The 72,089-nt window shown below is 34.9% G+C and overlaps 3 long non-coding RNA genes and 1 other non-coding gene across 8 annotated transcripts; 1 reads left to right on the top strand and 3 right to left on the bottom strand.

Annotated features, from left to right (window-relative positions):
* Nucleotides 1-15,746: 15,746 nt before the first annotated feature.
* LOC112793399 (small nucleolar RNA R71) lies at nt 15,747-15,853 on the top strand. The gene has a single exon (XR_003198092.1). It is a non-coding gene; the product is annotated as a small nucleolar RNA R71 (small nucleolar RNA).
* Nucleotides 15,854-27,743: 11,890 nt separating this feature from the next.
* LOC112790486 (uncharacterized) lies at nt 27,744-42,670 on the bottom strand. Of its 5 annotated transcripts, XR_011879891.1 has the most exons (9): nt 42,371-42,666; nt 41,539-41,645; nt 41,286-41,420; nt 40,990-41,128; nt 40,253-40,318; nt 40,022-40,106; nt 28,491-28,618; nt 28,298-28,350; nt 27,938-28,048 (listed from the first exon to the last, which is right to left on the bottom strand). It is a non-coding gene; the product is annotated as an uncharacterized lncRNA (long non-coding RNA). The 5 variants fall into 5 exon arrangements; XR_011879893.1 differs by lacking the exon at nt 28,491-28,618 and having other exon boundaries at nt 27,744-28,048; XR_011879892.1 differs by having other exon boundaries at nt 41,286-41,645; nt 42,371-42,670.
* Nucleotides 42,671-58,625: 15,955 nt separating this feature from the next.
* On the bottom strand, nt 58,626-61,368 carry LOC140183788 (uncharacterized). The gene is made up of 3 exons (XR_011879895.1): nt 61,312-61,368; nt 61,080-61,242; nt 58,626-58,906 (listed from the first exon to the last, which is right to left on the bottom strand). It is a non-coding gene; the product is annotated as an uncharacterized lncRNA (long non-coding RNA).
* Nucleotides 61,369-62,246: 878 nt separating this feature from the next.
* LOC112790487 (uncharacterized) lies at nt 62,247-66,046 on the bottom strand. Its single transcript, XR_003196656.3, has 4 exons — nt 65,093-66,046; nt 64,938-65,019; nt 64,712-64,822; nt 62,247-62,383 (listed from the first exon to the last, which is right to left on the bottom strand). It is a non-coding gene; the product is annotated as an uncharacterized lncRNA (long non-coding RNA).
* Nucleotides 66,047-72,089: the final 6,043 nt, after the last annotated feature.

Consider the following 72,089-nt stretch of genomic DNA (forward strand, 5'->3'; position numbering starts at 1 on the left):
TGCCAAAAATCTCTTCTTGTGCGTACGCACAAGTAGCTGTGCGCACGTACACTAGGCGATGCTCTGAATGGACGCACGATGCGGCTCACGCACACATCGCTGTGCTCTTCTCCTTTGATTCTTCATGCTTCCTCCTCTTTGCATGCTCTTCTTCCACTCTCTCCAAGCCATTCCTACCTTATACATCTTAAATCACTCGCAAACAACATCAAGGCATCGAATGGAAGACAAATGGAATAAAATTGGTCAAATTAGACACAAAATAGCATGTTTTCATAATCAAGCACAAATTAGGAGGAAAGTTCAAAAGCATGCTATTCAAGGGAATAAGTGCTAGTTTATATGATGAAATTCATTCATTTTCAACCAAAACTCATCATCAAATATGGATTCATCAATTCCCCCACACTTAAACACTAGCATGTCCTCATGCTAAACACACTCAAAAGAGATAGATGAAAGGGAAAACAACTTATTCTATGTACTACCTAAATGCATGCAACTATCCTAAGGGCTGTCTACTAATATGTACTATGCTAAGAGTTGGCAACAACGAACCATGAAACTCCAATCCATCACAAGAAAGCTTTAGGGCCAATGCAAAGAGTTCATGCACTAAGATCAATGTCCAAAGAATTGAATTGAAATTTTCAAAACTATCTAATCAAACAACTTGCAAGAAGATACAATATGAGATGTAAGAACATAGAATTGAATGATCGAACCCCTCACCGAATGTGTATTCACTCAATTTGCTCAGTGTTTAGGGTTTAACCACTCAATTCTCCTTTTTTTTTCATGCTTTTCAAAGATTTGCAAGTCATCTAACAATCAACTAGTATTTGATGCATGAAAAACAAATATCATGAGGTCTTTGGAGGATTGTAATGGGGCTAGAATTTAGGTAGGGTAAATATGGTTAAGTAAATTTAAAGAATTAGCTCTTTGATTAACTTAAGTGTCCACCTAGTCTTATATCACCTATATATATACACATAACAACACGACCTATCTACCTATTTTTTTCTATCTCACCCTACTCATGTACTTTCTTTTCAAAACATGAACATATGCATCCTTTATTTAACTTTTTATTTATTTCATATTCCATTATGCACAAGTTTTTTTTAATTGAACTTTTATTGTCTTTGCTAGCACAAGAGATGCATATGACTTAAACAATGAATGCATGAGTATTACCCAATTGCCAATTTTTCACAATGAGTCCATGACTTTATCATCTATGCTTCCCAACAATTTTCCCCACACTTAGAATGTGAACACTAATCCATCCAAGCTAATCAAAGAGTAATTCAGTGACATCAATGGTTTTTTGCTTAAGGGGAGTAATGTGCTCAACATCAGAACAAAAGGGGGATTTACAGGCTCAAAAGGGGTTCACAAAGGTGAATGCAAGGGTTGGCCATATAGGTTAGTGAGTTTAATATCAAAGATGGCCTCAATCATGCTAAATACATCCAAACAACAAATATAGGACATAAAGAATCATGCAAATCAATGATCACAATAAAAAAAGAGTATAATCACACAAGAACAAACATTATGGTTAAAAAAATGCAACCATCTATTAGAACTCAAATCTCACAAGGCATGTTGTTCTAGCTCTTTTCCATGTTCTACAAACAAAATACTCCAAGCAAGTTGAAAACATAATTTTCTTCAATTCAATCAATGGTACACCACAAGAAAGATTTCATGGAAATTCCTTGGTGTTTCACCAAACTTATTCATTCTATCATGCAACATGCAAGCATTAACTACCATATAGCTATGAACACTAAAGAGATATATACAAACAAACTAAACAAGATACAATAGACATAAAACTACTAAAATTGAAGAAAAAGATCTAAAAAGGTATTGCAAAGTGTCTTGAGAAAAGAAATTTACCCCCCTTGAAGTTGTCGATCCTCCCCCGCATTTAGTTCATGCACGATCTTCTGTGCATGCTTATGATCCGGGAGAATGAGAATCTCGGGGTCCACCTTCAGCTGGTGGTGTCAGAAATGGGTTGGTTAGCTTCATCATGCTCCGCCCCAACTAGCTTGGATGAAGCCTCAGGAGTTGGGCTGGGGTCTCTTTGAAGAGAGAACTTTTGCGTGGTCTAGAATTCAGAATAAATTCTCGTTACAAGTATAGCTTCTAAACCAACAAAAGTCCTTTCTTACAAATGTTTTGGTTGTCACAAGTAACAAACCCCTGATAAAAATGATAACCGAAGTATTTAAACCTCGGGTCGTCTTCTCAAGGAATTGCAGGGAGGTATGTTCTTATTATTGGTTATGAGTCTTGTAAATTAGGGGTTTTGAAAGTAAGGAACAAGTATGTTAAATGATAAGAAAAATAAAATAGTAATGATAAAATAAACTCTTGGCAAGGTATTAAAATCAGAATTCCTATCCTAGTTATCCTTATCAGGTGTGATGAGAATTGGGTTTTAATCCCATTTAGTTATCCTTTATTAAATAAGGGAAGGTCAAGTGGACTAATTAGCTTGATCCTCAAGTCCTAGTCAATCTCTGTGGGAAGACTAGCTTTAGAGCGATTTAGATCAATTAGAATCTGCCAATTTCAACCACTGCTGAGTTTGACAACTCAAGTGTTACCAATTACCTAACTAAAGCCAAAAGGGAAAAAAAATCTAAATTATTTATATAAAGAAAGGGAAGCAATCATGAGTCTGAAAATACCTCAAATTGTATTAAGAAAATCAAAACATGAATGTCATTAAACAAATAAAAGAGAAAATAAATAGAAAAAATATTGAACCTGAGATGAAGAAGAAATATTCCTAAATTCTAAAAATCCTAATCCTAAATCCTAAGAGAGAGGAGAGAACCTCTCTCTCTAAAAACTACATCTAAACTATGAAAAGTGAATTATGAGTCATCTCTGAATTGTCCCCTTCATTCCTCCACTTTGCAGCCTTTAATCTGTGTTTTCTGGGTTTAAAACTGGGCAGTAAATAGCCCAGGATTCGCTGGAAACGAATTCTGCCACGCTGATTTTTGCAGATGCGACGCGTCCGCGTGGAGCACGCGTTCGCGTCGCCTAACTGTATGGCCACTATAGCAAATTTATATCAAATCGAAGTCCCGGACGTTAGCTTTCCAACGCAAGTGAAACCGCATCATTTGGACACTTGTAGCTCAAGTTATGATCGTTTTAGTGCGAGAGGGTCAAACTGACAACTTTGCAGTTTCTTCAACTTCTTGTATTCCTTCCACTTTTGTATGCTTCCTTTCCATCCTCTAAGCCATTCCTGCCCTGTAATCCCTGAAATCACTTAACACACATATCAAGGCATCTAATGGTAATAAGAGAAGATTAAATAAAAGAAAATAAAAGCCAAAGAAGCATGTTTTCAATCATAGCACAAATTCTGGGAAGGAATTGTAAAACATGCAAATCATATGAATAAATGTATGAAAGATTGATAAAATACACTCAATTAAGCACAAGACAAACCATAAAATAGTGGTTTATCAAACTCCCTACACTTAAACATTTGTATTTTCTCATGCTAAGCTCAAGAGAAGCTATAAAGGAGTGAAGAGGAATGATATAGAGTATGCAATGCAACCTCTCTATGTGAATGCAACTACATGCAAAATGTTTCTACCTACTTGGTTAAAAGTAAATAAGTCCTCCAAGACAAATATGAATCAAATTCCACTAATTCAAATTACACAATAAAAGACAAGTAAACTTGTAAGAAGATAACTCATAAAAGCAGGGAAGATAGAATCAAGCATTGAACCCTTATTGGTAGTGTATATCACTCTAGTCTCTCAAGTATATAGTGTAATTCACTCTACTCTTCTCTAATCGTGTTTTCTAAACTTTATTCTTCATCCAACCAATCAATAAATATTTAGTATACCAATGCAAACATCATGAGGTCTTTTCAAGGTTGTAATGGGGCTGAGGTAAAGGTAAAGAGGTATATATAAGGCTAAGTGAGCTAACAAAGTGAATCCTTGAATAGTCTAAGATCTCACCTAACATACACACTTTATATAATTTAAAATGCTTTACCTACCTACCCAATATTTTTTTTGTTTCACTTTTGTATTACATACTCATGTATCAAACTTATTTTTGAATTTTGTCCCATGTGCATTGATTTTTTTTTATTTTGCATTTGGGGTAATATTTTTTTTGTATCCCTTTATTTAATTACTTAATAATTTATTTATTTGTTTTTTTATCAATGCACATGGTAATTTAATTATTTTGATTTCACATGAGCATGCTTCCCAAAATTTCAAATAACTTATTCAATTTAATTTCCTTCTTTTTTCTATCATCCCATGTTCCCATAAAATTCCCCACACTTAAATTATACATAATATATATCTTAAGCTAACCAAGGATTCAACTTGGAATTTTTATTTTGTTTTTCTACTTAAGGCTAGTAATGTGGTTATAGAACAGAAGGGGATTAAAAATCTCAAAGTGGCTAACAAGGGTGACATAAAAAGGTAGGCTTATTTAGGATAAGTGAGTTAATAGTCAAATATGGCCTCAATCATATGCAAGCATGTAAATACACTAAATAATAGACATATAGACTGAAACAAAGTAAAGACTGCAATCATAGAGAAGAAAACACACAAGAAAAAAAAATAGTTATGGTTAAATAATGTAACCATGCAATTAAGCTCAAAATTTCACGGGTTGTGTGTTCTTTAGCTCAAAAACCATGTTCCAATTTACAATCTTCAAAGAAATTTAACATATAGAAAATTTTATTTTTTTTAATTTAAATTAGTGAAAATTTTCAAAAATAGGGTCTTAAAAAGAAACTTATTATTTTTCAACCAAGTAGTACTTAAATGCAAACAATCAACTACACATGCAATCTATTATGCAATGCAATAATGAACAAACAAAGAAAATAGAATATTGGTGTTGAGAAGAGAATAACTAACCCGTGGAGATCGGTATCGACCTCCCCACACTTAAAGATTGCACCATCCTCGGTGCATGCTAAGATGTACAAGTAGACGGGCTACTCCAACTGATGCCTCTTTCTATAGATTGTGCAGATTGACTTGCCTGTCTCCCTATTAAGAAGCTTTTTCTCTCTCTTCGTGGTGGCCATCCTGAAAGAAGAGAAAAAGGAAGGAAAGTAACCCAAAAATAAAGATAAGAACATAAATAAAATATGGGTGTTAATACTAAATAATAAAGGTCTCAATTACATGGTAGCTACAACATGCAAGTGAGAAAATAGTTAGAGCAATTGGCATATCAATAGTGCAGAAAGTGCAACAAAGGGGAAGAGAGTGTGGGTAATGCAAGATAGTGTAAGTGCATATCAATGCAAAAGGAATATCAGTATTATAAAAATTAGCATTAACTTATGAATAATAATACCCAATTAGAATAAAACAAGTCATGAAGCACCAGAATAATTCAAGAAAAGATGCAATAGTTAAAGAAGAGAATTTTAACACCAATGGAAAAGAAAAAGAAAGTAAGAAAGGAGGAAGAAAGAAATAAGAAGGAAAGAAAAGATTTAGATATGGGGAAGAAAAGATAAGATATTTGGCTGCTCTGGATAAGCTGTGCGCCGCTTGTGATGCGGACGCGTGAGTGACGCGTTTGCGCAGATAGCGCTTCTATGAAATGAAACGGACGCGTCATCCACGCGGTCACGTGGATTGATTTGTGCCATTAGCGCGAGGGCAGCCTCGCGGTCGCGCAACTCTCTGTTTGAAACTCATATTGCTAAATTTTTGGGTGACGCGGTCGCGTGGTTGACGCGATCGCGTGGATGGCCTAAATTTGAAAACGGCATGGACGCGTGGGGCACGCATATGCGTGGCAGGGCTTGTGCTTCTAGCACGAGTCCAGCCCAATTCTAGCTCAACTTTTGGCCATACACCCTTTGTACGTCGATTTTGAGGCACGCGTTCACGTGGGTGACGCAGACGCGTGGGAGGCGTTTTTCCCACATGACGCGGACGCATTATCAACGTGGTTGCGTGGACCAATTTGTGCCAAAGGCATTCCTCCAGCCGCGCTTTCGCGTGACTCTCTCTTCAATTTTGTTTTCTTCCCAACGCACCTATGACGCGGATGCGTCGGCGACGCTGTCGCATCGCGTGCGAATTTTTTTATTTTTATTTATTTTGATGCAGTATGCAGTATACAATGAATGTTATGCAAAATCCTAGGTTCAATCAAAACTCAGACTAAAATGGAAAAGGAACGATCATACCATGGTGGGTTGTCTCCCACCTAGCACTTTTAGTTAAAGTCCTTAAGTTGGACATTTGGTGAGCTCCCTGTTATGGTGGCTTGTGCTTGAACTCATCCAGGAATCTCCACCAATGTTTGCAAATCCAATATCCTCCGGGATCCCAAACTAGGCGCATAAAGCCTTCAAGTAAGTTAAAGCAAGTGACCAGGCCCCAAGAGTGTTGATTGCCAGAATGAATTCCGGGGTCCCAAACCTTGCTTTTGCACCCATCTTCTTGTTGATCATTATGATTCCATCCGGGTAACAAGCAATATGAATTCTCACTAAAGCGGCCAAACAACTTTCTAGACCCATTCAGTTGAGCTTTACACCAACCCTTGCATTTAAACCTTGAGCACACAACCATGTTGAACCTTGCTTGACAACTTCCACCACTGACCATCTCCCTCTTACGCTTAATGCCACAAAGGGCTCTAAGCTGACCATCTGTCTCAAGTAAAGCATATTCAAGTGAGCTAATTAAGCTTAGAGATGAGAGATTTACCCACTTGAATGAAGGAATGGACGGTGATGGCTTTGGGGGAGAGGTATCCAACAACTTTGGCAAGGTGATTTCCAGCTCCATTCCCTTGGGCTTTTCTTTGACAACTTCCACCTCCTTGCAAGCTTCTTCAATATCAACCTCTTCCTCTTGGTAGCTTTCTTCTAATTTGATCTCTTCTTCACTACTCACCAAGGGCATGGGAGGTTGTGCTTCTTCTTCTTTAATCTCTATGTCAAGTTCCATGGGAGAGGATTCAATGGTAGATAAGAATTCAGCAAACATCAAACACCTTGGAAGGAGGCTCTATGAATGGACTTTCCAATGGAGGCTCAGCATCTCCTAAGTCTTCGACCACTTCTTCTTCTTCAATAATTCTGGCTTCCTCCACTTGTTCCAGTACAAAGTCATGATCCTTACTGTTCACTGGAGTTTCTAGTATCTCCTTCATACTACGTTCTTTATTAGATTCTCCACATGAAGCCATGGGGGTTCCTTGAGTGTCCAAACGTCTGGAAGGTAATTGATTTATTGCTTGCTCTAGTTGATGAAAGGTTGCATGAAATTGATCTACTGTTTCCTTGAGGTGAGCCTGTGATTCTTGGGTCGATGGATAGGGATATGGTGCATAGAGAAGTGGTGGTTCTTGGGAGTAATTGGATTGGAATTAGTGTGGATATGGATTAGGGTCATATGGAGGTGAATGGTGGAAAGGGGCTTGTGAGTTTGGTGGTTCAAAGGTATGTTGTGGAGGTGGTTCATAAGCATAGGGTGGGGCTTGTTGGTAACTACAAGGGGGTCCACCATATCTATTATCTTGGTATGCATTGTAGAATGGTCTTCGTCCATGATATCTTGGAAGGTGTTGTTGCCTAAAGGGTTGATCAGATCCTCTTGGCTCCGTCCATCTTTGATTGCTTTGACCTTGATGCATATTCCTGTTATAGCTTCCTCTTCCTACAACATAGTTGTAACCAGACTCATAGCCAAAGGAGTGAGAGTTCATAGTAGTAGGAGAAAATTAGAAACAAAAACTAACAAAAAGAAAATATTTTGAAAAAGATATGATTTTTAAAAAAATAAGATAAGATTTTGAAAAAGATATGATTTTTGAAATAAGATAAGATAAGATTTTGAAAAAGATATGATTTTTTAAAAAAAAAGATTTGAATTTTGAAAAATAAGATAAGATAAGATAAAAAATTTTAAAATAAAAATCTGAAAAAAAAAATTTTTTGAAAAATATTTACAATAACCAATAATGAGGCACACGTTTGCAATTCCCCGACAACAGCGCCATTTTGAAGAGAGAACTTTTGCGTGGTCTAGAATTCAGAATAAATTCCCGTTGCAAGTATAGCTTCTAAACCAACAAAAGTCCTTTCTTACAAATGTTTTGGTTGTCACAAGTAACAAACCCCTGATAAAATTGATATACGAAGTATTTAAACCTCGGGTTGTCTTCTCAAGGAATTGCAGGGAGGTATGTTCTTATTATTGGTTATGAGTCTTGTAAATTGGGGGTTTTGAAAGTAAGGAACAAGTATGTTAAATGATAAGAAAAATAAAATAGTAATGATAAAATAAACTCTTGGCAATGTATTAGAATCGGAATTCCTATCCTAGTTATCCTTATCAGGTGTGATGAGAATTGGGTTTTAATCCCACTTAGTTATCCTTTATTAAACAAGGGAAGGTCAAGTGGACTAATTAGCTTGATCCTCAAATCCTAGTCAATCCCTGTGGGAAGACTAGCTTTAGAGTGGTCTAGATCAATTAGAATCTGCCAATTTCAACCACTGCTGAGTTTGACAACTCAAGTGTTACCAATTACCTAACCAAAGCCAAAAGGGGGAAAAATATAAATTATTTATATAAAGAAAGGGAAGCAATCATGAGTCTGAAATACCTCAAATTGTATTAAGAAAATCATAACATGAATGTCATTAAACAAATAAAAGAGAAAATAAATAGAAAGAACATTGAACCTGAGATGAAGAAGAAATATTCCTAAATTCTAAAAATCCTAATCCTAAATCCTAAGAGAGAGAAGAGAGTCTTCTCTCTCTAAAAACTACATCTAAACTATGAAAAGTGAATTATGAGTCGTCTCCAAATTATCCCCTTCATTCCTCCACTTTGCAGCCTTTAATCTGTGTTTTCTGGGCTTGAAACTGGGCCAGAAATAGCCCAGGATTCGCTAGAAACGAATTCTGCCACGCTGATTTTTGCAGATGCGACGCGTCCGCGTGGAGCACGCGTTCGCGTCGCCTAACTGTATGGCCACTATAGCGAATTATATATCAAATCGAAGCCCCAGACGTTAGCTTTCTAACGCAAGTAGAACCGCATTATTTGGACCTCTATAGCTCAAATTATGATCGTTTTAGTGCGAGAGGGTCAGATTGACAGCTTTGCAGTTCCTTCAATTCCTTCCACTTTTGCATGCTTCCTTTCCATCCTCTAAGCCATTCCTGCCCTGTAATTCCTGAAATCATTTAACACACATATCAAGGCATCTAATGGTAATAAGAGAAGATTAAATGAAAGAAAATAAAGCCAAAGAAGCATGTTTTCAATCATAGCACAAATTCTGGGAAGGAATTGTAAAACATGCAAATCATATGAATAAATGTATGAAAGATTGATAAAATCCACTCAATTAAGCACACGATAAACCATAAAATAGTGGTTTATCACTCTTCCTTCTAACTTTGCCGCTATCCACTCGAAACGCTTGTGCTCCAGATGCTCCATGTGATGGATATCATGCAAGATATCTTGGTATAAGTGGTGGACGAAATTGTGATCACTACAACTTCGCACAACTAACCAGCAAGTGTACTGGGTCGTCTAAGTAATAAACCTTACGCGAGTAAGGGTCGATCCCACAGAGATTGTTGGTATGAAGCAAGCTATGGTCACCTTGTAAATCTTAGTCAGGCAAACTCAAATGGTTATGGATGATGAATAAAACATAAAGATAAAGATAGAGATACTTATGTAATTCATTGGTAGGAATTTCAGATAAGCGTATGAAGATGCTTGGTCCCTTCCATCTCTCTGCTTTCCTACTGTCTTCATCCAATCCTTCTTACTCCTTTCCATGGCAAGCTGTATGCAAGGGTTTCACCGTTGTCAGTGGCTACCTCCCATCCTCTCAGTGGAAATGTTCAACGCACCCTGTCACGGCACGGCTATCCAGCTGTCGGTTCTCGATCATGTCGGAATAGAATCCAGTGATTCTTTTGCGTCTGTCACTAACGCCCCACAATTGCAAGTTTGAAGCTCGTCACAGTCATTCGATCATTGAATCCTACTCAGAATACCACAGACAAGGTTTAGACCTTCCGGATTCTCTTGAATGCCGCCATCAGTTCTAGCTTATACCACGAAGATTCCGGTTAAAGAATCTAAGAGATATCCACCCAATCTAAGGTAGAACGGAGGTGGTTGTCAGGCACACGTTCATAGGTGAGAATGATGATGAGTGTCACGGATCATCACATTCATCAAGTTGAAGAACAAGTGATATCTTAGAACAAGAACAAGCGGAATTGAATAGAAGAACAATAGTAATTGTATTAATACTCGAGGTACAGCAGAGCTCCACACCTTAATCTATGGTGTGTAGAAACTCCACCGTTGAAAATACATAAGAACAAGGTCTAGGCATGGCCGTGAGGCCAGCCCCCAAAACGTGATCAAAAGATTCCAAAGAACCAAAGATCCAAAGATGAAAATACAATAGTAAAATGTCCTACTTATAGAGAACTAGTAGCCTAGGGTTTACAAAGATGAGTAAATGACATAAAAATCCACTTCCAGGCCCACGTGGTGTGTGCTTGGGCTGAGCATTGATGCATTTTCGTGTAGAGACTTCTCTTGGAGTTAAACGCCAGCTTTTATGCCAGTTTGGGCGTTTAACTCCCATTCTTGTCCCAGTTCCGGCGTTTAACGCTGGGAATTCTGATGGTGACTTTGAACGCCGGTTTGGGCCATCAAATCTTGGGCAAAGTATGGACTATCATATATTGCTGGAAATCCCAGGATGTCTAATTTCCAACGCCGTTAAGAGCACGCCAATTGGGCTTCTGTAGCTCCAGAAAATCCACTTCGAGTGCAGGGAGGTCAGAATCCAACAGCATCTGCAGTCCTTTTTAGTCTCTGAATCAGATTTTTGCTCAGGTCCCTCAATTTCAGCCAGAAAATACCTAAAATCATAGAAAAACACACAAACTCATAGTAAAGTCCAGAAAAGGGAATTTTAACTAAAAACTAATAAAAATATACTAAAAACTAACTAGATCATACTAAAAACATACTAAAAACAATGCCAAAAAGCGTACAAATTATCCGCTCATCACAACACCAAACTTAAATTGTTGCTTGTCCCCAAGCAACTGAAAATCAAATAAGATAAAAAGAAGAGAATATACAATGAATTCCAAAAACATCTATGAAGATCAGTATTAATTAGATGAGCGGGGCTTTTAGCTTTTTGCCTCTGAATAGTTTTGGCATCTCACTCTATCCTTTGAAATTCAGAATGATTGGCTTCTTTAGGAACTCAGAATCCAGATAGTGTCATTGATTCTCCTAGTTAAGTATGATGATTCTTGAACACAGCTACTTATTGAGTCTTGGCTGTGGCCCAAAGCACTCTGTCTTCCAGTATTACCACCGGATACATACATGCCACAGACACATAATTGGGTGAACCTTTTCAGATTGTGACTTAGCTTTGCTATAGTCCCCAATTAGAGGTGTCCAGGGTTCTTAAGCACACTCTTTTTGCCTTGGATCACACTTTTATTTCTTTCTTTTTCTTTCTTTTTCTCTTTCTCCCCTTTTTTTTTCGTTTCTTCTCTTCTTTTTTTTTATATTCACTGCTTTTTCTTGCTTCAAGAATCATTTTTATGATTTTTCAGATCCTCAGTAACATGTCTTCTTTTTCATCATTCTTTCAAGAGCCAACATTCATGAACCACAAATTCAAAAGACATATGCACTGTTTAAGCATACATTCAGAAAACAAAAAATATTGCCACCACATCAAAATAATTAAACTGTTATAAAATTCAAAATTCATACAATTCTTCTCTTTTTCAATTAAGAACATTTTTCATTTAAGAAAGGTGATGGATTCATAGGACATTCATAACTTTAAGGCATAGACACTAAGACACTAATGATCACAAGACACAAACATAGGTAAACATAAGCATAATTTTCGAAAAACAGAAAAATAAAGAACAAGGAAATTAAAGAACGGGTCCACCTTAGTGATGGCGGCTTGTTCTTCCTCTTGAAGATCCTATGGAGTGCTTGAGCTCCTCAATGTCTCTTCCTTGTCTTTGTTGCTCCTCTCTCATGATTCTTTGATCTTCTCTAATTTCATGGAGGAGGATGGAATGTTCTTGGTGCTCCACCCTTAGTTGTCCCATGTTGGAACTCAATTCTCCTAGGGAGGTGTTTAGTTGCTCCCAGTAGTTTTGTGGAGGAAAGTGCATCCCTTGAGGCATCTCAGGGATTTGATGATGAGAGGGGTCTCTTGTTTGCTCCATCCTCTTCTTAGTGATGGGCTTGTCCTCATCAATGGGGATGTCTCCCTCTATGTCAACTCCAACTGAATAACAGAGGTGACAAATGAGATGAGGGAAGGCTAACCTTGCCAAGGTAGAGGACTTGTCCGCCACCTTATAGAGTTCTTGGGATATAACCTCATGAACTTCTATTTCTTCTCCAATCATGATGCTATGAATCATGATAGCCCGGTCTATAGTAACTTCGGACCGGTTGCTAGTTGGAATGATTGAGCGTTGGATAAACTCCAACCATCCTCTAGCCACGGGTTTGAGGTCATGCCTTCTCAATTGAACCGGCTTTCCTCTTGAATCTCTCTTCCATTGGGCGCCTTCTTCACAAATGCATGTGAGGACTTGGTCCAACCTTTTATCAAAGTTGACCCTTCTAGTGTAAGGATGTTCATCTCCTTGCATCATGGGTAAGTTGAATGCCAACCTTACATTTTCCAGACTAAAATCCAAGTATTTCCCCCGAACCATTGTAAGCCAATTCTTTGAGTCCGGGTTCACACTTTGATCAAGGTTCTTGGTGATCCATGCATTGGCATAGAACTCTTGAACCATTAAGATTCCGACTTGTTGAATGGGGTTGGTAAGAACTTCCCAACCTCTTCTTCGGATCTCATGTCGGATCTCCGGATATTCACTTTTTTTGAGTTTAAAGGGGACCTCGGGGATCACCTTCTTCAAGGCCACAACTTCATAGAAGTGGTCTTGATGCACCCTTGAAATGAATCTCTCCATCTCCCATGACTCGGAGGTGGAAGCTTTTGCCTTCCCTTTCCTCTTTCTAGAGGTTTCTCTGGCCTTAGATGCCATAAATGGTTATGGAAAAACAAAAATCAATGCTTTTACCACACCAAACTTAAAAGGTTTGCTCGTCCTCGAGCAAAAGAAGAAAGAAGATAGTAGAAGAAGAAGAAATGAAGTAGATGGAAATGGCTTTGTGGTTCGGCCAAAGGGGGAGAAGTAGTGTTTAGGTTGTGTGAAAATGAAGGAGTGAAGATGGGTTTATATAGGAGTGGGGAGAGGGGTAGGGTTCGGTTATGGGAGGGATTATTTGGGAGGGAAAATTGTTTGAATTTGAATGGTGAGGTAGGTGGGGTTTTATGAAGGATGGATGTGAGTGGTGAAGAGAAAGATGGGATTTGATAGGTGAAGGATTTTTGGGGAAGAGGTGTTGAGGTGATTGGTGAATGGGTGAAGAAGAGAGAGAGTGGTGGGGTAGGTGGGGATCCTGTGGGGTCCACAGATCTTGAGGTGTCAAGGAAAAGTCATCCCTGCACCAAGTGGCGAGCAAAAATGCCCTTTGTGCCAATTCTGGCGTTAAACGCCGGGCTGGTGCCCATTTCTGGCGTTTAACGCCAAGTTCTTCCCCTTCTCTGGCGTTTAACGCCAGTCTGGTGCCCCTTTCTGGCGTTAAATGCCCAGAATGGTGCCAGACTGGGCGTTAAACGCCCATCTGCTAGCCTTACTGGCGTTTAAACGCCAGCAAGTTCTTCCTTCAGGGTGTGCTATTTTTCTTTCTGTTTTTATTCTGTTTTTGCTTTTTCCATTGAATTTGTGACTTCTCATGATCATCAACCTACAGAAAACATAAAATAACAAAGGAAAATAGATAAAATATAACATTGGGTTGCCTCCCAACAAGCGCTTCTTTAATGTCAGTAGCTTGACAGAGGGCTCTCATGGAGCCTCACAGATGCTCAGAGCAATGTTGGAACCTCCCAACACCAAACTTAGAGTTTGAATGTGGGGGTTCAACACCAAACTTAGAAGTTGGTTGTGGCCTCCCAACACCAAACTTAGAGTTTGACTGTGGGGGCTCTGTTTGACTCTGTTTTGAGAGGAGCTCTTTATGCTTCCTCTCTATGGTGACAGAGAGATATCCTTGAGCCTTGAACACAAAGGATTCTTCATTCACTTGAATGATCAATTCTCCTCTATCAACATCAATCACAGCCTTTGTTGTGGCTAGGAAGGGTCTGCCAAGGATGATGGATTCATCCATGCATTTCCCAGTCTCTAGGACTATGAAATCAGCAGGGATGTAATGGTCTTCAACCTTTACCAGAACATCCTCTATAAGTCCATAAGCTTGTTTTCTTGAATTTTCTGCCATCTCTAGTGAGATTTTTGTAGCTTGCACCTCAAAGATCCCTAGCTTCTCCATTACAGAGAGAGGCATGAGGTTTACACTTGACCCTAGGTCACACAGGGCCTTCTTGAAGGTCATGGTGCCTATGGTACAAGGTATTGAAAACTTCCCAGGATCCTGTCTCTTTTGAGGTAATTTCTGCCTAGACAAGTCATCCAGTTCTTTGGTGAGCAAAGGAGGTTCATCATCCCAAGTCTCATTTCCAAATAACTTGTCATTTAGCTTCATGATTGCTCCAAGGTATTTAGCAACTTGCTCTTCAGTGACATATTCATCCTCTTCAGAGGAAGAATACTCATCAGAGCTCATGAATGGCAGAAGTAAATCCAATGGGATCTCTATGGTCTCAGTGGGAGCCTCAGATTCCCATGGTTCCTCATTGGGGAACTCATTGGAGGCCAGTGGACGTCCATTGAGGTCCTCCTCAGTGGCGTTCACTGCCTCTCCCTCCTCTCCAAATTCGGCCATGTTGATGGCCTTGCACTCTCCTTTTGGATTTTCTTCTGTATTGCTTGGAAGAGTACTAGGAGGGAGTTCAGTAATTTTCTTGCTCAGCTGACCCACTTGTGCCTCCAAGTTTCTAATGGAGGACCTTGTTTCAGTCATGAAACTTTGAGTGGTTTTGATTAGATCAGAGACCATGGTTGCTAAGTCAGAGGTGTTCTGCTTAGAACTCTCTGTCTGTTGCTGAGAAGATGATGGAAAAGGCTTGCCATTGCTAAACCTGTTTCTTCCGCCATTATTATTGGTGAAACCTTGTTGAGGTCTCTGTTGATCCTTCCATGAGAGATTTGGATGATTTCTCCATGAAGGATTATAGGTGTTTCCATAGGGTTCTCCCATGTAATCCACCTCTTCCATTGAAGGGTTCTCAGGATCATAAGCTTCTTCTTCAGATGAAGCTTCCTTAGTACTTCCTGGTGCATTTTGCATTCCAGACAGACTTTGAGAAATCATATTGACTTGCTGAGTCAATATCTTATTCTGAGCCAATATGGCATTCAGAGTATCAATCTCAAGAACTCCTTTCTTCTGATTAGTCCCATTGTTCACAGGATTCCTTTCAGAAGTGTACATGAATTGGTTATTTGCAACCATTTCAATTAGTTCTTGAGCTTCTGTAGGCGTCTTCTTCAGATGAAGAGATCCTCCAACAGAGCTATCCAAAGACATCTTGGACAGTTCAGACAGACCATCATAGAAAATACCTATGATGCTCCATTCAGAAAGCATATCAGAGGGTACTTTCTGATTAATTGTTTGTATCTTTCCCAAGCTTCATAGAGGGATTCTCCTTCCTTCTGTCTGAAGGTTTGGACTTCCACTCTAAGCTTACTCAATTTTTGAGGTGGAAAGAACTTTGCCAAGAAGGCATTGACTAGCTTTTCCCAAGAGTTCAGGCTTTCCTTAGGTTGTGAGTCCAACCATATCCTAGCTCTGTCTCTTACAGCAAAAGGGAATAGCATAAGTCTGTAGACCTCAGGGTCAACCCCATTGGTCTTGACAGTGTCACAGATTTGCAAGAACTCAGCTAAAAACTGATGAGGATCTTCCAATGGAAGTCCATGGAACTTGCAATTCTGTTGCATTAGAGAAACCAATTGAGGCTTAAGCTCAAAGTTGTTTGCTCCAATGGCAGGGATAGAGATGCTTCTCCCATAGAAGTCGGGAGTAGGTGCAGTAAAGTCACCCAGCACCTTCCTTGCATTGTTGGAATTGTTGTTGTTTTCGGCTGCCATGAGTTCTTCTTCTTTGAAGATTTCTGTTAGGTCCTCTACAGAGAATTGTGCCTTAGCTTCCCTTAGCTTTCGCTTCAAGGTCCTTTCAGGTTCAGGATCAGCCTCAACAAGAATGCTTTTGTCTTTGCTCCTGCTCATATGAAAGAGAAGAGAACAAGAAAATATGGAATCCTCTACGTCACAGTATAGAGATTCCTTGAGGTGTCAGAGGAAAAGAAAAATAGAAGGCAGAGGTAGAAAATTCGAACTTATCAAGGAAGATGGAGTTCGAATTGTTCATTGAGGAATAGTGTTAGTCCATAAATAGAAGGATGTGAGAAGAGGGGAAGAAATTTTTTGAAAATTAAGTAAAAGATTTTGAAAATATTTTGAAAAACTTTAATTGATTTTCGAAAACCAAGATTGAGAAAGAAGTAAAGTGATTTTTGAAATTAGAAATTAAAAAGATTTGATTGAAAACTATTTTGAAAAAGATGTGGTTAAGAAGATATGATTGGTTTTAAAAAGATGTGATTGAGAAGATATGATTTGAAAAACATTTTAAAAAGATTTGATTTTAAAAATTAATAACTTGGCTAACAAGAAAAGATATGATTCAAACATTAAACCTTTCTCAACAGAAAAGGCAACATACTTGAAATGTTGAATCAAATCATTGATTGATAGCAAGTATCTTAAAAATGGAAAGAAGTTGATTTTGAAAAAGATTTGATTGAAAAGATTTGATTTGAAAAAGATTTGATTTTGAAAACTAAAAAAAATTTGATTTGAAAACAAATTCTTCCCTCTTGTGCCATCCTGGCGTTAAACGCCCAGAATGGTGCACATTCTGGCATTTAACGCCCAAACTACTACCCTTTTGGGCGTTAAACGCCCAGCCAGGCACCCTGGCTGGCGTTTAAACGCCAGTTTGCCTTCCTCACTGGGCGTTTTGAATGCCCAGCTTTTTCTGTGCAATTCCTCTGCTGAATGTTCTGAATCTTCAATCCTCTGTATTATTGACTTGAAAAGACACAAATTAAAAATATTTTTGGATTTTTAATAATAGGGAATAATCAAAATGCAATCAAATAACAATGCATGCAAGACACCAAACTTAGCAGTTTGTATACTACTGACACTAACAAAATGAGAATGCATATGAGAAACACAAACACTCAAGTCAAGAGAAACTAAAGATCAGAGTAATGAAATCATCAAGAACATCTTGAAGATCACTTAAGACACATGAATGAATGCAAGAAGAACAAAGACATGCAATTGACACCAAACTTAAAATGAAACACTAAACTCAAACAAGAAATATTTTTGGATTTTATGATTTTGTAAATTTTTTTGGTTTTTTTCGAAAATTAAGTGGAAAAGAAAATAAAGATATCAGAATTCTTAATGAGAATTCCAGGAATCATGCAATGCTAGTCTAAGACTCCGGTCCAGGAATTAGACATGGCTTCATAGCCAGCCAAGCTTTCAAAGAAAGCTTCGGTCCAAAACACTAGACATGGCCTATGGCCAGCCAAGCCTTAGCAGATCACTGCTCCAACAGCAAGATTGATAGAAATCAACAAGCTCTTGTGATGAGAAGTTGAAACCTCGGTCCAATGAAATTAGACATGGCTTCACAGCCAGCCAGACTTCAACAAGTCATCATGAAACTCTAGAATTCATTCTTAAGAATTCTGAAGAAAAATACCTAATCTAAGCAACAAGATGAACTGTCAGTTGTCCAAACTTAACAATCCCCGGCAACGGCGCCAAAAACTTGGTGGACAAAATTGTGATCACTACAACTTCGCACAACTAACCAGCAAGTGTACTGGGTCGTCCAAGTAATAAACCTTATGCGAGTAAGGGTCGATCCCATAGAGATTGTTGGTATGAAGCAAGCTATGGTCACCTTGTAAATCTTAGTCAGGCAAACTCAAATGGTTATGGATGATGAATAAAACATAAAGATAAAGATAGAGATACTTATGTAATTCATTGGTAGGAATTTCAGATAAGCGTATGAAGATGCTTGGTCCCTTCCATCTCTCTGCTTTCCTACTGTCTTCATCCAATCCTTCTTAATCCTTTCCATGGCAAGCTATATGCAAGGGTTTCACCGTTGTCAGTGGCTACCTCTCATCCTCTCAGTGGAAATGTTCAACGCACCCTGTCACGGCACGGCTATCCAGCTGTCGATTCTCGATCATGTCGGAATAGAATCCAGTGATTCTTTTGCGTCTGTCACTAACGCCCCACAATCGCGAGTTTGAAGCTCGTCACAGTCATTCGATCATTGAATCCTACTCAGAATACCACAGACAAGGTTTAGACCTTCCGGATTCTCTTGAATGCCGCCATCAGTTCTAGCTTATACCACGAAGATTCCGGTTAAAGAATCCAAGAGATATCCACCCAATCTAAGGTAGAACGGAGGTGGTTGTCAGGCGCACGTTCATAGGTGAGAATGATGATGAGTGTCACGGATCATCACATTCATCAAGTTGAAGAACAAGTGATATCTTAGAACAAGAACAAGCGGAATTGAATAGAAGAACAATAGTAATTGCATTAATACTCGAGGTACAGCAGAGCTCCACACCTTAATCTATGGTGTGTAGAAACTCCACCGTTGAAAATACATAAGAACAAGGTCTAGGCATGGCCGTGAGGCCAGCCCCCAAAACGTGATCAAAAGATTCCAAAGAACCAAAGATCCAAAGATGAAAATACAATAGTAAAAGGTCCTACTTATAGAGAACTAGTAGCCTAGGGTTTACAAAGATGAGTAAATGACATAAAAATCCACTTCCGGGCCCACTTGGTGTGTGTTTGGGCTGAGCATTGATGCATTTTCGTGTAGAGACTTCTCTTGGAGTTAAACGCCAGCTTTTATGCCAGTTTGGGCGTTTAACTCCCATTCTTGTGCCAGTTCCGGCGTTTAACGCTGGGAATTCTGATGGTGACTTTGAACGCCGGTTTGGGCCATCAAATCTTGGGCAAAGTATGGACTATCACATATTGCTGGAAAGCCCAGGATGTCTACTTTCCAACGCCGTTGAGAGCGCACCAATTGGGCTTTTGTAGCTCCAGAAAATCCACTTCGAGTGCAGGGAGGTCCGAATCCAACAGCATCTGCAGTCCTTTTTAGTCTCTGAATCAGATTTTTGCTCAAGTCCCTCAATTTCAGCCAGAAAATACCTGAAATCACAGAAAAACACACAAACTCATAGTAAAGTCCAGAAAAGTGAATTTTATCTAAAAACTAATAAAAATATACTAAAAACTAACTAGATCATACTAAAAACATACTAAAAACAATGCCAAAAAGCGTACAAATTATCCGCTCATCAATAAGTCCGAAAGAGATCCGAGAAACAGTAAAAGAGTTGATGAAGTTGGTAGACTTGATAGTGGTGCTGTGGGTGCCTTCCTCTTCGAGGGTGTTTTCTTTGTTGATCCTTCCAAATCTCCCCTTGGAATGAACTTGTTGCCTCTTGGAATCTCGAACATGATGTCCGTCGGTTGCCTCTCTACCCCCGCTGCTATTGCCAAACGCATCACCATTGATGGAAAAGGAATATTGATCTTCTTCTTCTCAATCAATTTCCATATCGATGTGCGTATCAAAGGTACAATGGCTATGTTCTTCCCTTTCATAATAGCCCAAAGTAGCAGAGCAGTCTTGAATCTGATATGGGTAGCATGGGTACTAAGAATGATATAGTCCGCCACAATTTGATGCCAAATACGAGTCTCGACATTCAAATTAGAGTAAGCAACACTAGTGGGAACAGATTTCCTCCCTTTGCTAAACTCCCAAGATGCACTGATAAACCCCGTTTTTAGGGTTTATCTTGTGTTGAATTTAGAGTATTTTGATAACATTCTCTCACATTTAACCAATGAATTAGCATGGTTTTGTTATCTCTCCCGTATTTGTGCTTGAATGTAAAAACGTGCTTTTTAAGCCTTTACTTTGATAATTTTAATTCATCCTTGATTCCATAAGATGCCTTGATGTGCTTGCTAGTAATCTCAGGTTAAAATAGGCTAGTCATGGATCAAAGGAGCAAGGAAGGAAGCATGCAAGTGGAGAGAAGTATAAAATGCCAAAGAAGTAACCTCAGCCAAGGACGCGCACGCGCACAAGGCGCTCGCGCGCACATTGCAATATCGACCAGGGACGCGTACGCGTACTGTACGTGTCCGCGCCAAAGGCCGCACGTGATTTTTAAAGGAAACTCGTGCCCAGCGATTTCTGGGAAGTTGTGGGGCCCAGTGCAACTAACTTTGGCACCAAAATGCATTAAAAGGACCAAGGATTGAAGGGGAAGGCATCTTTGAAGACTTATCATCATTTTTTTACACATTAGGATTAGTTTAGATAGTTTCTAGACAGAGAAGCTCTCACTTCTCTCTAGGATTAGGATTAAGATTAGGTTTAGTTCTTAGATCTAGATTTTAATTCATCTTCTTCTACTTCTATCCTCTCAATTCCTTGTTGTTACATTCATCTTCCTCTATTCTTTTGTTGTAATTTCCTTTATGTTGTTCTTGTATTTTGTTGTAGATCTACTTTTGTTCCTTCCTTTCTCTTTCAATTCAATTCAAGGTAAATCATAATAATTGTGTTCCTTTTGATTTGTTGTTGTTAATTCTTTGCAATAATTGTTGTTAGATTTTGTTCTTGTTGTTGATTTACTATGCTTTCCTTTTATGCCTTCCAAGTGTTTGATGAAATGCTTGGTTGGATTTTAGAGTGGAATTTTATACTCTTGGCTTGGAAAGGTAACTTAGGACCTCTTGAGTTACTAATGTCCAAGTGATTGATGATTGGGAGCCATTGACTCTAGTTCTCACTAATTGAATTAGTGGAGAGTTAGGACCTATGGACTTGGATTGATATATCTCATTCAACTTTCCTTTACCATTAGTTAGAGGATGATTTAGTGAGATTAATCCTTGCCAATTCTCATATTGTGGTTAATGATTAGGATAGAGATCTTTGACCACCAACCCTTGCCAAGACCTTTTTAGCCATTAGTTTACTTTTTGCCATTTATCTTTCATGTTTCTTATTAAAACCCCAAAAATAACTCACAACCAATAACAAGACACTTTACTGTAATTCCTAGGGAGAACGACCCGAGGTTCAATACTTCGGTTTATAAATTTAGGGGTTTGTTTTAGTGACAAACAATCTTTTGTATGAAAGGATTATTGTTGGTTTAGAAACTATACTTTACAACGAGATTTCATTAGTGAAATTCTAAACCGTCAAAAATCCAATCATCATGCACTGGGACGGCTAATTCTCTCAAGAAAGGGAATTAAAGACATCTTCCCTTGAACACATTCACTTTGATTCTCAGATAATCATTCCTCTCAGGCAGAATGTGGGAGATCTTCAGAATAACTTCTAGAGCTTGGTTGGAAGTGTCCAACCTTTTTCTCCGGAGGAATACCGAATCCGCCTCCTTGTTTGGTAGTTGGCATAGAAATTTAGCACCATGTTTTCATTAACTTCAATTGGGTCTTGCTCAAGAAACTCCCAATGAAGCGAGGCAATCTGCTCATGGATGACCGCCTTGTACTTGCTCAGAACCTTTAGCCCCTGCTCCCAATGGATTGTCCTTTTTTCAAATATCTCATATCGAAACTCGGCTTTTTGGTTGACCAAGACATTCGGTTTATCACTTGAGTGATCCATGAAGTAAGTTCTAGACGGGCGAGGTGTAGGCTACAAAACCGATAGAGTGACCGGGGCTTTACCTTTCTTCCGCATCCTAAAAAAAATTGAAACAAAAGATTTTCAAGATCATAGGGCACCAATGATATAAGATCAATGAGGAAGCACTAATAAAATCAAGAAAATTGAATTCTTAATTGGAAGCTTTTAAAATAGTGTGATTTCCAAGAAAGACAATGTGTGTATTCCAAGGGTGCGCGCGGTTGGAACACACACACCGGCCGGATACAATAGTAGTCACACTTAGCTAATCCAGATGCTTCTCAATTAAGTGCTTAAGTTGCAAGTATAAAGCATGGACATGAAAGCAATGATGAACGGAAAATTGATGGTATAGAATTTCACAATTGAATTCTCGTTGCAAGTATAGTTTCTAAACCAACAATAATCCTTTCATACAAAAATTTGGTTGTCACTAAAATAAATCCCAATGAAAATAACCGAAGTATTCAAACCTCGGGTTGTTCTCCCTAGGAATTGCAATAAAGTGTTCTTGTTATTGGCTATGAAGTATCTTTGGGGTTTTTGAGATAAGAAACAAGAATTGAAAATGGCAAAAGAAATAGACTAACAGCTAAGAGAGCTCTTGGTAAGGAATGAAAAGTGGAAGTCCTATCCTCATTATCATCATCAATTGAGAAGAGAATTGTGTATTGCTCCCACTTAGTTAACCTCTAACTATGAAGGAAAGTCAAGTGGAGGAATTAACTTGATATCACAAGTCCTAGGTAGATCTATATGAAAGACTAGCTTTAGTGATATTCAAGTCAATTAGCAACTTCTAGTTATCAATCAACAAAGGAATTAGATAACTCAAGAGTCACCAATTACTCAACCAAAGCCAAGAGGAACAAAATCTACCTCATAACTAGAAGAAATATTTTAACAAACACATAGAAGGCAATAAAGGCAAACACTATTAATTGCAAGAATTAAAGGAATCTACAACTACAAAAGCAAGAGATTAACAATAGAAAGGCAAAACAATTATGAAACAACAAAGAACTTACCAATTACATTGAAGAAGAAATGTAGATCTACAAAGGAATTCATAAACTACAACTAACAATACAAAAAAACTACAAGAGAAGTAGAATGCTACAACTACAAGGGAACAATTAAAGATGGAAAAGGAAATTAAGCAAGAGAAGAAGAAGTATATCTAGATCTAAACCTAATCCTAATTCTAGAGAGAATGGAGAGCTTCTCTCTCAAGAAACTAACTAAAACCTCACGAAAACTAAACTAAAACTAATTAAGTAACTAATTCCCTCATCCCTCTTCAATCCTTGGGTTAAATAGCATCAGAAATGAGTTAGATTAGACCCAAAATGCTTCAGAAATCGCTGGCCATGAGTTGCCTTTAGTGAGTCACGTGTAGCTTCCCACGCGTACGCGTACATCACATGTACACATCTCTAAACACCAGGAAACTATGAAAAATTTTATATCATTTTGAAGATCTGGATGTTAGCTTTCCAATGCAACTAAAATCGCCTCATTTGGACCTCTGTAGTTCAAGTTATTATCGATTAAGTGCGAAGAGGTCGGGATTGACAGCTTTACGATTCCTTCATTTCTTCATGAGTTCTCTATTTCTACATGCTTTTTCTTCATTCCCTCAATCTAATCTTTGCCTCATAAACCTGAAATCACTTAACAAACATATCAAGGTATCTAATGGAATCAAGGTGAATTAAATTTAGCTATTTTAAGACCTAAAAAGCATGTTTTAACTCTTAAGCACAATTAAAGGAGAATGACAAAAATCATGCTATTTCATTGGATAAATGTGGGAAAAGGTGATAAAATCCTCTAAATTCAACACAAGATAAACCCTAAAAATGGGGTTTATCAAGAAACTTCAAGCAAGCACCAAATGATTCATTTGAAATCCTTGAATGGAATGGTCATTGAAGTTGCCAGCATGAAAGTTCATTGACAAAAGTGTTGTACAACAACCATAACCATTCATCCAAAGGAAAATGTCAATTGTTCATCCTCAAGAAGTGGTAATTACATGTACAATGTTCTTGATTTAAAGCTAAAAGATGTTTGATCAAGACATCATCAAAAGTTGAACATTTGTAAAGTGGTTACTTAATTAAAATTTCAGGATGAACAATGAAATTGGGATTCCACAAACACAATGCCTTTGCAACGAAAATCACCCATCAATAAAGTACACATGTCATGAAAGATTTGGGTGTTTGGAGCTTCAAGCATAAGAACAAGTAAATACATTGGTAAATTCAACTTGATTATCATCAAAAGTCATAATTGAAGTCGCACAATTCATACAAGATGCCTAACAAGATAAATGTGGGAAAAGGTGATAAAATCCTCTAAATTTAACACAAGATAAACCCTAAAAATGGGGTTTATCAACCTCCCCACACTTACACAATAGCATGTCCTCATGCTAAACCAAGAAGGATAAGAGAAGGGGTATGGACATTTATTCAATGCAAATAATTATATAAACCTATCTATATCAATGCAACTAAATGAAAAATGATTCTACCTACTTGGTTAAAAATAAATCAATCCTTTAAGAGCATGTATAAACAGGTAGGGCTAAGGTCATATGACGATTCATGAATGCTACCAATTCAAGTATAAAAATGAAGTTCAAATAGACTTGCAAGAAGAACGCTCATGAAAGCCGAAAATCAAGGAATTGAGCATCGAACCCTCACCAGAAGTGTTTACACTCTAGTCGCTCAAGTGTATAGGGTCAATTCTCTCAATTCTCCCATAATCATGCTTTTCAATATTTGTTTTTCATCTAACAATCAACAATTATTCAATGCATGCATACATTCATCATGAGGTCTTTTCATAGGTTGTAATGGGACTAGGGTCAAGGTAGGATTGTTTATAGTTAAGTGGACTAGAATTTGAATCTTTGATCAACTTAAATTTCCCACCTAACATATGGCAACCTATACAATTTAAGTGCTAACCTACCCATTCTTCACTTTTTCATATACTCATGCATTTTCTTTTGATTACCACACGTATTCATTGATCTTTATTAATCTTTACTTTGGGGCATTTTGTCCCATTTTATTGCTTTTTTTTCTTTTTTTTTCTATTTTTCTTTTTATTCATATATATATATTTTCTTTTTTTCTTTATCATTTTTTTATTTTATTTTTCACAATAAGGTATATATGAAGGCATCAATGCATATGGTTTTACATATAATTAATACATGAGCATGTACCCAATTCCCTAAATTCCCGATGGAAATACAAAACACCCTTTTATCCCAACCAATGTCCCAAGTTTCCCCACACATGAATGATACTCACACTCACTAGCCTAAGCTAACCAAAGATCCAAATAAAGGATATTTATTGTTGTTCACTTTTAGGCTTGTAATGTGCTAAATTAAAGAACAAAGTGGATTAATCGTAGGCTCAAAGTTGGCTAAGAACGGTAGGTAAAAGGTAGGCTATTTGGGTAAGTGAGCTAAATGAAATGATGGCCTCAATCATATAAATGCATGTATACACAAAATAATGGATATAAAGAATCAAACAAATCTAGGATTACAATCATAGAAAGAGAACACACTACAAGAAAATAAGCTTTCTGCCACGCTTTTAAAGCGTGCCAAAAAGTGTAAAAAAGCGTGCCAAAAAGTGTAAAAAAGCGTGCCGATATCTTTTTGCTACGCTTTTTTAGCTATCGGCACGCTTTTAAAAGGGTCACATTCGGGAGCGTGCCAGTTGCTCTATCGGCACACTTTTGTGGATCTATCGGCACGCTTTTTTTTGGGCACGCTTTCATCTCTTGCTATGCTTAAAAAGCGTGACCATAGGTATTAACCTATTGCTACGGTTGAGAAGCGTACCGAAAAGTGTGCATATCGCCACGCTTTTAGAAGCATGCCCAGTGGGGTGATTTTTGCTACACTTCAAAAGCATGCCGATAGAGAAGATATGGCTACGCTTTTTAAGCGTGCCGATAGGAAAAAATATGGGTACGCTTTTTAAGCGTGCCTGTTGAGAATTACGAGAAGATGAGTACGCTTAAAAAGCGTACCAATAGCAAAAAATATGACTATAAGTTGGATCAAAATACTTATAGCTATACTTGTCTATGAATCTTCCTAATTAAACATTGCAAAATTGATATATAATTTTAAATCATAGTTTGAATGACTGATGAGCGGATATTTTATATACTTTTTGGGGGTAATTTCATGTAGATTTTAGTATCTTTTAGTTAGTTTTTAGTATAATTTTATTAGTTTTTAAGCAAAATTCATATTTCTGGACTTTACTATGTGTTTGTGTGTTTTTTTGTAATTTCAGGTATTTTCTGGCTAAAATTGAGGGAGTTGAGCAAAAATCTGATTTAGGCTGAAATAGTACTGCTGATGCTGTTGGATTATGACCTCCCTGCACTCGGAATGGATTTTTTGGAGCTACAAGAGTCCAATCGGCAGGTTCTCAATTGGGTTGGAAATTAGACATCCAGGGCTTTCCAGCAATATATAATAGTCCATACTTTGCGCGAAAATAGATGACATAAACTGGCGTTCAACGCCAGTTCCATATTGCAGTTTGGTGTTAGCGCCAGAAACAGGTTGCAAGTTGGAGTTCAACGCCAGAAATAGGTTACAACCTGGCGTTCAACTCCAGAAACAGCCCAGGCACATGAGAAGCTTAAGTCTCAGCCCCAGCACACACCAAGTGGGCCCCAGAAGTGGATTTCTGCACTATCCATCCTAGTTTACTCATTTTCTGTAAACCTAGGTTACTAGTTTAGTATTTAAACAACTTTTAGAGATTTATTTTGTATCTCATGAAATTTTAAGATCTGAATTTTGTACCTTTTGATGGCATGAGTCTCTAAACCCCATTGTTGAGGGTGAGGAACTCTGTAGCATCTTAATGAATTAACGCAATTATTTCTGCTTCCCATTCAAACATGCTTGTTCCTATCTAAGATGTTCATTTGCGCTTCACTATGAAGAAGGTGATGATCCATGACACTCATCACCTTCCTCAATCCATGAACGTGTGCCTGACAACCACCTCCGTTCTACATTAGATTGAATGAGTATCTATTAGATTCCTTAATCAGAATTTTCGTGGTATAAGCTAGAATTGTTGGCGGCATTCATGAGGATCCGGAAGGTCTAAACCTTGTCTATGGTATTCCGAGTAGGATTCTAGGATTGGATGACTGTGACAAACTTCAAACTCGCAAGTGTTGGGTGTAGTGACAGACGCAAAAGGATCGATGGATCTTATTCCAACATGATCGAGAATCAACAGATGATTAGCCGTGCTGTGACAGAGCATTTGGACCATTTTCACTGAGAGGATGGGAAGTAGCCATTGACAACGGTGACACCCTACATACAGCTTGCCATGGAAGGAGCCTTGCATTTATGAAAGTGAGGAAGCATTATGTTACAGAAATTCAGAAGACAAAGCATCTCCAAAACTCCAACATATTCTCCATTCTTGAGTAACAATTATTTATTTTATGCCCTTTCACTTTTTACAATTGAACTTAAAAAAACATTGTTGTTGGTATCCTGACTAAGAATAATAAGATAACCATAGCTTGCTTTAAACCAAAAATCTCCGTGGGATTCGACCCTTACTCACGTAAGGTATTACTTGGACGACCCAGTGCACTTGCTGGTTAGTTGTGCGAAGCTGTGAGAAATAGTCCATTAATATTGGCATACACAATTTCGTGCACCAATGACTAATTTAAATAATGGAAAAAATTTTATATAATTTTAATTTAACCAATCTAACATACATAAATTTTCATCATATTTGTCAACAAAAAAAATAATATTTATTATTTGAAAAAACAACATACACATCTCAAAGCTGCAGGAAAAGAAAAAGTCAAAATTTGTGATTTAAAGAACAAGGAAACAGTTCTTGTGTTAAAACCAAAGCAGCCTTGGCTCATTTACACCTTTCACAAGTTCTGATATGAGTGACTCCACACCTTCCTCATCAATGACCCAAAACCATTGTTTTAGCTGCCTCCTTAGCTAAAGCTTGAACCTCCTAGTATAAAATAAATAAAATCATATTATGCTTTGAATCAGTTGAAATATATCCACAATCAACAGAAACACTCAATTCTTGAAAAAGAGCATGTATGAAGGATATTCTTAATGAAAACTTCCCTATAAGGATGTAAGAATCAGCTTTCTTTTGGTGCATAATAATACACAGAGCCTTCTTACTATGCTAATTAATAGAATTCTTAGAAACTATTAAGTAATTTTGACATACATGTTGGGAGATAAATACCTTTGCAGAATTAGTCAACCTCCTTGTAATTCCATTGGCTTGTGGCGCAGTTCCTATAAAAAGGAATTTTAGTAAGACAACTACTTAATAAGTGCGGTTTCTTAGAATTCAATTATATTCTAAGAATAATTACTAATCAATTCTAAAAGAAATATCTGCAAAACATGCTTGAAATTGCAACTCCTAGCCATACCCTCATCGGAAGATGCACTGGACATCGACAAAGCATTTGCTTGAAATGAACTTTCAATTTGCAGGATTTCTTTTTCAAGGCTGACGAACCTCTCCAAAATTGCAGGTGTGCTAACAGATCACACAAATCTAAAAACAATTGCACAGCATGTCTTAATGGGATGAAAAGATTGGATTGATGTGAATTGGATGAAGGAAATAGGTCATGAACAGAGCAAAAAATGCACAACATGTGGTCATCATTCAACTATTTTCCAAATCTATAAAACCAAGTAAACTAATTCCATGATTAATGTGATAGTCATCATTCAACTAGTTGGATTTTATTCATCAGTCCCTGCTTAATTAACTAATAATTAAGAATATTTAGAAATTCCTAAGTCAATATGCATTTGAAAAACCATTCCTAATCATATCTAAAGCACTTAAGCACTTTGATGACGGATATTTTATACGCTTTTTGGGGATAATTTCATGTAGATTTTAGTATGGTTTTAGTAGATTTTTATTAGTTTTTAGGCAAAAATCATATTTCTGGACTTTACTATGAGTTTGTGTGTTTTTCTGTGATTCAGGTATTTTCTGGCTGAAATTGAGGGAGCTGAGCAAAAATCTGATTCAGGCTGAATAAGGACTGCTGATGCTGTTGGATTCTGACCTTTCTGCACTCGGAATGGAGTTTTTAGAGCTACAGGAGTCCAATTGGCGCGCTCTCAATTGGGTTTGAAAGTAGACATCCAGGGCTTTCTAGCAATATATAATAGTCTATACTTTGCGTGAAGATAGACGACGTAAACAACGCTAGTTTCATGTTGTAGTCTGGCGTTCAGCGCCAAAAACAGGTTACAAGTTGGAGTTCAACGCCAGAAACAGGTTACAACCTGGCGTTCAACTCCAGAAACAGCACAGGCACGTCAGAAGCTTAAGTCTCAGCCCCAGCACACACCAAGTGGGCCCCAGAAGTGGATTTCTGCACTATCTATCTTAGTTTACTCGTATTCTGTAAACCTATGTTACTAGTTTAGTATTTAAACAACTTTTAGAGACTTATTTTGTATCTCATGACATTTTTAGATCTGAACTTTATACTCTTTGACGGCATGAGTCTCTAAACTCCATTGTTGGGGTGAGGAGCTCTGCAGCGTCTCGATGAATTAATGCAATTATTTCTGTTTTCTATTCAAACACGCTTGTTCCTATCTAAGATGTTCATTTGCGCTTCACTATGAAGAAGGTGATGATCCGTGACACTCATCACCTTCCTCAATCCATGAACGTGTTCCTGACAACCACCTCCGTTCTACATCAGATTGAATGAGTATCTCTTAGATTTCTTAATCAGAATCTTCGTGGTATAAGCTAGAATTGATGGCGGCATTCATGAGAATCCGAAAAGTCTAAACCTTGTCTGTGGTATTCTGAGTAGGATTCAAGGATTGAATGACTGTGACGAGCTTCAAACTCGCGATTGTTGGGCGTGATGACAAACGCAAAAGAATCAATGGATTCTATTCCGACATGATCGAGAACCAACAGATGATTAGCCGTGCTGTGACAGAGCATTTGGACCATTTTCACTGAGAGGAGGGGAAGTAGCCATTGACAACGGTGACACCCAACATACAGCTTGCCATGGAAGGAGCCTTGCGTGTGGGAAGAGGAGTACAAGAGAAAAGCTGAAATTCAGATGACAAAGCATCTCCAAAACTCCAACATATTCTCCATTATTGCACAATAAGTATTTATTTTATGCCCTTTTTCCTTTTTCCATTGAACTTGAAAAACACTGTTGTTGGCATCCTGACTAAGAATAATAAGATAAATATAGCTTGCTTCAAACCAACAATCTCCATGGGATTCGACCCTTACTCACGTATGGTATTACTTGGACGACCCAGTGCACTTGCTGGTTAGTTGTGCGGAATTACATAGTGTGAAGTAATTTTCGTGCACCAAGTTTTTGGCGCCATTGCCGGGGATTGTTTGAGTTTGAACAACTGACGGTGAATCTTGTTGCTTAGATTAGGAAGAATTTATCTTTTTTTTTTTTACTAGAATTGCATCTTTTATTACCCCTTTTAAAAAAAAATTTCAAAAATATTATTTTTCTTTAATTGAATTTTTGTTTTTTTTTTATTTTTATTATTGAGTTTAGTGTCATGTTCTAAGTTTGGTGTCAATTGCATGCTTTTCTTTGTCTCTTAATTTTTTGAATTGCATGTTCTTGTTTTTCCTTGATCTTCAAATCGTTCTTGTTTATTTTTCTTGTTTAATCTTTAGTTTTTCTTATTCTGTGTCTTTTCTTGTTTTTCTTGTGCTTTTTCAAAACATTAGTTTTAAAAAATATATATTTTATACCTCTTTGAAACATGTTACATTTATAGCTCAATTGGCTAGAGTGTTGGTTCATATTCTTGATGATTGGGTACCGGTTCTTTTAAAAATCTTTTTCAAAAATAATTTTTCTTGATTTAATCTTGTGCCAAACTTTAAGTTTGGTGTTTTCTTGTTAATCTTTCTATAATTTTCAAAAATTTTATTGTGGTTTTCTAAAAATTTTAAGTTTGGTGTTCTTTCTTTTATTCTTGTTGTTCTTGTGATTCTTCAAAGTGTTCTTGAGTCTTCTTTGTGTTTTGATCTTAAAATTTTTAAGTTTGGTGTTCCTTGGTGTTTTCCCTCCAAAATTTTTGAAAACAAGGAGCATTAGATCTAAAAAAATTTTAAGTCTTGTGTCTTTTGTGTGTTTTTCTCTTTCATCATAAAATTTAAAATTCAAAAAAAATATCTTTTCTAACTATTTTTAAGCTATATTTTCGAATTTTTTAAAAAAAAATTCAGATTTCAATTTCAAAATTTTTCAAATCTTATCCTTTTAAGATTTTTAAAAAAATAAAAAAATATCTTTTTCAAAAATATCCTAACCACTTTCTCCTCAATTTTTCGAAAATCTTCACAAAACATTTTCAAATTTTTATTTTTTATTTTTATTTTTATTTTGTTTTTATTTTATCTTATTTTATTTTATTTTGTTATTTCGAAAATAAATTTTTATATATAATAAACTAAATAAAATAAATCCACGTCATCTCCCTTTCTCCATCATGGACATAAGTGGAAATCAATAGTCCAAAAGGACTCTGGGGTCATATGCTAACCCCACTACTGCTTCATATGGGAGTAGTATCTGTATACCCTCCATTGGGGTTAGTAGTTTTGAGTTGAATCTTCAACTCATTATCATGGTGTAACAAAGTTGCCAGTATTTCGGTCTTCTATTATGGGTTTACAGAGAGATCTCAGATTTCTCTAGACCACTCAGCTGGTGGATCTATACACATGAGAAAGACAATAGAAGAAGCTCAAGAGCTTATTGATACAGTTGCCAGAAATCAGCATCTGTACCTAAGCAGTGAACTTCCCATGAAAGAAGAAGCTAAAACAGTAACTGCTGAACTCAGTCCTGCAGAACAAGTTACTGAATTCAATCAGCAACTGGATTTTCTAACAAAATAGCTAGCCGAATTCAAGGAGGTACTACAAGAAACAAGAATGGCTAATATGAATATGGACGTACAGTTCAAGCAAACAGAACAGCAGTTATCAAAACAAATAACAGAAGAATGCCAAGCAGTTCAATTAAGAAGTGGGAAAACATTACATACCTCACTTCAAGGTAACAGGAAGCCAAGGAATGAGCAAACTACCCAAAATCCATCTGAGGACAGTAAGAGCCCAGAGAGGAATATTTATGGCGCTCAAACGCCAAAAAATGGGTGGAAAGCTGGCGTTGAACGCCCAAACCATACTCAGTCTTGGCGTTCAAAGCCAGAAACAAGCAAGGAATTGGCGTTGAACGCCCAAAGGGAGCACAGTTCTGGCGTTCAGACGCCAGAAGCAGGTAAGGAGTTGGCGTCTAACGCCACTCCAGCTTCCACCCCTGGCATTCAAATGCCAGTGGGGGATCAGACATATACAAGTATTGATAATAACCCATCTAAAAAGGCTTCTCAACCCACATCTGTAGGCAATAAACCTGCAGTAACTAAGGTTGAGGAATACAAAGCCAAAATGTCTTATCCTCAGAAACTCTGCCAAGCGGAACAGGATAAGCAATTTACCCGCTTTACAGACTATCTCGGGACTCTTGAAATAAAGATTCCGTTTGCAGAGGCACTTGAGCAAATACCCTCTTATGCTAAGTTCATGAAAGAGATCTTAAGTCATAAGAAGGATTAGAGGGAAACTGAAAAAGTTTACCTCACTGAAGAATGCAGTGCAGTCATTCTGAAAAGCTTACTTGAGAAGCTCAAAGATTCCGGAAGCTTTATGATACCATGCATGCACATTAGAGGGTACTTGTACCAAGCAAGCCCTATGTGATCTTGGGGCAAGTATCAACCTAATACCTGCATCTACTATCAAAAAGCTTGGTTTGACTGAAGAAGTCAAACCAACCCGGATATGTCTCCAACTTGCTGATGGCTCCATTAAATACCCATCAGGCGTGATTGAAGACATGATTGTCAAGGTTGGGCCATTTGCCTTTCCTACTGACTTTGTGGTGCTGGAAATAGAGGAGCACACGAGTGCAACTCTCATTCTAGGAAGACCTTTCCTAGCAACTGGTTGAACCCTTATTGACGTCCAAAAAGGGGAAGTAACCTTGAAAGTCAATGAAGATGAGTTCAAGTTGAATGTTGTCAAAGCTATGCAGCATCCAGATACTCCAAATGACTGCATGAGCATTGATATTATTGACTCTCTGGTAAAAGAGATCAATATGACTGAGAGTCTCGAATCAGAATTGGAGGATATCTTTAAAGATGTTCAGCCTGATCTGGAGGAATCAGAGAGAATAATAGAACCTCTGAAAATCCCTCAGGAAGAGGAAAAACCTCCTAAACCCGAGCTCAAACCATTACCACCATCCTTGAAATATGCATTTCTGGGAGAAAGTGATACCTTTCCTGTAATCATAAGCTCTACCTTAGAGCCACAGGAAGAGGAAGCACTAATTCAAGTGCTAAGGACACAGAAGACAGCTCTTGGGTGGTCCATCAGTGATCTTAAGGGCATTAGCCCAGCCAGATGCATGCACAAGATCTTATTGGAGGGTGACGCTAAGCCAGTGGTTCAACCACAAAGGTGGCTGAATTCAGCCATGAAGGAGGTGGTGCAGAAGGAGGTCACTAAATTACTAGAGGCTGGGATTATTTATCCTATTTCTGATAGCCCCTGGGTAAGCCCTGTCCAAGTCGTCCCTAAGAAGGGTGGCATGACAGTGGTTCATAATGACAAAAATGAACTGGTTCCTACAAGAACAGTTACAGGGTGGCGTATGTGTATTGATTACAGAAGGCTCAATACAGCTACCAGAAAGGATCATTTTTCTTTACCATTCATAGACCAAATGCTAAAAAGACTAGCAGGTCATGAATACTACAGCTTCCTGGATGGATATTCAGGTTATAATCAAATTGCAGTAGATCCCCAGGATCAAGAGAAAACAGCATTCACATGTCCATCTGGAGTATTTGCATACAAAAGAATGCCATTTGGCCTATGCAATGCACCTGCAACCTTTCAAAGGTGCATGCTCTCAATTTTCTCTGATATGGTGGAAAAATTTCTGGAAGTCTTCATGGATGACTTTTCAGTATTTGGAGACTCATTCAACTCCTGTCTTGACCATCTAGCACTTGTTCTAAAGAGGTGCCAAGAGACTAATCTGGTTTTAAACTGAGAGAAATGTCACTTTATGGTGACTGAAGGAATTGTCCTTGGACACAAAATTTCGAACAAGGGAATAGAAGTGGATCAAGCTAAGGTAGAGGTAATTGAAAAATTACCACCACCAGCCAATGTTAAGGCAATCAGAAGCTTTCTGGGGCATGCAGGATTTTATAGGAGGTTTATAAGGGATTTTTCAAAAATCGCCAAACCTCTAAGTAATCTGCTATCTTCTGACACGCCATTTATCTTTGATAAGGAGTGTCTGCAGGCGTTTGAGACTCTGAAAGCTAAGCTGGTCACAGCACCAGTCATCTCTGCACCAGACTGGACAATACCTTTTGAATTAATGTGTGATGCCAGTGACCATGCCATTGGTGCAGTGTTGGGACAAAGGCATGACAAGCTTCTACACGTCATTTACTATGCCAGTCGTGTTCTAAATGACGCACAGAAGAATTACACAACCACAGAAAAAGAGCTACTTGCAGTGGTTTACGCCATTGACAAGTTTAGATCCTATTTAGTAGGATCAAAAGTGATTGTGTACACTGACCATGCTGCTCTTAAATATCTAATCACAAAGCATGATTCAAAACCCAGACTCATAAGATGAGTGTTGCTTCTGCAAGAGTTTGATATAGAAATAAGAGACAGAAAAGGGACAGAGAATCAAGTAGCAGATCACCTGTCCCGAATAGAACCAGTAGAAGGGGCGTCCCTCCCTCTTACTGAGATCTCTGAAAACTTTCCAGATGAGCAACTCTTTGCCATCCAGGAAGTGCCATGGTTTGCAGACATTTCAAACTACAAGGCAGTGAGATTCATACCCAAAGAGTACAGTAGGCAGCAATCAAAGAAGTTGATCACGGATGCAAAGTATTATCTTTGGGATGAACCATATCTCTTCAAGAGATGTGCAGACGGAGTAATTCATAGATGTATGCCTAAAAAAGAAGCACAAAAGATCCTCTGGCACTGCCATGGATCACAGTATGGAGGACATTTCGGAAGTGAGTGAACAGCCACAAGAGTCCTCCAATGCGGCTTCTATTGGCCTACTCTCTATAAAGATTCCCGAGTGTTTGTACTTAATTGTGTTAGTTGCCAAAGATATGGCAATCTTCCTCATAGTTATGCCATGCCTCAACAAGGGATCTTGGAGATTGAGTTGTTTGATGTATGGGGTATTGACTTCATGAGGCCCTTCCCACTATCATACTCAAACACTTATATTCTGGTGGCAGTGGATTATGTATCCAAATGGGTGGAAGCTATTGCAACACCCACTAATGACACTAAGATAGTGATAAAATTCCTCTAGAAACACATCTTTAGTAGATTTGGTACCCCTAGAGTATTAATCAGTGATGGGGGCACTCATTTCTGCAATAAACAGCTTTACTCTGCTTTGGTTCGTTATGGAGTTAGCCACAGGGTAGCCACTCCATATCATCCACAGACAAATGGGCAAGCTGAAGTTTCTAACAGAGAACTTAAAAGAATCCTGGAACGGACTGTGATTAACCGTAGAAGGGATTGGGCAAGAAGCTTGGATGATGCTCTGTGGGCATATAGAACAGCATTCAAGACCCCTATAGGGACCTCTCCATACCAGCTTGTGTATGGAAAGGCATGTCACTTGCCAGTGGAACTGGAACATAAGGCCTACTGGGCTACCAGATTCCTAAAACTTGATGCCAAGTTAGCTGGAGAAAAATGATTGCTTCAGTTAAATGAGCTAGAGGAATTTAGACTCAATTTTTTCGAGAATGCAAAAAATTACAAAGAGAAAGCAAAAAGATGGCATGATAAGAAACTGTCATCCAGAGTCTTTGAGTCAGGGCAAAATGTTCTGCTATTTAATTCTAGGCTCAGATTATTCTCCGGAAAATTGAAATCTCGATGGAAAGGATCATATGTGATTACAAGTGTGTCACTATATGGATACGTAGAGCTTCAAGATAATGAGTCTAACAAAAAGTTCATTTTTAATGGACAGAGAGTTAAACATTATCTCGAAAGAAATTGTGAGCAAGAATGCTCAAAACTGAGACTTGATTAAAGCTCAGTAATAGTTCAGCTAAAGACAATAAAGGAGCGCTTGCTGGGAGGCAACCCAGTCATTTACAAAGTTTATTTGTTAATTAATTGATTTTTACAGGTATATGTCAAGTATCTTCAAGGTAAAATAGCAATTGCTTGAGTTCACAGAGTTATAGAAGGATTCAAAGGATAAAAACAGCAAATGGAAGCTCACTGGTGCGAAAACGCCAGTAACAACTGTTTTGGGCGTTGAACGCCAGAAGGAAGCACCTTCTGGGCGTTGAACGCCAGAAAGAAGCACCTTCTGGGCGTTCAACGCTAGATTTACAGAGTCCTGGGCGTTCAGAAAAATGCCCAATGATGAAGGAGTTCCTGGCGTTCAACGCTAGAAAGAAGCAACAGCTGAGCATTGAACGCCCAGGAGAAGCAGCGTTTGGGCGTTAAACACCCAAAACATGCAGCGTTTGGGCGTTTAACGCCAGGATGGTGGGGAGGAGGTAAATTCGTTTTTACTTCACAATTTTTTAAATTTTTTTACGTTTCAAATCATGATTTCTTGCATAGACATGTTACAAACTCTCATCCTTCAATTCCAAAAATTTCAATCCTAATTTCTAAAATCCCTTTTTCAATAATATCAAATGTATCTTAATCCATAAACACAAATCTTTTTCCAATCCAATCCAACTATTTTTCAAATCTTTTTCAACTCATCATATCTTTTGAATTTCGAAATTGCCTCTCCTTCTATTCCTCTTTTTTCCTTTCTTTTGCTTGAGGACAAGCAAACCTCTAAGTTTGGTGTGATTTGCCATGATCACTGAGCTAAAACTCATCAAGATCATGGCACCTAAGGGAACAGGAAGAACAAGGATGTGAACTGAAGGAACTGAAGCGTCAGAAGCTATCCCTTGAAGGACCGAGCACCCCACAGATTAAAGGAGCATCCACCTTCCAAAATAAAGGTTGTTGAGTCCTAATCTTAGCCTTAACTCTGTGATAGTTGTTCTTATAGGAATTTACCTTAGAAGTTATATATGAGTAGTAGTAATTAGTATATCTATTTTGATTTTATCTCTAATTAATCTATGATTTATTTTTCTCATCATCATCAAACATGAATAAAATAGTAGATTTTTAGAATAAAGAGGCAATTTTTTTTCGAGTTCTTAATAAGGAAAATTCTAATTATTTATATGTGGTGGCAATACTTTTTGTCTTCTAAATGAATGCCTGAACAGTGCATATTTTTTATATTGAATTTTATGAATGTTAAAATTGTTGGCTCTTGAAAGAATGATGAACAAGAGAAATGTTATTGATGATCTGAAAAATCATGAAATTGATTCTTGAAGCAAGAAAAAGCAATGAAAAAAAAAATTTTTTTGCAAAAAAAAAAGCAAGCAGAAAAAGCCAATAGCCCTTAAAACCAAAAGACAAGGGTAAAAAGGATCCAAGGCTTTGAGCATTAATGGATAGGAGGGCCCAAGGAAATAAATCCAGGCCTAAGCGGCTAAATCAAGATGTCCCTAACCATGTGCTTGTGGCATGCAGGTCCAAGTGAAAAGCTTGAGACTGAGTGGTTAAAGTCGTGATCCAAAGTAGAAAGAGTGTGCTTAAGAACTCTGGACACCTCTAATTGGGGACTTTAGTAAAGCTAAGTTACATTCTGAAAAGGTTCACCCACTTATGTGTCTGTGGCATTTATGTATCCGGTGGTAATACTGGAAAACAAAGTGCTTAGGGCCACGGCCAAGACTCATAAAGTAACTGTGTTCAAGAATCAACATACTAAACTAGGAGAATCAATAATACTATCTGAATTTTGAGTTCCTATGGATGCCAATCATTCTGAACTTCAAAGGATAAAGTGAGATGCCAAAACTGTTCAGAAGCAAAAAGCTACTAGCCCCGCTCATCTAATTAGAATATGAGCTTCACTTGAAACTCTGAGATATTATTGCTTCTTGACTTCTTTTTATCCTATTTTATTTATCTAGTTGCTTGAGGACAAGCAACAGTTTAAGTTTGGTGTTGTGATGAGCGGATATTTTATACGCTTTTTGGGGGTAATTTCATGTAGATTTTAGTATGTTTTAGTTAGTTTTTAATAGATTTTTATTAGTTTTTAGGAAAAAAATTATATTTCTGGACTTTACTATGAGTTTCTATGTTTTTCTATGATTTCAGGTATTTTCTGGCTGAAATTGAGAGAGCTGAGCAAAAATCTGATTCAGGCTGAATAAGGACTGCTGATGCTGTTGGATTCTGACCTTTCTGCACTCGGAATGGAGTTTTTAGAGCTATAGGAGTCCAATTGGCGCGCTCTCAATTGGGTTTGAAAGTAGACATCCAGGACTTTCTAGCAATATATAATAGTCTATACTTTGCGTGAAGATAGACGACGTAAACAACGCTAGTTTCATGTTGTAGTCTGGCGTTCAGCGCCAAAAACAGGTTACAAGTTGGAGTTCAACGCCAGAAACAGGTTACAACCTGGCGTTCAACTCCAGAAACAGCACAGGCACGTCAGAAGCTTAAGTCTCAGCCCCAGCACACACCAAGTGGACCCCAGAAGTGGATTTCTGCACTATCTATCTTAGTTTACTCATATTTTGTAAACCTATGTTACTAGTTTAGTATTTAAACAACTTTTAGAGACTTATTTTGTATCTCATAAAATTTTTAGATCTGAACTTTATACTCTTTGACGGCATGAGTCTCTAAACTCCATTGTTGGGGGTGAGGAGCTCTGCAGCGTCTCGATGAATTAATGCAATTATTTCTGTTTTCCATTCAAACATGCTTGTTCCTATCTAAGATGTTCATTCGCGCTTCACTATGAAGAAAGTGATGATCCGTGACACTTATCACCTTCCTCAATCCATGAACGTGTTCCTGACAACCATCTCCGTTCTACATCAGATTGAATGAGTATCTCTTAGATTTCTTAATCAGAATCTTCGTGGTATAAGCTAGAATTGATGGCGGCATTCATGAGAATCCGGAAAGTCTAAACCTTATCTGTGGTATTCTAAGTAGGATTCAAGGATTGAATGACTGTGACAAACTTCAAACTCGCAATTGTTGGGCGTGATGACAAACGCAAAAGAATCAATGGATTCTATTCCGACATGATCGAGAACCAACAGATGATTAGCCGTGCTGTGACAGAGCATTTGGACCATTTTCACTGAGAGGATGGGAAGTAGCCATTGACAACAGTGACACCCAACATACAGCTTGCCATGGAAGGAGCCTTGCGTGTGGGAAGAGGAGTACAAGAGAAAAGCTTAAATTCAGATGACAAAGCATCTCCAAAACTCCAACATATTCTCCATTATTGCACAATAAGTATTTATTTTATGCCCTTTTTCCTTTTTCCATTGAACTTGAAAAACACTGTTGTTGGCATCCTGACTAAGAATAATAAGATAAACATAGCTTGCTTCAAACCAACAATCTCCGTGGGATTCGACCCTTACTCACGTAAGGTATTACTTGGACGACCCAGTGCACTTGCTGGTTAGTTGTGCGGAATTACATAGTGTGAAGTAATTTTCGTGCACCACACTTTCAATGCAAAGGTAATCGACTCATTGATTCAGGGGGATCTTCAAACTTAATTGGAAATAGGATAAGTACTCTATTGAAACCAAAGAACAAATGAAGAATCAATTACAAACACCGTGATTATCCACAAAAGAATAAAAGTGAAAAGAGGGAAAACCAGAAAAGGGGGTAAGGAATAATCACCTTTCAAAGGTGGCCTTGGAAAACCAGAATGCAGAATTGTTTGAAGAGAGACAATCATTTGAGAATCCACCTTTAGAGATCTCATCTTTCACAAAATGCAATCATTGAAATCAAATGTAAGAAAGAAGTAGTTAATCAAACAAAATGGTGTAGCTGCATATGCGGAAAAAGTAATTTAAAATTGTTAGATATGATGTTGAATGCAGTACAATATCGAAATTTTATTCTAACCTCAGACAAACAGCCCAGAAGCTGGAACTGACTGTCTTGATGGGACCTAGTGATGTGGTGAAAGCACTGTCAACAAAGATGAATCTTTATGTGAGGACTAAAGCTTTCTTGGGGTTACAGTCACAATTGGGTAAAAAATTATGGTAAAAACACACAATATCATAACAAAATTAAAGCTCACGACAAGATAGACATAACAAGAAAAAATATTTTTAAGTTTGTCAATGATTCAACTAAAATATCCACTTCTTGTATTCAAAGGGAACACTACTAGGAACCAGTAAGACCAAGACTGGTATAACTTTTACATCATTATGAATATAATATACCCCAGAATTCATTAGTGATGTTAACCTCAATCATTTTATGCATCAGCAAGATTTCCTGGGGCAACTTAAGAGAGGGAAAGACATGCAATGAGCAATAACATGTCATAAACTTCAAAGCCAAGCTACATACAAAACCATGACAGCATAGCTCAAAGTTCGATAGTTTGATCAATTATTCACCTATTGACAACAGACACCCTAATTATAGTGAAATATGATACACTAATAACTATAAGCAGCTAGTATTAGTAGGACTCAAGTGGTAGTAGTAGTTATAGTAAAAACAGTTAGGTGAGGGAGATAGAAATGGCACTTCAGAAACAATTAATCACCAGAGACAAAATTTTGATTTTCACACCACCCTAACTAATTGCTTTTAGGCTGACGGGCCTCCTTCATTATTCGTACCCCACTCTTCTTCAACCTCATTACCATTAACGAGTACTGCACCATCTGTGGAATTGGCATCCACTACAACTGCCTCTTCCTGGCTTCCTTCCTCTCCATTATGCTCCTCCTGTGCCTCTGTATACTGCTCTTCTCCATTCTGCTATGTCAAAAGAAACAAAATGAAAAAATAAATAAAGCAAAAATCTAAAACCACCTCTAAAAATCTACTCAGATATTCAATTGGCAGTACAAGGCATATATATGAAAAACTTTTGTAAGCTTTTGTGAGGCGTTAGCCCTATATATTAATTTACCTCATGGTTAGAGTCTCCATTCTCAAGAGGCTCCTCGCCTTCTTCAATCTGCATGCTTCTAAAAGGTTCAACAAGGCTTATATATGTGATTTATCTGCATGGCTAATGTACTGCTCCGCAGGAGGGTAAACATTCCTTTAAAAAAATAATAGCAAGTATTTGTTCACAGCCTAATCAGACCAACTACAAAGCTTCCAGAGACATGTAAATATATATACACAAACACACACAAACACACATTCTCTATACTAACCTTGTTTCTGCAGCCTTAGATTCAACAACAAGTGCAACTTACCAGTCTTCAAATAAATTTGGATATTCCTTAGGCTCAGCCAATGATTCAGCAACTTTTGGATAAACCTGCATAAAATATCAAATACATAAGAGAAATATACAATTGCTCAATCCAAAACTCACAAACCACAAGGAAATTGAATAAGGCCAGAAGTTCCTTCCCATGGGATCATAAACTTCCATCATGAGTAAATACTATATTACTATATATCTGAGTCATTAATCCATAGAATTAAGAGCTATATAGTTATATATACTACAAACAAGCCAATGACAATTTTTTCTCAATCAGATAAGAATTACTAAGATTAAATTTAATCACAAAACAGTATTGTGAGTCACATATTGAGACAATTACAATTTGGTATTAATAGTCTCTAATTAACAATTCAATTACTACGCATGAATCAAGAACAAACAGAGAAAGACACACTAAAAAAAAGAGAAAAAACCAGTTCCAATCAATAATAAGAAAAAGCCACCGACAAAAAGAAGAACACAGACACAGACACTTACCAAAGATGAATACAGACACAGCCTCACAAAACAAAAGCTATGCAATCATGTAGGCACATTATAAAGCTTCCATAGCATTAAAAAAATCACATTTTGAACAAGGCACATGAATGAAAGCTGAGTTTGTTCACTCACCCAGGTACAAGAGACACTTAATTCCATAGTGGAACCTTTAATTAATTTGGACCCTGCTGTGTACACATATACTTCCACTATCACGCATATTTCTATATATACTAACAAATATTACACCAAACTAAATATATAAAATCTACCTGCAAGACATCTTGTTGTGGAAAAGACAACACAGTAGAAAGAAGCTCAATGCTGTTTCTAGCAACATCAAAAGCTTCCTTAGTTTTTTCAAGAGTAAAACTCTGCATAGGAATATCATCATGCTGAGTCTGGCATGGAAGATCAAGTTCAACCTCAGACACCGAACGCGAAAGAGTGAAAATAGGCGCCAAGCTATCGTTGTGACAGCCAGAAAACCAAATACCCCTTGATTTCAGACTCTGAACCACAAAATGGAAACAAGCAATCAACAATAACCCACACTAGCAAATTCAACAGCTAGATCTAGTGACCAACCCAATCAATTAAACATAATACTGAAAGTTGCATAACAAACCAATATTCTTTTTTTTCTTTTATTTTAATCTTTAATTAATATTTTATAATTAAAATTTTTTCATATAAAATAAAATTAAAGTTAATAGAATATTCTGGAAAAAAAACATTTACTACGTTTAGAGATTTAATCTTTAAATGTAGGTATCTTTAATTTAAAAAAAAATATTTTATTAATTCTAATATTTTTGACACAACAAGAATCTAAATACAAAATTTAAAACAATGTGAGAACTTAATTGAAAGTTTTTAAATTATAAAAACTTAATCATAAGTAGGGGCGGAGATAGATGAAATATTAGAAGGAGCCAAAAATATTTACACAATAAAATAAGACTAAAATAAAATTTTAAGGAGGTTAAACTGAAATTTACATATAATTTATACGTAAAAAATTAAAATTAGGGAAGCCGTTGCCCTTTTCTCTCCATGTAATTTTGCCACTGATTACAAGTTTTAGTAAAACTATAAAAATTAATAAAATAATTTAATCTTTCTTTTATTACTGTACTCTTTTACCTCTTTTATTTTTTCCAATCTTTTTTTATTGTGTTTCTTTTTTAAAAGAAAAATAAAAAACATAAAAGAAGAAGAAGCAACACAAAAGAAGAGAAAAAAGAAAAAATAAATTAAAGATACGATCGATAAAAAAATAATAAATAAATAAATAAACACAAAAAATAAGAAAAAAAAAGAAGAATTTTTGTATTTTTGTGTCTTTTTCTCAAATATTTGTATACTATAAAAAAACCTTTTTGTTTTGTTTCAAAAAATTTATATGTTTATGTTATTTTAAAAAATGTAGTTTCAAAAATACAAAAAATAGTAGCTTTTAGTCACTTGATTGAAACTTGATTGCAGAAATTCTTGATTCCCCAATATTTCTCAAAAAAGAAAAAGATATTATCAACACAAATATGTAATGACTTTGCAATTATATACGTATAGTAACGTGTTGAGAAATGACATAAAATTATATCATAATTTTTTTTAATTTTTTATAGTTTTATCAGATTTTTAATTATATTATTATAATTTAAAAATTTATAATTGAATTTTTAGATTATATAAAATTTTTTAATTAAATTATTTTAAACTATTCTTTTTGTTAAAAAATATTTTTTTAGAATATTCACTTTTGTATTTGATGTAAGGTAAATTAAAAAATATTTTAAAATCAAATTTTTCAGTATTATTGCATTTTTTATGAAAAATAATAGCTAATAATGATATAATTATAAATTTTTATTTAATATAGAGACTTAATACAATTACAAATTTTTAAATTTTAATGATTTAATTAAAAATTTGTTAAGATTATGAAAACTAATAGAGTAATTAAATCTAAAATTATTCACAGGTGTCTTTCATTATGATAATTTGAAAAGATTTTTACAATTTTAATTTTGTATTTTTTATATAGTTGAATTAAAGCTGAAATTGATTTTAATAATTAGAAACTATTGTCGTTATATTTTTAAAATTGAAAAGAAAAGAAAGTGATTTTTTATGATTTTGTTTTGTTATTTCATAAAGTTATACAAACTTGTGAAAAATTGATCAGTCACCAAAAAAAATTGTGAAAAGTGATTTTTTTTAATAAAGGAAAACTGATTTTTTTTAAAATAAAAAATATCAAAGGAACCTTAACATTTTATTAAAACTAACCTTTAATAATTTATCTATATTTAAAAATATTATATGCTTTAATTATTACTTTATAAAAGTAAATATATATGTATTTATTTTTTATAGACAATATCATCGTATTAAGTGTTGATTTTTTTTTTTTGTGTTTAGACAAAAGAAAAGAGAAAATTAAGAAACAGAAAAAAAAAAAAATCCTACGATACAGTCCACAAATTCATTAGTCTGCTTCAAGGCATGTTTAACCATCCTATATGCCATTGAATTAGCCGATCTCTGCACCAATTTTACATCTACAAGACTACAACATTCCAGTTTCAAGGCATAACTTACGAATTCTATTTACTTGAGAAGGGGGAGAATTGCCAAACACCAGTGCACCACCTCCCTCCCAATTAATAATGTTTACCCATAAAGTTCTAATTTTTTTGGCCAACAATGCTTAAGAAATAATAATTTAAAATTTTTATTTAACTTAATATTTATAATTTAATGTATATATATATCTAAAATTATATATTTATTATATTTAATACTATACATTTATTTCAGAAGTAATTAATGAATATAAACTAAGATAATTTTAAATTGATTGAAACTAATTTTTATTATCTCTCAAATATTTTGTTTTCTAATGTTCCTTAATTATTGTTTTCTCCTCTCAAGTTATGCTTTCATATAGGTCCTCCAAGTAAACGTTCTAGCTCTACCCTTGTTTCTTGGGTTGCAATTTAGGTATCTAGATTATCTATTCACATGTTACTTCTCAAAATTCACGGGTTAATGTTTAAATTCGTTCCTGAAAGATCACGCAATCTTTATTTTTGTCTCCGAATAATTTTTTTAATCAAATTAGTCTCTGAAAGATAAACTGTTAGTCTAGTCAAATTAGTCCTTCCGTCAATTGGATGATGACGTGACACACCACGTGGCAGGTCAGTGACACGTGGCATGCCACATGTTACTTGACATATAAAAAAGTTTTCTATTAGTCAAAATAGTCCTTAAAAATTCAGACGTAAGTCATTTTCATCTCTCAAATTTTAAAAATTAGTCAAACTAGTCCTTATATAATTTAATATAAATCCTCTTCAAAATAAAAAAAAAAACTTACAACACAAAACAGAGGCATATGAAAAAATTCTTGTGCAACTCTTCACCCAATTTTCATTAGCATTCCAAATAATGCAGCTAAAACCAGATGATTTGTCAACAATTGACATGCTAGTTAGCATCATAATTCACGTTAGTTAAGTGAGGAGATGGAAACTACTTATTAGTTAAGATAAAAATATAATATTCACATGAAATAAATAAATTCTTTTTATTTTTTGAGTTGAATTACAGTTTAAATTTATTACATTTTTTTGTAAGCTACTGTTTAAATTTTTTCATATTTATTAGACGCCAGAATAAAATAGTGATTCGTTCTTCTTAATCTATTAAGACAAACAAAATTTTGCTTGTTAAATAGTAGGTAGAAATTTAAAGTTTTTTAGATATTAAGAACTTTCAGACAGTCTCAGATATAATAAAAAAAATATATTTAAAAAGATAAATTATACCTTAATTACGCATCTAACATTATACATAAAATCAGCCTAAATCCAATCATCTAAAACTAAAACAACATCATATAAACAGAGGTAGATAAAAATTTTAATTTTATCAAGAATCTTTAATCTTCAGAGTCATAATTAGTTCTTAGTCTCCTGACAACCATCCATAAACATGTCTAGAAAAAAAAACACTTTAAATGAGGAGGATTTGATAAACAACTTGCTTTTATCTCATATTTCTAGTCTATTAGATATTTGGTAAATCGAATTGAAGTTTGTTTTATAAAATAACAGTTTTTAAAAATGTACTCATATTTAATATTTTGTTAAGAGTCATTTTAAGTTTGATTTACTAAACAGATGGAGCCTCCTACATTCTAAAGGGGCAATGACACTCTCGCCCCCGCCCCCTTCCCAATTTCAAAATTTTTTTATGTATATAGTTCTTTAATTTTTACATAGACCTCTTTAGTTTTATTTTTTCTCTCCTTCTAAAGTTATTTTTTTTTTTTAATATTTGCTCCCTACAAGAAACTACTCTAGCTCCGCCACTGCATAAGTGCAGTAGCTTTTAGAATGTTATCTTAATAAGTAAAAATTTTATCAAACTGGACCTAAAAATAACTTTCAATGAGGACAATTAACAATAATTATTTTGATTAAAGTTTTTTTTTTAAATTTAAAATGATCATAATAGATATAAATATAGGGATACACAGCATATTTATTAATGCATTAAATGATGAATTTATTTGGATGTCATTAAGTAGTTAAAAAAGATATTTTTATTTTTAATGTGTTTAAAAAATTTTTAATAACAAAAGATAAAATTACTAAAAAAATAAAAAATAAATTTTTTTAGAGACTAAAGCTATAATTTATATTTTTTTTAAAAAGATCTTTTTTATTAAAAAAATATTTTAACATAATAAATAAAAAATATATTTTTATATTATTATATCTAAACATAATTGATAAATAAAAAAATATTTTTATATAATATATTTAAATATAAAATTATTTTTATTTTTAAAAAAATTTTTGAAAAAAATAACCTAAAATAAGACTTTTTTAAAAAATTTATCCAAACAAATCTTATATTAATTTTTTAAATTTTAATAAGTATAAAAAAATTTAAAAAAGATCTCTTTAAATACTTTTTAAAAAATATATCTAATTTTTAAAAGTTACGAACACATACGTGTAATCCTTTTGATGTATCAAATATAAAATAAAATATTTATAATTTTAAAAAAACATAAACAGTAAACGCAGAAGATTTACACAGCGGACACCAAAAGCTTTGGCTGTGTAATTTATGACAAATTTTTATGTCCAAATTTGTTTATAGAAAAAATTTGGTAACAAAATTTTTGGCCATAACTAGTGAAAATTTTTTAAAATTTATTTTATTTATATAATTTAATAATATTTTAATTTTTTATCTTATTCTTCTATCAATTTATTTATCATATTCTTACCAGTCCTATGTATTAATAATATTAATTATAATATCATATCCTTAATTATTAGATATTCTTTTAATTACTATTTATTATTCTTTTTTATAATTTAAATTTTATATTTAAAAATACAATAAATACTAATAATAATAAAAAATATTATAATAATATCCATTAAATGACTTTAATTATAATTCATTTTTAATTATTTTATCTTATTTATTATTATTCTAAAGAGTTAGCAAACACAAAGACCTTATTTAATAGGTTTATTATTGTTAGAAGAACCATGAAAGTCATATACTCTTTTAAAGGCCAAAAATTATAACTCTAATTCAATTACAAGCACAATTGGGATAAGTCAAGAAAATTTATAAGAAGTTGCTTTTATCATTATAAATAATATGACATTTGAATTCGAATTTAACACAATACCTATGTCAAAAGGAGTTAAAGAATAATTTGAATAATAAACAGACTTATCCGATAAGATTGTTGCTAGTCAACCCATTTTTGAGAATATAAAAAATCATACTAGCTTTGATGAGATATGATAATAAACTTATTTAACTTTTTTTGGGTGTTTTTATCAATGTTACGAAAACCGAACCAATCAATAAACCGGTAGAATGACTGATTTAATGGTTCAGAGATTTAATCGGGTTCAACCGGTTTAATTAAAAATATAATAAAATTATAAAAAATTTAATATATAATTTTAAATATTTAAATTTAATCATTTTTAAGCCGATAAATTTTAAAATTTTAAAATTTTTTATAATTTATAATTAAAAATTCATAAAAAATCAACAACAAAAAAAACAGCATTAAAAAATTCCAAGATAAACACAATGCAGCAAAGCAATTAGAATCAAACCATAAACATCTCAAAATAAGAAAAATTTTAGCAATCCGGCACAATGCAATGAAGAATGCACCATTGCACCATCAACAATTCAGAATCAGAAAATTAGCAACCAAAATCACCAATCCAAAATGAGAGAAAATCAGCATAAACAACTCAATGTAGAATTGTGACAATGTTTCTATTTTGAATCAATAACAGCAAAAACAACAATTCATTAAAATAATAAGTACAACATATTGGATTTAAAAATTAATCTCAGCAAAATTAATAAATTAAACAATTGAATTTATAACTCATCAACCACATAATTCAAATAAAAATTCAAAAAATTAATATCTCAAAACTCAGAATCATCAATAATACATATGCATATTCAGAATAAATTTTAAATTTCAGAGAAATATAGTCAGAGAGAGTTAGTCAGAGACTTGAGACCTGAGGGTTGAAAATTTGAAAAATTTAGCCATGGAGATAAACTGCGACTACAAGACACCACAGAAAAAGAGAAGCAACGACGACAAGACACAGTGTGGAGAAGAGAAGCAAAAACGACGCTGGCGAGAAAGGGAGAAGCAGAAATGACGAGGAGGGGAGAAGCAAAAATGACACAAGGAAGGAAGGGAGAAGAAGCGATGACCCACGACGAAGAGCGGCGACGACCATTCATGGTGAGGAGCAGCGAAGCAGCGACCAAGAGACAAAGAGAGCGACAGAGAGAGAGGGAGAGAAAGGAAAGAAGGGTTCGGCGATGACAATGATGCGGGGTCGTAGGGGCTGTAGTGGCTATGGGCTTGGTGGTTGTGGGTGGCTGTGGGTGGCTAGGGTTCTTTTACTTTCAATTTCGAAACTTTCTTTAGTTTCAGATAGGAGAGGCCAAGAGGGGGTGGGAGTGGATTGCGGGTCTTGGGTAGCAATTTAGGGTTTACAACGGTTCACAAGTTAACTGCTGGTTCGACTGGTTCTCTGACCATTTTTGCCAAACGATTTATAAAATTAACGGACCGACTTGGTGACCGGTTTCCAGTTGAACTGGCCGGTCTAGTTCAATTTTCATAACTATAGTTTTTATGCACATTTATAATTATACTGTACTAACTAAGTTCATACACATAACATTCATAAGTTAATATGCATAACTTCCATAATTACATACAACTAACATCTAAAAATTAAATTCATATTTATTAGATATTTCATCCATACACACATCATTTTTTAGTTATTGTATAAGTAACTATCAATTTAACACAAATGTTTTTAAATTTTATCATAATTGAATTTAAGAAAATGTCAAATTCTTAAATTAATTTATTCAATTGATAAATTTACTTATAATATCCATAAATTCATACACATAACATCCATAATTTTATATTAATAAAATCCATAATTTTGTACACATAATTTTCATAATTTTATACATATGATGTCTATAATTAATAAATTTTTATAATTAATATTACCAGATTTTAAACTATGCGTCTTATTGTATTCTTCAAATTATCTCATATGTGTACTAATAGATCATGATTTTAATTATTTTAATATTTTTTATTTAATATTCATATGTATGCTTATTTATTGATTTTAATACGACGAGTTAATAATTATTTTTAAAATTTTATTTTTAAATTTTTGTTCATATTTTATTTTTTATTTTTATTTTCCAATAGTCTATGTAAGAACCACAACTAATCAACCGGTTAATTAAGTGATTATATTGCCCAAATTACGTTCCGAAAAGTTAGAGTGAGAATTTGAGGATTTAAATGTGATTTTTGGACTCGGTAGGTTTTTCTAAGTCAGAAAATGTGTCTTCTGCGAAAAACCGTGAAAAACCGCGAACCAGCAGTTGAACCGGTTGAACCGGTTCAAGTCTGCCCGGGGCTGCGCGAGAAAAAATGGAAGCAGACAAAAACCTTAGAAAAATATTAGAAGTTGAAGGTTTGGCCCGAAGTTGGGCCAAACGGGCTAAAAACACTAACGGGTTGGACCGGACCCAAGTTGGGCCCAAGCCCAACATATAAAAGGTTCATTTAATGAACGCTTACCCTCTCACAAACACATGATGTGTGAGCATCTTTCCTATCTTTTCCTAGTGAATTTACATCTAATTTGTTGAATTTAATAAAGAATTAATTATCTTTTAGCCAATACGGATGCTACTTTGAGTCTTTTGCAATTTTGTTTATTTTAGGTAGCATTCGGCGGAATTTGATGGAGTTTTTGCAGCACAAGAATCAAAGGAGATGGCAGCGAGGAGCGACGCGTACGCGTGACTGATGTGTACGCGTGATTTGGAGCTTTCCATGGCAACACATGTGCGTGACTGACGCGTACGCGTAATTTGAAGATTTGCATGGCGACGCGTGCGTGTACCTGACGCATCTGCGTGACTCAGGAAAAGTCACGCGTACGCGTGACATGCGCCACGTGCAGAAAATGCAAAAAAACGATGGGGGCAATTTTTGGGCTGTTTTGACCCAGTTTCCAGTCCAGAAAACACAGATTAGAAGCTGCAAAATGGAAAAAACAAGTGGTCCCCACCCATCAACTGAAGACTTGTTGATTATTCTGATTTAAATTCAAATATTAATTTTAGGAAAAGATATTATTTCAATTTTAAAAATTAGATTTTAAATTAATGAAAATTAGTGATGAGTTTGAAAAACTCTAAATTAATTTGATGATGATCAAACATTATTAATTTAATTAAATTATAAAATTGTCAATTTGATTTTAATTCATATGTATTGATTGATAATTTTGTTGGTGTAGATTTTGCTAATGGGCCGAAAATAAAAGAAATATACAGCAAGCCCAATTTGATTAAAAATATTCAGTATTGTTATAAATTATTTTGTTCCTTATGGCTGAAATCATGGCTATGCCAATTGAGCCGAAGAGTAAAGGAAAAATCCCAAGCCCAATAAAATCAAGCTTCAGCCTTGTGCAAAATTATCTTATGAATGAGTGGCTGAATTGTTTTGCTTTGCTGGGCTAGATTAGATTATTGTTGCTACAAGCCCAATTATAATCTTTGCTAAATAGACCAAAGCTTGGTCCGAATTCATTAAGCAAAGAAAGCAAAGCTTGATGAAATGCCTGATAAACCCCTATTTCATGGTTTATCTTGTGCACAATTGAGTGGTTTTTATCAAGTCCTTGCCCACTTATTCATATGATTTGTATGGTTTTACATTCTCCTTTCGGATTTTGTGCTATGATTGAAAACATGCTTCTTTGGCCTTATATTTGCTAATATTAATCCTCTCTTATTACCACTAGATGTCTTGATATGTGTGTTAAGTGATTTCAGAGATTACAGGGCAGGAATGGCTCAGAGGATGGAAAGGAAGCATGCAAAAGTGGAAGGAATACAAGAAGTTGAAGGAACTACAAAGCTGTCAGCCTGACCCTCTCGCACTAAAATGATCATAACTCGATCTATAGAGGTCCAAATGATGCGGTTCAAGTTGAGTTGGAAAGCTAACGTCCGGGGTTTCGATTTGATATATAATTTGTCATAGTGGCCGTATAGATAGGCGACGCAAACGTGTGCTCCACGTGGACGCGTTGCATTTGCGAATCTCATTCCACGCAAACGCGTGGATGACGCCTCTGCATCACTTGGCCGCGACCTGTACGGACCAGAAAGCACTGAGAGTAACTTCTGGGCTGTTTTTGACCCAGTTCTTGGCCCAGAAAACACAGATTAGAAGCTATGAAGTGGGGAAATGCATCCATTCAACAATCATTCATTCATAACACACTTTTTATAGTTTTAGATGTAGTTTTTAGAGAGAGATGTTCTCTCCTCTCTCTTAGGATTTATGATTAGAATTCCTCTTAAAGGATTTAGGATTTCAACTCTTCATCAGGTTCAATATTCCTTTTTACTTTATATTCCTCTTTTACTTTCAGATACTTTAATGCTTGTATTAGTTATGTTGCCTATTTGGCTTATGAACTTTTCATGTTAGGATTTTCTTAATTAATATAATTTGAGGTATTTCAAACTTATGATTGTTTTCTCTAATTTATGTTATTGATGCTTGGGCTCTATCCAAATTATTTTCATTCAAGTAGATTTTATTCCCTTTTGGCTTTGGTTGATTAATTGGTAACTCTTGAATTATCAAACTCGTTGTTGACTGAAAATTAGAATTCTTCAAGAATTAATTCGAGTTCCACTAACTCTAGCCTTTCCCAAGGAAAGACTAGGACTTGAGGAATAAAAATTAATTCATCCACTTAACTTACCTTCATAGTTAGAGGTTGACTTAGTGGGAGAAAAATCCAATTCTCATCACAATTGATAAGGATAACTGTGATAGGACTTCCAGTTCTCACACCTTGCCAAGAGCTTTATTAGTTTTTATTTTGACGACTTGTTATTTTACATTACTTGTTCAACTCTTTTGAAAACCCCAAAATATATCTTTGCATAACCAATAATAAGAACACCTCCCTGTAATTCCTTGAGAAGACGACCCGAGGTTTAAATACTCGGTTATCAATTTTAAAGGAGTTTGTTACTTGTGACAACCAAAACATTTGTACGAAGGGATTTTCTGTTGGTTTAGAATCGATACTTACAACGTGACTATATTTTTATAAAATTCTTTACTAGCAAAAATCCTAACGTCAATGCCTCACTTAATTATAAGGTAGATTTTCATTCTTGGCTTGGGTTGGGAACTTAGGTGAATTTAAATTACTAATGTCCAAGTTGATTGATAATTTAGAGATGTTAATTAATAATTTTTTTTCTACTAGTGCTAACCTTTTATTAAATTCAATTAGTAAGTTAGTTAGGACTTGTGGATTAAGATTAATTAAACCTAATTGACTTTTCTTAATTTGTAGAGGTTGACGAATTGGGTTTGCTCTTTATAATTATCATGTTGTGGTTAATGACAAGGATAGTAATCCTTAACCCTTTCCAAGATCTTTTTAACATTTGAATTTACTTTCTTCTATTAGTTTATTATCTTAATTACTTTTAGTTTAAATTCTCTTGAAATTTACTCATTTCTTACTCTTTTAATTTTTTGTTATTTAAATTTTTATCAATTTTAATCAAACCCTCAATTTTTCTTAGAGCCAATGATCATGCACTAAATTTTTCTTACCTTCAATTTTAAACTTTGTGGTGCATTTTTACTAAACTTTGATGATGCTGACATCGGTTTAGAACTATATCTACAACGAATCTTAATTAAGTTTTTAAACTTGTGAATTTTTAAATCGATTTTTGACACATCAAAATTTTGAAATTTATCAATTTAATTTGCACATATTCCTTGTAAATTCATGCTTTTGTGGATTTTCTCTTAATTGTACTTAATTGATTGAAAACAGGCTTTTTAGGCCTTTAGGATTGTTAAATTAATTTTAGTTTTATTCTATTCGATGCCTTGATATGCTCGTTTAAGTTGTGTAAGGTTTAGGAGGCAATGATGGCTTGGAAAGGTGAAAGAAAAACTTGCAAATGTGGAGATTTCATGAAGAAATGAAGAATTGGCAAAACTCTAAAAATGCATATGCATCTTGCATGAGATGAATACGCATCATATCCAGCTCGTGTCTCATTAAAAAAGGTAGAAGACTCGTGATTTTGAGCCCATTTTTGACCCAGTTTAGTTTATTTCTGATACATTTGAAGGAAGATCTAAGGGAGGATCATACACAACGTATCATACAATCATATTTTCATTTTTTTATGGGTTTAGGACCTTGAATTCTAGAGAGAGAAGCTCTAACTTCTCTTTAGAATTCAAGAGTTTCTTATGAATGTCTCTTTAGTTCTAGGTTTTAGTTTTGTTTAGCTGTAGTTTTTAGTTTATAATTTCTTGTTTTGCTACTCTAGTTTCTTAGAATTTTTTGTTACTTTTTCTATTTTGCTATTTTTAGTTTATGAACTCTTGTTGAATTTATGTTTTTCATGAACGAATTTGATGTTTTATGATTCATTATTGCTTACTTGGGCAGTCATAGTTTTTACTATTTCTTATCATTTATGAAGTTTTATATTTTTGTACTCTAGGTGTTTGATAAAATACTTGAACAAGTTATAGAGTAGATTTTGAATTCTTAGCTTGGGTTGGAAGCTTGGGTGAACTTAAGTCATTAATGTCCAAGTTGATTGATAATTAAGAGATATTAATTAATCTTGTTTCCAATAATGCTAATCTTTTACTATTTCAGTCAGTAAGTTGGTTAGAACTTGTGAATTAGGGTTAATTAAGCCTAATTGACTTCAATTCATTGTTAGCAGAACCGAACCGGACCGGCCGGTTCAACCGAAAAACCGGTGAACCGGACCATATACTGGTTCGGTCCGGTATTTGGACCGTACAAGGAGTTGAACCGGTGTGAACCGGTCAAATTCGAAAAGAACCGGTGCGAACCGGTCAAACTCGGTGAAACCGGTCTGACCGAACCGTTTGGGAGTGAAAATTTTTTAAAATGTTTGAGGTGGGGTTTGAACCTCTACCCTCAAGGGAACTAAAAAACTCCACAACCACCAGGCTAGCATGCTTTTATTGAAAATAAATGCAAATTATATTACATATAGATATCTTTTATCAAATAGTTTACTTTTATTTAATTTATTTTAATTTTAATTATAAACTCACTCATTTTTAAATTAATTATATTTTTATTTAACAATAATTATAAACTCATTTATTTTTTATAACTATATAATATCTATTAATATTATTTTTTAATAAATATTTGTAGTATATAACAGTATAATAGATATAAACTAATTAATAAATGATTAAAATTTAAAAATAATAGTTATTTTAATATAAAAACAAAATTAAAATATTTTTGATACAGTAAAAATAACAAAATATTTATTATTCATGTTCCATATTGTTTTAAAATAACTTTATATTTTTAAAATGTTAGTAAAAATATGTATTTTAAATTTTAATTTTGAACTTTTGACTATTTTTTATTTTTTATTTATATAGGACCGGGTCAAACGGTTCAACCAGTAATCCACCGGTTGAACTAGTGACCCAGTAACCCAGTGACCTGATCGGTTCGATCACCGGTTCGGTTCTGACAACTATGCTTCAATTTGTAGAGGTTGACGAATTGTGTTTGCTCTTCATAATAATCATGTTGTGGTTAGTGACAAGGATAGTGATCCTTAACCCTCAACTCTTGCCAAGATCTTTAAGAACATGAATCAACTTTCTTATCTTCTAGTTAATTGCCTTGATTACTTTTTAGTTTAATCTCATTGTCATTTAATTTTAAATTGTTCTTTCACTTTCTTACTATTTACATTACTGTTAATTGCGATCAAACTCCCGATTTTTTCTTAGTCAATCATAATGCACTCGATTGTGATTTAAAGGGAGAACGACCCGGGCCTAAACTCCTAATTATTATTTTGAATTTGTGACATTTTTAAATAAACTTTGAGAATGTAGAATACCGGTTTAAAACTATTTACAATGAACTTGATTTTTATAACTTGTGAATTTCTAAACTAATACTTAGCACTCATCAGTAAACCTAAGTGTAAAGGGAAAAAAATCTCTTTTAGAGGACTTGACTAACTTTGTTGAGAAACAAAGGAAATTACATGGGTTTGCTAGTGACAGTGATGTTTCATCAGTATGGAGTGAAAGATTTCTCTATATGGGTATTATTGATGAGTATGGGGCAATCGGTGAGTGATATTGCTTTAGTGAATAGTATAAGTGATGTTGGTGTGGATCAATTCATTTAGGTGAGGATTTTTTTATATATATTTGAGATTTATGAACTTGTATAAATTGTTGATGTTGTATGTTTGTTGCAAGTGATAGGTGCTTGGCTGATGAGTATAGGATACAGTCGAGAGGTAGCTCGTAGAATGGAGAAGAAAGAAAGTGAAAAGTATGAGCAGGTTGTGAAGTAACTAGAAATTAAAAAATTTGAGCTTTTACTGATTTTGGAGAATATGAAAGAAAATGAATATCGTAGAATAGATGTAGAGGAGGAGAAGAAACTATTGGAGGAGAAGATAAAGAAAATTGGAGAAAATATGAAGTTACAATAAGTTGTGGAGGTAACAATAGCTAAAAAATTTGGAGAAGGCAATGGAGACTGAATATCTTGACATGTTCACTAAAGGTTTTGACATGGCCATTGTTCAAGCTTAAGTTTTTTATTCTAAAAGGGAATTTTTTAAAGATGGACCAACAAAGGTGGTTATTGGAAATGAGCTATTAGATGACAACGCTATGGCAGAAAGGAAAGATGAAGATGTTGCTGTCGAATAAATTGGAGTTATCATTTTTAACTTATTTTCTATAAAAATGTGTGGACTTTTAGTTAATGTTGATCATTTTGAATGTTTTAACTATTTGATGAACTGTATATTTTTTTTTCTTGAATGAGAATATGAGAGTTGACGTATAAGTTGGTTTGATAGAATTGTGTAATGCCATTGAATAGGTCAATTTGTTATTTAACTTGTGAATGGTCAGTTTGATAGATTTGATTAAATGATATTGAATTGTAAGTATGAACTAAATGAGATAAAAAAATTCATTAATAATTTTCAATGTGAAGGACAGGTAGGAATACTTGGTTAAAACCCCCCCAAGTAAAATCTTGTTCGGAACAAAAGCTTGGTAGTTGAAAAAGGAGTACACTCATGTCCCCCTATTTTAACTATAATACATCTTTAAAGAGGAATATTCCAGATACTTGATAAATATGTAGCATCTAGGTTTTGTAAGGTATATGCACCATTGCCAATGTAAGCACATCTTTTATTCGATATAGGTCATCCCACTTTGCTGCTAATTCGTCATGAATAGGTGGTCATCATGTAGCTTCAGTTCCTCTTAAGACGAGGTTACCAACTTGAAATGTATGAGGTTGGACTTTGGCATTGTATCGCCAAGCTATTTGTTGTTGCATAGCTTAATGTTTGACTACAGCCAAGTTTCGAATTTCTTCTATAGTATCAAACTCCACAAGTCTAGCTTGTGAGTTTTGATCATCAGAGATGAAATGTGTGCGTAAAGAGGCTTAAGAAATTTCTACAGGGATCATGGTGTGGCATCCATAGACTAATTAGAATGGTATTTCTCAAGTTGTAGATTGAATAGTAGTATTATATCCCTATAAAATTTCAGGTATAAGGTCGACCCATAATCCTTTAGCATCATCGAGCTTCTTTGTTAAAGCATGTAAAATCACCTTATAAGGTCGACCCATAACCCATTTGATTGTGAGTGTTCTACTAAGAAGAAATGTTTATTGAACCTTAAAGTTCTATAAAAAGGCAATAAAATTTTTGTCAACAAACTACCGACCATTGTTAGTAATAATGTGTTGTGGAATACCAAATCTACAATAATATTTTTCTAAACAAAAGAAATTATTTTGTCCAAAGTTACGTTTGCTAATAGTTAAGCTTTAATCTATTTTGAAAAATAACCGATTCCAACAAGAAGAAATTTTACCTGACCAGGAGTTAAAGAAAATGGTCCTAAAGCATCTAGGCCCCACTTATTCAATGACCAACTTACCTCAGTCGAATGTGATAACTTAGTTGGTATATGAATTATAGGTGCATGCTTTTGACAATGATCACAAAGCCTTATTTTGTCTTTATAATCACGTTGTAAAGTCGGCCAAAAGAAACTTGCACGCAAAATCTTATAGGTTAAACTTTGGCTTCCAACATGAGAGTCACTGTAACAACTCTCAATTTTAAAAATATAAATATAAATAAGTTATAATTTATTTTATAAATTGGAGTTTCTTATTTTTAAAAATTATTTTATTAAAAGTAATTAAATTAATTTATAACTATTTGAATTGAATTAAATTCATATTCTTATATATTTTTGTTATGATAAAATATTTTACATAATAAAACTATAATTTTAATAATTTATAAATAATAAAAATTATATATATTTTAATTTGAGTAATTGATATTTTTAATTAAAAAATAATAAAGTTTAGTTAATAATATTATTATCAAGCTCGATATTTGCCGATATGAGTAAATATCGGTACTTTTCAGTGAACTTAGCCTTTGTAACACCCTACTATACTTAATCTTATGCTTAAGTCATAAGATCGAGATAGCATGGTATTACGACTTCTAAAAGTAATATATATATATATATATATATATATATATATATATATATATATATATATATATATATATATATATATATATAAGAAAAAAAGATACTCAACTAGGAGCCTTGAAAAATGGGTAATACAAATTCGCAAACTGAAAAGCGCAACGCTCGAGGAATCGAATTTCTTGCGGGTTAAGAAGCCTAAAAAGAAGTGATAAAGATAAATAAGAGAGAAAGAAAAGCCAAGGAAACAACATAACTAGCTCCTAACTCAGCATGCGAAGCTAAGGCTGGCCGGAGGATATATTTATACATATAAACATACATAAGTATTCCCAAAATACACCAAAGTACCAAAGTAAACTCCTATCTCTCCCTCAACCTCGAGAAGCAGCATACATAAGTTACTTGGAGAGTAAGCTAAATACATATATACGCAGATATGAACAGAAACCCAAAAGACATCCATGAACTACTTCGCTTCAAGATCCAGACGCCTAGCGAGGAGCCTCTCGACCTGCATCTGAAAAATAACAACACAATATGGAATGAGAGCCGGAGGTTCTCAACATGGTAAAAGTGTCACGCGTATAATAAATAAGGTCCTGAGAATGCCATAGGCAATCCTAGAACCCCGTTATTCAGTTATCCAACTTAATTACTAAACAGAAGCCAAAAACAGGGGTAGGTATTCTAAATCTACCTTACTTACTCAATTTCAATCCTAATCTAACACCAAACCATTTCTTCATTTCCTCCATCCTTCCATCATCTATAATGCAACAGAAACAAGCAACCAAACAAGTTCACGCACAAGTAATGAGCATATAGTACAAGTAACAAATATAACAGGTAGCAGGTGGTATATATATCAATTAGGCAAACCCAGTAAATGTATAGCAATCAAAACAAACAAATGCATATGATGAATGTCTATCCTATTGGCCATGAGCTCACGTGTCGGTTACTTTGCCAGAACCCGACACATCTGGTAGCTAACCCAGACATTGGTCTCTAGGCTGCGCATCTCCAGGAGGATCATAAACGAAGGAGAGTGCCTTTCCACATCGAAGGAGCATGCCTTTCCACCTTCTCCTAGAGGATATACAAAGGAGTGTGCCTTTCCACCTTGCAACCAGAGAAGAACGTGGGAGAAACATTACAAAGGAGACTGCCTTTCCACCTTCCCCACACCTGCATCACGACAAGAGAGGAAACTTCCATCCTCAACTTGCCATATCGACCATTTTGGCCACACACAGTCATTCCTAAATCACATCATTTATCATCATCATTTCCTTACATTCGTTCTTTATAGCCATAGCAACAAGTATTCATTTAGCTTCACATCATTCTCTTATAATTCATCACGTTTACCCTTTCCGGGTCCTGACCAACCCATTTATCAAACTCTCCTCAAACTTTTTAATATCGAATAATCTTAAAATCAACCCAACTCTAACATTAAATCAATCACATAATACGAAGATTAATCTTTGACTTCTCGGACCCATAACTATCACTAAGACATCCTCGACACTCTATTTTCTTTTTTGTTTTTAATATAACAAATGAACTTGGAATTGGGCAAACTTTATGTCCAGGCATTCATCTCGGAATAAGCTTTCTAACAAATCAAAAATCACAATTTTCTGATTTAACTAGTCTTAGAAACAGAAGAGAAACACTGACTGCTCTACAGTGCTTAGAAACCAGAAAACAGCAGCAGCATACAATATCTAAAATTCCATATAAAATTCAAAATAAATCCAATCGTCTTAAACATTATTATGTTTTAACTTAACATATCCAGGTTTTTTTCCAACTGGTTTAAGGTCAAAAGAATTTTTAATGAATGAGTTATGTAAATTGGAAGTTGAGTAACTTTCTAGAGGATTCTGTTTTAAAAGCCAATGAACATGTCCTCTTCCAAGTCCCATAACTCACTCATTAAAACATGGACAGCCCTGAAATTTAAATCACAACTGCTAAGAATAATTAGTTTTCACCTCCAATTGGTTGCACTTGAATATCCATCCATAATCAGAAGTTATAAACTCTCAAAGTTGCTGATCTAAGAAAATAGAATCTGGCTTTTTATTGTGTAATGCATCGTATTTCGAAAATTCATATCTTTAAAACCACAAGTCCAACCATTCTGAAATTTTACGACGTTAAAATAATAGGACTAAAGCTTTATTTAAAATTAGTTTTATTTCAAAATTCATTTTGAAACATCCGCAGCAGAGCCAACAAGTTACTGTTGTTTTAAAAATGATGCAGTAAAATCAGATTCCACGACTACACTTTGAAAATTCACCATAAATCATATATTTGACGAAAAGATCCCAAATTCTCCAATTCAGTTCTAAATATTCCAAGGTTTAACCAGGACTTGATTCTACGCAATTCTGATAATCACAGAATTAGTTACAGCATATGCAATACCACTACAACACAACTCTACATCCTTATTATCAAATATCAACCATAATCCATCATAAATAAATACAAGAGCATACCATTAATAACTTCCACACCTCATAATTCCAATATATATCCACCAATAAATCTATTCGAACAACATTACAAGGCTAATCATTAAATATAATAAACAATTCAACTTATCCTATGGTTCCTCTAATCTAAGTTTTCACAACACCGTAAATATTAAACGTGCAAAACTTAAACCATACCTTGGCCGATCACTTAGTTCACCCAAGGCAGCCTCACAACTCAAAATTACAGCCCCTCCAAGCTCAATCAAACAGCCCAAAACAAGCCTTGGTCACCAACAAACCTCCAAGTAATCCCAATTCAATTCCAATGCATAAACACCCACTTAACCTACACCTAATACTATATATATGTTCCAATTCAGTTTTCCATTACAAATACAAGATTGAGTTAGGGTTAGGGTGTTCTTACCATACCCATATATGCTCAATAGCTTGAGCCCACAAGTTCCGGAAGCTAACTTGAACCTAGAACACAAAAATTGGACAAGATTCACCATAGATTTTCAATTTCACCAAAGAAAGAGGGGTAGAGATTCTGAAATAAAAATAAAACTTACCGGTAAAATTAATCTGACAGAAATGTAGAGCTTGACGCGCTGGACGCGTGGCCGCGAACGGTGCGGTGATCGAAACTCGGAGCAAAAATTTATGGTAGTTTGATTAAAGAGGCTAGGGTTTGGAAAGCTCTCCCTTTCCTCTCTTAATGTTGCTGCGTGGATCTGCTAAGTTGGAGAAAAAGGAGACGCTGATTGTCTCTTTAATAAAGTCTTGGTTGGGCCTTACGAACCCGGTTTGGGTCCAATTCAATCGGTTCGACTCTTCCAGTCCGATTTTGGGCGAAAATTTTGAAATTGATATCAAAATTCTCGTTTCGACGAGCTCTATTCTGATATTAGTTTTGTATTTTTAGCTTTCCTAATTAAAATTCAAATTATTGACTAATTATTTACCGATTTTAGCGGGGCTTATAGCGTTGCTAATGCTTCACCATATATCTTTTGTTACTATGTTACAAATCTCATTTATATTAGCAAGTCATATACATTTAACCTTATATATTATTATTATTATTATTATTATTATTATATTAGTCTTATTATTATTATTATTATTATTATTATTATTATTATTATTATTATTATTATTATTATTATTATTATTAGTTGCTTCAGTGGTTTCACTAAGGAAAAAAAGAAAAAAGAAAGGCAAAGGCTATATATATAACACCTTAACTACTAAAGCTGACACTTCCGGCTGCGCAACCCTGATAGCTCGGATATTACGACACTTATACTACAATACAGAGAGAGAGAGAGAGAGAGAGAGAGAGAGATATTGCAAGCATTATCCAAAAACAAGTCATATCCCTCTTATAAAATATATCAAGATAAAGGCGAGGGTATAATAAATAATAATCTAAAGCAACACAGAACATTTTCACAACAACTAAATAAACTCTTCGTGACTTCTGCGCCCATATCCTGAAAAGGGAAAAATGTAGGGGGTGAGAACATCATCTTCGAAAGGGTTCTCAGTAGAGGGTTTTTGGGAATTACTGTAATAGAATACGTGAAGATAAACCGTACCAGTGATTAATAACCGTCTTATGCCTCTTTTCAAAAATAACGGTTTATAATAAAGTAAAGTCGAAAAATCTTTTCTGAAAGAGGAACCGTTCAATTCTCAAAAACTCAAAAGCTTTTCAAAAAGGTTTATTTATACTGAACCAAAATAGCTTTTCATATTCTTCCAAACCAGAAACACAACCGAAACCAACCATCGGTCCATCTCATTTCAACCACGGCCGTAGGCCCAAACAATCCAACAACAACCAATCCACCACAATCCAACAGAGTTTCAGTCGCAAACACAAGTAGGAAGGTTCAAGCACAAACAAACAGTTACAACAAGTAGAACAATTAGCAGTTAATCTCAAGTAATTACATAGGGAAACCAAGTACAATATGCACACCCAAACAATGTCACATAGATGCATATGATGCATGCCTGTCCTAGTGGCTGATGATATCATCTGTCGGTTATCAAGCCAATCTGATGTGTCCGGTAGCTAACCCGAGCACAGTCTTTTTGTTGCGCATTAATATCATTAGAGGGAATATGTGTCCTATCACCATTAGAGGGTATCTGCACCCTATCACCATTAGAGGGTATTGGTGCCCTGTCACCGTTACAACCAGAGAGAAAACACAAGCATACTCACATTCAACATTTTTCATCATTATTCATTTACCACATTCGTTCATTAATCATATATGCATTTATTCTCAGCCATGGATCAACATCCCTCTCAGCCATCCGGCTTAAATTCATAATTCATAGTCAGCCATACGACTCATAACTCATTTGGCAATCAGCCATAAATCAATACCATACACAGTCATTCTGGCTCATAACAAGATAGCACATCCACCATTCAATATCATCAAATTCATAAAATCGGCATTTAAGCCATAAATCACTTTTTCTCAACTCATTTCACTTTGAAATCAAATTTCAACTCTTTTCAGCTTTGGCTTTAAAGATCTCATTTTTCAAATCATCTCAGGCTCATAAGCCAAATTTACTCAAAGTGAGTTCCCTTTTTAAAACAGAGCCACTCTCAGCATTCTCTTCCAAAACTTCCAAAACCATGGCAAGTTAAGGATTTATTTTAAAACATTCAAAATCACCCATCCAACAACGGAATTTTATAACAAAAGTTCCTCGACAGAGTCCCAAGTCTTTAGGGAAGATCAACCTATATCAATCCCTTAAAATTCATTGAAAACTCTTAAAATCCTAGATTTTCGGTTCAAGTAAATAAAACTGAATTTATTATGAAACCGAATCATATAAAATCACAAGTTTCAACCCGGTCCAAAAATCAATTCACTTGAAACAGAACCAATGCTTTTAAATCAAACCACTTTTGGATTTCTTCTTGAAACCCATTTTTCTAACCTCTTCCAAAATGCCTCAAACTTAATTATTCAGTCAAAAGTATCGTTTCCTTTAAAATCACTAAAAGCCCCATTTTTATATTGAAATCAATATTAGAGCAACATTCTTTCCGTCAGTGATTCAAATGGTAAAAATAGTTCATTTCTAAATAAGTCGATCTCAAGGCATAAGGTTCACTTAAATAAATTAAGTTCGAAAACATAAATATTTTCCTAATGATTCAAATGATACAATTTCTCAAACCCAAACCTTTTTAAATAGCTTTTCAAACAAGTCTAGAATTTTTATAGAAATTTCGGCAGCATCTCGCCTAAAACTTGGACTTTTGCCACCCGGTTCGTGTCCCAACTAAACCGTTCCTCAATCCCTTTCAACAGTCCAAAATCTGAATCAATTCAAAATCAGGCTAAATCCAACGGTCGCCTCATTTGCATATATCAAGGAAGCCATTTAAAAGAATTCAAATCGTTATCAACCAATTAAACTCTTTTCCAAAGCTTTAAAGAATCGGTTCAACAACAAATCATTTATCAAACCAAATCAATTAAAGCAAATCAGGCTGAATTTCAAAGAGTATCCTATCTTTCACATTATCAAGAAAGTCAACTCAACTCAAATCAATCCCCAATGGATTAAACTCAAATTTCAAATCTTTAAAGAATCGACTTCAAAAACATTCCATTTCACAAAGTCGCACAACAATTCAGCCAAACAAACATTCATAATCATTCGAGACAATCAATTAATACATAAGGCTAATACAATCACCAAATACATAATGTCTCACATTAGTATCCATATGTAATAATTCCAATACATAAAACATAGTTTTTGGAAAGCGCCCCTACCTCAAAACGCAAACCATAACCCAAATGCCTCACCGAGTCCTTTCCGCCTCAACCCAAAATCAAAGGCAGCTTTAAAGCACAGCCCACACATTTTTGCAGCAGCATAAACAACTATAAATTACAACAAGCAACCTCAGTTACAAAATCCTAAAAGCATTAATACCGTAAAGACTTTAATACACGTACGGGACACTAACGTAGGGCTTTCAAAAATAGATATACTCACCAAATTAAGAAAACAGAACAGCTGCGATTTCGAACCGGCCCGGCAATGGCTCCGGTGGCGGCCAGAAGCTCCGGTGGGTCATCTATAAAAACCGCACAGCATCAAAACCTTCTCGAAACTCAAAATGACCGAAACCACAAACTTAGAACCCTTACCGACAGAGTTCTCCGGCGACGGCACTGAATTTTTGGGCGGCAAGATCAGCGGCTTGAACGGCACCCAGGAGCTGGCAGCAGCGGTGATAGCTCCCTGCCTGCTCTTCCGATCGTACTTCCTCTTGCTCAAATCAGACCGGTGGCAGACCCGACAAAGGCGACGCTGGTGACGTGAACGGCGGCTGGTTACAGTAGTTGCACCTCCAGCTCGGCCTCAGCTCTCTCAGTCTCTCCTGCTTGGTGTGACTGGGCGGCCTTCCTCCTCCTTTGAGTTCGATGGTAATGGACCCACGGCGGCTCGACAGTGGCGCGGATGGTAAACAACGGCGGCGGCACTGCGACAAGGAGCACAGCGGGATAAGCACCATGGTGCACACCCTTTGCTCTTCTCGCACAACCTAATCCCCCCTCTTCACTGACCCAACGGCGTCCATGGTAGAACGGTGATGAGGGTACGGCAATGGCCTCAGCAGCAGCACCTCGCGAGCGCTCTCCCTCTTTCTGCCCGATCTCTACTCCACCATGTGTGTGTGTGTGTTCAATGTGTGTGGGTTTATGAAATCTGAGGGTGAGGTTATGAGGGAGAAAAAGTGGGTGATGGCGGTGACTGACGGTGAGGCGTGGTAGGTTCGGCGGCGGCGCAGTGGCGTCGACAGAGCACGGAGAACTGAGGAACGATGGTGGCAGCTCTACACAGTACGGCGGCAGTGAGCTCCCTCCTCCCCTCCTCGCCGCAGCTCAGTCTCCCTTTCCCTTTTGCTTCTGTTTATTTGGTTCATGGAAGGAAGGGAAAAACGGCGTGTTCTACTTGCAGCTAGGTTCTTGGGGGAGGGTTTTAGTGGCGGCTGCTAAGGTGAGAGGGATTAGGGTTTCATTTTCAAAAATTAGGGTTAGGGGCATTTTAATAATTTCAGATATAATAGGAACAACATGGCAATTGAAACCCAAATTAAATCCAACACTAATTGCATATAGAAAAATACTATTTGTTCATCAATTTTACAAATCACTTTCAATAAAATGTCCAATCTAAATAATTAGGAATAATATAATTAATTTTTTCATTTTCCAAAAATAGCAGTATTAATATTTAAAATATTACTTATCTAATCCAAATCATGTTAAATCCCTATTATTTCATAACTGCCAACTTTATAATTTAAATATAGAAAATAATCCAATAATTATAAAATTGGATAATAATCATAACTTATCTCAAATTTAATAAATCAGAACTTGCCTTAATTATCTCTAATAAAATAATTTCTGAAATTAAGGTTATAAATAATTATATGATTTGAGACTTGATCATAAAAAGAATTTTCAAAGGTTATAGGTCTTACATATATATATATGATCGAAGATCAAATAGGCATGAATATATATAACCGAAGATCAAATAGGCATGACGCATAAGCATCTAATTTCTATCAAACTTCATCATTCAGTTTCAATACTCTTTGCATGCAAAGAGAAAGGGAGATAGAGAGAGAAAGAGAGAACCGTAAAAAATAGAAGAACAAACTGAGTGATCTTAAAAATTTTAGAAAACACAAACTTAATTACAATACTTTATAATTCCTTTTTATAAGACATTTAGGAAAAGGCAAAAGAATAATGCAAAGATAAATTATATTATGGAAAGATAGAAAAGAAAAAAATATTTAATTCATATTAAAATTACCAAAACTCTACCTTCGTACGAATTCAAAATCAACAAAAATTCTGGAAAAGCTTTTTGATCGAGCTGCTAAAAAGAAAAATGACAGAAATCATCTGTGCCTCCTAAAACTTTAATTGGCCGAGCTCGAGGAGAAGAAGAGCTATGTCACCATCAACTTCTACTGGATAATAAGTTTTCAAGTATAATTATATAAGTTTTCAAGTATTTTGGATAATAAGTAAAAGTTTTAAAAAAATAAGGTTTTATAGACTGAGGTTTAAAAGAAGATTAAAATTATTATTTCAAATACTTCTTTAAAATTACTCATTTATATTAAAATAAGTTATTATTATAACTTATTACCTCGTAAGAATATCATAATGTGTATTATGGATGAGAAAGCAAGCAAGCAAAGTAATCTTAAAAGTATTAGAGAACGCAGATTTAATTAAAGTACTTTATAATTCTTTTTCATAAGACACTTAGGGAAAGACGAGGAAAGAATGTGAAGTTGAGTTATGATAAAGAATTAAAAGATTGAAGAAAAGAAGTAAGAAAACAAAAGAGAAAGATGAGAAAGAATTAAAAGACTGATACCATAATGTAATACCCTAACTTTTAGCACATCATGATTGTATCAAAAGTAAGGCATTACTAACCTAATTTCTTTTATTATCTATTTAATATTGAGCCTTTAGGCATAAATCTATCAATGGTTTTACTAAAACTTATAACTTTTCCAACAAGAACAAACAAACAACACATATTCACATACTTAATATCAATAATACATTGTAGTATTACATACAAAAGCAATTACAGAAGCTATCCCTCTCAATAAATATCTAACTAACAAGGCGAGGGGAAAACAAATTCTAACAACTCAACTCGTAAACATATTCCTTTGTACTCTCGCCGCTTCGCAATAAGCCTTTACACCTGTAGCTGAAAGGGGCTGGAAATAGGGGGTAAGAACTGGGGAGTTCTTAGTAGGGTCGAGGTTACGAGTTAAGTTCATTCTATATATACTTGGTCAGCAATAACAGTCAATAAGGTACCATCTAATTCAACAATTAAAGAACACAAAATTCAAACAGTCATTTAGCACACCCACAATCACAGAAAATACACTCACAAACAAATATGTGCAAACAAGTATGATGCATGTCTATCCCTAGTGCAGCTAATGAGCTCATCTCTCGGTTTTGCCCACTCCCGTCATAACCCCTATAAGCAATCTCTGTCTTACAGGTGCAACTCTCTTGAGCCGATGTATGCAAACATAACTTCTGTAAGCAACCTCGGTCTTACAGGTGAGGCTCTCTCTGGCCTATGTATGTATTGATAACCTCTGTAAGGAACCTCCGTCTTACAGGTGCGACCATCCCCTGAATTGGCCGATGTATCTCTAGAAAGCAAATCTTGGTGGACTCACCACCATATCTCTGCTCGTTTTCAGCATGTAAGCAATCATCTATGCTTATCTCCTTTTCATTTTTTCCTTTCTTTCTTTTCTTCTCTATTCTCTGCTTTTCTGTGGCAGAGATTCTTTAGATTCTTTTAATCTTTTGGCTCTTTTCTATCCTGTGGCAGAGGTTCTTTATATTCCTTTAGTCTTTACTCTCTACTCTTCTGTGGCAGAGATCCCTTTAACTAATGTATTCTTTACTTTTCTTTTCTCATCATTCTTTTAATTCCTTACTTTTAAAATAAAAAACTATCTTCAGACTCTTCCCTTATTTTTTCCTAAATATTTTATGAAGAGGGGATCATGAGATCCTTAGCTTAGATTTGTCTTTCTAAAGCTCGTAGAAAAACTTGTCTGTTTACCACTCTCTGTTTTATTTTTCGTAATACATACAATAATATTCTTATAAAATAATATCTTGATAAATAATAATTCGTAATAATAATTTACTCTAATGTAAATGAGTAATTTTAAACAAATATTTAAAATAATATTTATAATCCTCTTAAAACTTATTTCATAAAATCTTATTTTCAAACCTTTATTAATTACTTTCTAAAGCATGAATTTTTTAATATTTTATTTTTGACTTCAATATTTTATAAAATTATATTTAATCCTTCACTTTGTTTCATATTTATATAAATAACCCTGAACTTTTATAAAATGTCTGGTTTACCCCTGAACTTTATTTATTACCCAAAATACCCAAAAAACTTATATAATTATAATATTAAACTCAATCTTTTCATAAAAATACAAGTATATTTTCTCAAAAATAATTCTTGGTTGATTCTTCTCTTCGCCCAGAACCGAAACCTTCCTTATTTTCTTTTTAAAATATACATTTAAATCATAATCCGTTTTTTTAGTTTTATGGCTATCGATTTTTCACAACTTTTAGTTTAATTTCTCGGCCATTAAACCTCACCTATTTTAATAAAAAACTAACACAATAACAGTCTCAAATTAGCCTCATTATCACAGTTTGGGCAACACAAATATGACCAAATCACAAGCTTAATCACATATAACAATATATCAACAAAATTCAATGTGAAGCCAATCAAACTCCATCAATAATCAATCACAACAACCATTCACTTATTCAACACAAATTTAATTGGTGAGAATTTACCGAAATCCTACCTCTGTACGGAATCAAAATACTCGAGGCTATGGAAAAGCTTTCTGACCGAGCTGCCGAAGAAGAAAATGTCAGAAATCGTCTGTGCCTCCTAGAACTCCAGTTGGCCGAACTCAAGGAGTATGGGAGCTACGTCACCGTCAATTTTCACCAATCAAAAATAGCACCAACGTGTAGAGGAAGAAGATACGAATACTTTTACTGAATTAAATTTTTTATTGGAGTTACGGATCACAATAAATTAAAGCTGGAAGTTCGATGGGGGTTACAGTTTTCTCTCTTTCCCTCTCTGTCACTCTTTCTCTTTGCATGCAATAAGTATTGAAACTGAATGATGAAGTTTGATAAAAAAAAACAAATGCTTATGTATCATGCATATTTGATCTTCGGTCATATATATAATAACCACTGAAGGAAACAACAACAACAACAACAATAATAATAATAATAATAAGGCTAAAATAATTATAATAATAATATATACAAGGTTAAATGTATATGAGTTATTAATATAAATGATATTAGCAACGTAATAACAAAAGATATACAGTGAAGCATTAGCAAGGCTAAGTTCACTGAAGAGTACCGATATTTATTCATATCGGTGGATATCGAACTCGATAATAATATTATTAACTAAACTCTATTATTTTTTTAATTAAAAATATCAATTACTCAAATTAAAAAATATATATAATTTTTATAATTTATAAATTATTAAAATTATAGTTTTAATTATGTAAAATATTTTATCATAACAAAAATATATAAGAATATGAATTTAATTCAATTCAAATAATTCTAAATTAATTTAATTACTTTTAAAAAATAATTTCTGAAAATAAGAAACTACAATTTATAAAATAAATTATAACTTATTTATTTTTATATTTTTTAAATTGAGGATCGTTACATTCTACCCACCTTACAAAAATTTTCACCCTTGAAAATTGATACAAGTTGGAAGAAGTTTAAACTAGCTTTACCTTTGAACACATAAGGAAAAAATCAAAATATATTGGCATATATAAGACATAACATGTAAGGAATAAGCTTTAAATATATATATATATATATATATATATATATATGCTTATATAGTTTTCAAATTTAGGATGTTCTTATAGCTTAAAAATATAGGTAAAAAGTCTGGCGCAAAGAGAAAGATACAAGATAGGCTCAATGTAAAATGGTTACAAGGCAGGCTGGTATTAGAACGACGGGTTTATCGTTTGCACACTGAACTTGTAAAATCCGAGAAAATTAGTAAATAACTAACTAATAAAATAATTATTAATCAAGAAATTAGAAAATAGAATTTTATAGTTTAATAGAGTAGAGAAAATTAAAATAGAAAATTTGATATTAATTTTAAAGAATTTGACCCAAATTTAGGTCGAGCGGGCCAAATTGGGGGCAAATCGGGCCTGTATTGGGCCCAAGGCCCAACCCATCTCATTAAAACACATGAGCTTCAGCTCATTGTTCTTCTTCTCAAAGAGAAACACGCTGAAGCAAGGGGAATTAAAAAAAGGTGAAAACATGCAAACCCTCACCCAAACCTTCAATATGAATTATGTAAGTGTTTAATTTGCAACTTGCCTATAGAGACAATGATGTATCTTTGGGAGAAATAGGAATTACTGTTGTCAATCTAGTATTAAAATTCTGTACCCTAACTGGTCTAAACTTCGCAGGTCATGACTAAGTTAATTTACTTATGATTATATCTATACATATGTAAATATATCATCCTTACCTTATTCTTTCTTAATGAATTAATTTCTCAACACTTTTCGAACATGCTTTATTATCTGTTAGCTACATACGAGAGTGTTATTTTCGTTCGCAATTTTATTCTACTCATTTTCAAACTTCTCGTTTAATATTTTCCTTTAACATATATATAGTTACGTATTATAATCTACCTTGAGAATCATACCACCTTAATATCACTGATTTATGACTCGAGCATAATAAGGATCTGTATATTAAGGTGTTACATTATGGTATCAGAGCAGTTCGTCCTCGTGAGCCTGAGGGATGGACTGCTTATGCTTCAATGCATACTCTGAGTCTGTGCTTGTGCTAGGTAGGATATCTAGTTGATACGTCTAGCATGAAGTTCATGAGTGTACCTTTGGTAATTTGAAGCATTTAACTTGGGATATTGAGATTGATCACCTTGGTATCACTTGTTTTGTGTGGACAAGACTCGAATGGCATCTCATGGACATAAGCGAGGTACTTGGGGAAAAATTTCTAGAACGAACCGATGAGGAAACACCGAGATGAAAATCTTGGCAGTGGTATACATGAGATTAGTGTGTTGGTTTTAGATTGTTGAGCAAGATATCTAGAGGCGAATAATTGAAATTAATCGGTTTAGTTAGGCTTAAATTGATTGGATCTTGATGATTTAGAAGAGAAAAGATTTGTAGATGGCATTGGTATACCTTAGGCTTGAACTTGAAGTAAAGATTTATAAATTTGTATCATTGTGTAGAAAATGGGATAATGACCATTGTTAGAAAACTGATATTATAGGTTTTGAATAATTAGGTGACATGAGTATTGAGATCTAGAGTTTTAATGAGATCGTGATTGAGTCTTAGGATGAGCATAAATATTACTCCGGTCGAGTTGAGAAAGCATGGAAGTGAGCCTAGGTTTTATGATCCGATAAGGGAATATAACGTGAGTACATGACTGGATTCTC

Source organism: Arachis hypogaea, chromosome 3 (assembly GCF_003086295.3).
Source record: "Arachis hypogaea cultivar Tifrunner chromosome 3, arahy.Tifrunner.gnm2.J5K5, whole genome shotgun sequence".
In the NCBI taxonomy this organism is placed as follows: Eukaryota; Viridiplantae; Streptophyta; class Magnoliopsida; order Fabales; family Fabaceae; genus Arachis; species Arachis hypogaea.